The 72,089-nt window shown below is 45.1% G+C and overlaps 2 protein-coding genes across 3 annotated transcripts; one reads left to right on the top strand and one right to left on the bottom strand.

The window, feature by feature from the left end:
- Window positions 1–36,553: 36,553 nt before the first annotated feature.
- LOC125514873 (E3 ubiquitin-protein ligase RZF1-like) lies at window positions 36,554–38,754 on the top strand. The gene is made up of 3 exons (XM_048680241.1): window positions 36,554–37,982; window positions 38,217–38,312; window positions 38,413–38,754. Exons 1-2 carry the CDS (start codon window positions 37,028–37,030, stop codon window positions 38,252–38,254), a joined length of 993 nt encoding a protein of 330 aa, XP_048536198.1. The 5' UTR covers window positions 36,554–37,027; the 3' UTR covers window positions 38,255–38,312; window positions 38,413–38,754.
- On the bottom strand, window positions 38,656–43,371 carry LOC125514874 (prolyl-tRNA synthetase associated domain-containing protein 1). 2 transcript variants are annotated; one of them, XM_048680242.1, is made up of 12 exons: window positions 43,221–43,371; window positions 42,764–42,823; window positions 42,618–42,671; window positions 42,469–42,529; window positions 42,308–42,384; window positions 41,727–41,776; window positions 41,267–41,349; window positions 40,939–41,009; window positions 40,715–40,865; window positions 39,702–39,838; window positions 39,528–39,626; window positions 38,656–38,912 (listed from the first exon to the last, which is right to left on the bottom strand). In XM_048680242.1, exons 1-12 carry the CDS (start codon window positions 43,257–43,259, stop codon window positions 38,817–38,819), a joined length of 978 nt encoding a protein of 325 aa, XP_048536199.1. In that variant the 5' UTR covers window positions 43,260–43,371; the 3' UTR covers window positions 38,656–38,816. The 2 variants fall into 2 exon arrangements, with proteins under 2 accessions (XP_048536199.1, XP_048536200.1); XM_048680243.1 differs by having other exon boundaries at window positions 39,702–39,835.
- Between the last annotated feature and the right edge of the window lie 28,718 nt (window positions 43,372–72,089).

Here is a 72,089-nt window from a genome sequence, read left to right as displayed (position 1 = left end):
AGGCCATATACAACCCATCTCACAGCCTCTGCCTGACAGGCATCAATCAAGCATCAAATAACTGCAACTATGACAACATGCACCAATCAAGCATCTAAGAATTGTAACTATGACAGGCATAATCCCTAGAACTAAGCATCCATTTAATTAATCATCAAGCCAAAGAACTAAAGCAGGCACCAACCCAAACCAATAGAGAAGTATATATTTGAGTAATCCATCGTCTAATCCTCAAGCCAAACACCTAAAGAATTGCAAAAATTCCACTACTAATCTAATAAGCGTCTGAAAAAACCCCATCCCTCAATCCAGCTACTTCTAACCTAATCTAATAATCATAAGTGGCCCACCATTCTTGCACGAATCAAATACAGAAAAACTCTAATGCAGAGAAAACCCTACCTCCAACAAATCTAACCAAACAAAGTTCTGGCCACAAACCCTACAATCTAAAAACTACCGACTAAAAGTGATAAGCAGATACCTTCTGCTCCGCCTCCTCCTCGCCGGAGCCGGCCTCCACCTTCTCCCCCTTCTCCACCTTGCCAAAGCCCGCCCCCACCTTCTGCGCCACGCCAGAGATCGCCAGAGCGGGCGCATCTGGCTGGACCGCGCCGCTGCAGCCCGCCCCCGCTTTCTCCGGATCTCCAGTGGAGGGAGCACCGCGCTGGACACCGGCACGCCCCCTAACAAAGGTGCCCGCAGCGACCTGCCGCGCCTGCTACACCAGATCTGCGCCCCAATCGGGGCGCTCGCCTCCTGCGTCCGCCATGGCGATGGAGAGGATGCAGTGAGGGAGACGAGGAGGTTGGAGAGGAGAGGGAGTGGGGAGTGGAGAGAGGGAGACGATGCGGCGGGGGGAAATGGTGGGCGATGCGGCCGGAGGTGGTTGCCGTCCACGCTTATATGATGGGACAGTTTTGGCAACTACACGTGACACGTGCTGCCCCACGCGCGGGCGGCTTCACGCGTGTATGAAAGGCCGCCGTATACAAACAAATACGTATATGGCCGGGCATACGATCTAACCGGGCCCGTACGGGCCTCCCAGGGCTCCTCGACGGCTATACGCGGGGGCAACAAAGACGATCGTGCCCCTCATTACGAACCGTATTTGGTTCATCCTGGCCATCGATGTGTTTTTCCACCTCCCGTTCAGCCCAGGGGGGAGCACCGGAGCAGAAACGTGAAAACACCTCTTGTATGTTAAGCAGTAGCAAAATGTAGCTAGGTACTGACTGAATTTGCAGCAGCAACAAGAAGAAGGCAAGGCAGAGCAGGGGATCGGCTGAAATAGTGAGTAGTAGAACCGGCAGAAAAACTAGAGGAACAAATCTTGCACCGCCATGGCGTAGGCTGGATGGCCTTCTTGCTTGTTAACCACCCTTACACACCACATGAAGCTATGCACATGGAGAAGCAGGACATGCCCCAGTGTAGAAACATGGCTATGCTCCACTCATCCACCTATAATGCGATGCAATCAATCAAACATGCACACCAAGGTTCAAGTTCTTGGTCGTCCTCTAGGACGAAGAATAGTGACTTCCTGTCTTTAATCCGTGCGCATAACCAAGGGTTTCGCCAGCTCGGACAGGAAGCGGCGGTGACGGCGACTGCGACATGCCCTCATCTCGGGTTGGTGGTCTAGCTAGATTGGTTCCTTAGTGTGCTATTTGTAATTTCTTATTTTTCTGAAGTTATGGTGTATCAGTACCATTACTTATTTTCAATATAGTCTGGAGTACTTCTTGCAAAAAAATAGGTACAGGTACTGTGCGGTGCCTGAGTTCAGAGAGACCAAGCAAAGCAAAGCCAATCAATAATCCATCCAAATCCAATCCATGAGGGAGCAAATAATTTCGGACATGGCTAGCGAGCACCCAGGTGCTTGTTTGTGAGATCCAGCGCTCTTACTGTACATGGAAAATGCAACCGGTCCGTCCGTACACGATTCTAAAAAAGAAAACATCCTGGTCCTTGTCACCACCTTTCCCATGCCCACATGATTATGTTATGTCAAAGAAATCAGCCTAGATTTTGTCCCCGTGTGCATTTATTTGAGGCTCAAAACGTGTTAAAAGCCGTAACTTTTGATTTAAGCGTCAAAATTCAGTTCCGTTTTCACCGTTGAGTTTTTCACGACGAGTTCTTTAAAACCAGATCCCATTTTAAAAGGTTTCGTCAAACTTTTTTCGAGGGCAACTTTTAGTGTGATTGAGGCAACTATATTGCTATAGGGAAGCAACTTCTTCCTTTTGGCCTAGTAGGACTGCCAATAGGCTGGTTCGCATAAAAATTAGAAAAATCACACAAAACACAAGGCACCTTTAGTGCTACATACAAAGAAACTTCACTGCACTATATGTACCTATGAATTTTGCTAACACTATCCCGACTTGTTTATTACGGCTGCTTAGTTGTCTTTTGTTGATGATGAGTTCTATTTCGTATAATATTATATATTGCCTACCATTGATGTCAATTGCCTGCTATTGGTAATTAATTGCCTACCATTGCTGCTTAGTTGCTTAACTTTATAAAATAGTTTCCTAGAATATTTTGAAGTTGTTTATCACTGTTTTTCTAAGTTGCCTACAAACACTCTGAAGTTGCCTAGATTCACCATCAAGTTGCCTACCATAACTAGCAATAACAGACACAAAAGCAAATGACTTCATAATGTTATAGGCAATAGAAAAAACTTTGGAAGTGCCAGTGAAGACGTTAGGAGAATGTTAGACAAAATTAATTAGGACACAAAATGTACTGAAGTTGTCTGTTTTTAGCACTACAAAGTTGCTTCTAGTAGAAGGAAAGTTGATTATGAAGGTGATGCGATGTTATTTGCTTCTGTTGAAAGTTGTTCTCTATTACTACTTAGTTGCTTACTGTTGCTAATTACTTACTTTAATGGAGTGAAGTTGCTTATGTTTAGCACTAAAGTTGCCCCGTCTAGCATCAAAGTTGCTTTGAAAAAAAATCAAAGCATATCCAGGTGGGGTTTAATTTTGAAGAGCTCGTCGCGACCTGGTAGCCAACACGCGCGCACTCAATAACGTTGGCGGGTAGACTCCCCCAAAAAAGGAAAGCACAAGGATCTCATACCATCCATCCTCACATAGTTTAGAAAATTGGAATCATGATAGATGACTTAGATCCCACGAAAACTTTTCGACATTGTAGTCAACTTAGGTCCCTTGATGGACAACCTCCATAGTATTGCAGGCAATTGTGAATCACTCGTTGGTAACTTCGTAGCGACGTAGGTAAACTTGGTTTGTGAGGTAGACAACTTAGAAGCCATGTTATGCAACTTTCTGATCTACGGTAAACAACTTTAACAGTATGGTAGGCAACTGAACTATTTGCAACTTATTTTTCGATGTATGCAACTTAGCAACCATGTTAACCACCTATTACACTACTGCATACAACTAATTAGAAGGCTACTATGTGAATTCAGTTATACACAGGGTGCAATTCATCTAGCATCAGAGTGGCTTATGTTTAGCACTAAAGTTGCCTCATCTAGCATCAAAGTTGCTTTTGAAAAAAAATTATCAAAACATATTCACATGAAATCTAGTTTTGAAGAGCTCATCATGAGGACCCAACGGTGAAAACAGATCATAATTCCGACACGTGGTTTAAAATTTATAGCTTTTTGAATTTTCTAATACTGGAATTAATACATGCTACGTCCTCGCTCGGTTCCCAATCGTGCAGTCCATGCGCGTGCGCTCATGACGACGTAATAGTGCAACTGCACTTTTAAGCATTTGGGAATAATTTCAGCCATGTGGTTGACTACTTCCATCCAGTGGAAGCGTATAAAAAGTAATCTAGATCTTTCAAAGACCGTATCCATTTTTGTATGTATATGTCGTATATGACGCCAACTCCTATTTGATGCTGGTTATCGGCTTTGTCCTAGGCTCAGCCCATTTACATTTTCTTTTTTTAGCTTCAAAAAATATTGTACCACGTGAGAAAACCAGAGTAGTGAGTGAACCAACCTATGACGAACAGCACGTCTGCATCTTCTGTTGTTATTCCATATGTCGTCGTACCCTTTCTGTTAGGGCTAGCATTTGGTTTACTGCTACTAGTGATCGACGTGAATATGTTGCTTGTTGCTTATGATTTCAATTGCATGACAAGTTTTGACAATCTATTGCATGTCTTAATTATTCTCCAATAATGCTAAACATACAAAGAGTTACACGTAATTACACGCTGACTACGATTTTTTCCATCTACTAACCAATCACAAACTTGCCTCCCTTATTTTCAGGGGTGGGCCGCCTCCCCACCTATTAACAAATCAAATTAACCCTCTTTATAAAACCTTGTAACTCGTTTATACGTGTAACATTACTCATTATTCTCTCTACATGTTGAACATGTTTTACCTATGCCTAATTATTCAACAGTAGCATATCATCTCCGGCCGCAGCGCAAATCACAACAAGCCACCACTCCTATGTGCTCATCCTCCTGGATGTTGAGAGAAGGGAAACCCATGCACGGATGGATTGTCGAGCAACACGACACCTAGTGACCGGCGCTTGTACGCGGGAGACGTACGGGGCGGACGATCGATCGGGTCGGCCGGCCGGCCGGATTCGTTCCACCGCCGGCGAGAAACCGAGACACGCAGGCACGGTAGATCGATCACGTCGGTCTTGTCTCGTCTAGTCTAGCCTGGTTTAGTTGGCGGTGACACGCGCGCGTGGGTACATTGGAGGGAGGGAGGGAGCATCGAGCCAGAGCTTTGCAGCAGACAAGGGGACGGGTGATAGCCATGGGTGGACGCGAGAGGCCGGCCCGCGTCGGCGTTCGTACCTGCGTGTGTGTCCTCCTGGGGTGGAGTGGCAGCAGGTGGCCGGAGGTGACGTAGCTATGCTGGCCCTTGCTTCGCCATGGACGGATACAGAAGCAGGCCGGCGTGAGGGAGGAAGGACTGGGCTGCGAGCGAGTGCTAGCTGTGAGGGGGCGACGGTGTGCGGCGAGACGTGATCCGACGGTGTGGTGCGGTGCAACGGCTGGCTCTCCTTTACTCTCCCCGCCTCTGACAAAAGCAGGCGGGCGGTTACACCTTTTTCATTTTCACTAGAACAATATCCGTGCGTTACAACGGGATATAAATATTCTAATACATTAGTTTGTGATTTACCTGTTCATAATATGTGATTGTGAAATAAATGTTTATGGGATTTTGTCCATGATTTATCTTATATTTTGATCAGAAGTGATTTACCTACTTATAGAACGCGATTTTATAAATAAATGTTCATTAAACTGTGTCTGTGATTTATCTTATATTTTGATCAGAAATTTGGTAAGTAAATTAAAATGAAATTGGTTCAGAAGGTAAGTAAGGTGGAAAGGTTGAACGAAGGGGTGGTGAGAAGAAAGGTGAAGGAAATCTTACGTTCTTTTAAAGTAGTGGAGATTTTCACCCCGCCAGCTAGCGACTTTCAATATTTACCTCTTTTTTTCCACGACTTCCACGAATGTCATTTCATGATAAAACTTTGTAAGTACTCAAAACATTCATCAATATTTACCCCAAAAATAATTCAGAACTTTTTGATAAGAATTCGGTCCATCAAAGAAGGCCAAGGCAGAAGAGACGCCCGTTTCCTCTCCAAGGCGCAGCGCGGCGAAGGGGCCCCGTGGGTCCAAAGCTTCAAAGCAGCAGGTCGTGCTCATCAGGAAGCTTTGCTTGGCCAATGAAGGGGAGGAGATTGGAGACGAGGCACTGCGGGCGTGCGCCGCGCTGTTCGACCAGCCAGTTACGAATTGCCACGTGAAGGCCATCTTAGCGCTGTTTGGTTGGGACGCGGCGATCCTGCCGACGCGGGGAGACTCCGGAGCCTCGGTGGACAGGCAGTAGGGCATGAAGCCGGTGGAACCAGTGGGCATCCAAAATGAATATGCAACCTCCCAAAAACCTTGTGTGCAATGTACGTGGCTTGAACTCACCGGCACGAAGGAACTCTATATTCCAAGTAGTATCGACGGCGAATGTGAGCATTGTATGCCTTCAAGAGACAAAAATGGAGGTGATTACGGTGGAGATTGTAAGGCACTGCCTAGGAAATAAATTTGAGAACTTCTTTATCTCCCTGTGGTGGGTACCCGTGGTGGTGTGCTCTTGGCCTGGGATAGCCTGGTGGTGTCACTCTCCAACCCTCACACGACTCAAAATACCATCACCGCACTAGTAAAGCAGGAAAGAGGACACATGTGGTGGATGACCGGTGTATACGGACCCCAAGGGGATGCGAACAAGGTTGAGTTCATGGCAGAAATTATAGAAGTTCAAGACCTAGATGCGGGACCATGGGCCTTGGTGGGCGATTTAACCTCATAGTAAATCCAGAGGATAAAAACAGAGCCACGTTCAACCGGCGAATGATGGCAAGATTCAGGGCGCTGCTAAACAGACTTGAGCTCAAGGAAATCTATCTGAATGGCAGACGATACATGTGGTCCAATGAGCGTCAGGAACCGACACTGAAGAAGATTGATCATATATTCGTGACTAATTCGTGGGAAGATTCATACCCCAGCAGCATGCTAGCAGCGCTTGGCTCGGCTATCTCCTATCACTGTCCGCTTCTACTGGATCTCGATGCGGAGCTCAGGATGGGGAGACGTTTTGTGTTCGAGAGTTTTTGGCCCAAGGCTGGGGGGTTTCAAGAGACAGTGCAACAGGCCTGGCAATCGGTGCCATCCACCGGAAACCCGTATGTCGTCCTTGAGAACAAACTTCGCGCCACAGCAAGGGCACTGCAGCGGTGGAGTGACCGCTGGATTGGCAATGTTCGCCTGCAACTTGGCATCGCTATGGAAGTGATCGGCCGCTTGGACGTGGCAATGGAGGCAAGGGCCCTGTCGGAGGAGGAACGGAAACTACGGCAAACGCAAAAGAAGAAACTATTGGGCCTGAGTTCGCTTGATCGGACCATTGCTAGGTAGCGATCTCGGCTAATGCACCTAAAGGAGGGTTATGCAAACACGGAGTTCTTCCATAGGCAAGCACGGCACCGGCAACGCAACAATGCAATCTACACCATCCAACATGACAGCGAGATCTATACTGGTCAGAGCAGCATTGCGGAGGTGGTGGATACCTACTATACAAGCCTGCTGGGATCGGCACCCACGAGGCAGCACACGATTGACCTGGATGTCCTGGAGCTCCCGACGCTTAACCTCTCGCACATAGAGATCCCTTTCTTGCCGGAGGAGGTGAAAAAAAACGATAAAATCCATGCCCCTGAACAAGGCGCCAGGCCCGGACTGGTTCCCTGGCCGCTTCTTCGCAACATGCTAGAACATAATAAAAGAGGATTTCATGTGCGCGTTCGACCACTTTCACAAGGGAGACATGATGGGCATGGCAACAATCAACAAAGCCACCGTGTCGCTACTTCCAAAGAAGGACGGGGCAGTCAACATAAAGGATTTCCGGCCGGTCAGCCTCGTACACGACGTGATTAAAATGTTTGACAAAGCCCTTGCATCGCATTTGGTGGATGACCTCCCGAAACTGGTGGGACAACAGCAAAGCGCCTTTGTTCGAGGACGGTCGCTTCATGACAACTTCATGCTCATCCAAGGAACTGTGCGGAGACTGCATGCACTCAAAAACCCATCGGTGATGCTCAAGTTGGACATATCGAAAGCATTCGACTCGATACAATCGCCAGGTGTCCTCGAGGTACTGAGAAGGATGGGATTCGGAGAGAGATGGATATCGTGGATATGCGGGTTGTTGGCCACCTCCTCCACCAGAATCATGACGAATGGCATCCCCGAAAGGCCACTTCTGAGCTGCCAAGGGTTGCGGCAAGGATCTCCCCTGTCACCCATGATCTTCATCCTATGCATGGAGCCTCTCCATAGCCTCTTCAAGTATGCAGCACGCAAAAACCTACTCGCGCACTCGCCAGAAGTGGAATGCAATCTAGAGTGTCCATGTTCGCGGATGATGTCATGGTCTTCTTCAAACCGACGGAGATAGAAACACGCACGTGCGGGGCAGTTCTTCAGCTATTTGGGCAGGCGTCTGGGCTGACATGTTGGGGAACGTAGCAGAATTTTAAAATTTTCTACGCATCACCAAGATCAATCTATGGAGTCATCTAGCAACGAGGGAGAGGGGAGTGCATCTACATACCCTTGTAGATCGCGCACGGAAGCGTTCAAGAGAACGGGGTTGATGGAGTCGTACTCGTCGTGATCCAAATCACCGATGACCTAGTGCCGAACGGACGGCACCTCCGCGTTCAACACACGTACGGTTGGGAAGACGTCTCCTCCAACTTGATCCAGCAAGGGGGAAGGAGAGGTTGATGGAGATCCAGCAGCACGACGGCGTGATGGTGTAAACTACGGCGATCTCGGCAGGGCTTCGCCGAGCACTGCGAGAAGGAGAGGTGCACGGGAGGGAGAGGGAGGCGCCAGGGGTTAGGGTGCGGCCGCCCTCCCTCCCCCCACTATTTATAGGACCCCTAGGGGGCGCCGGCCCTAGGAGATGCCATCTCCAAGGGGGGCGCCGGCCAAGGGGGGTGGAGTGCCCCCCAACCCTAGGCGCAGGGGAGGCCCATGGGGGGCGCACCAGCCCATCTGGGGCTGGTTCCCCTCCCACTTCAGCCCATGGGGCCCTCCGAGATAGGTGGCCCCACCCGGTGGACCCCCGGGACCCTTCTGGTGGTCCCGGTACAATACCGATTACCCCGAAAACCTTCCCGATGGCCGAAACTTGACTTCCTATATATAAATCTTCACCTCCGGACCATTCCGGAACTCCTCGTGACGTCCGGGATCTCATCCGGGACTCCTAACAACTTTCGGGTTACCGTATACTAATATCTCAACAACCCTAGCGTCACCGAACCTTAAGTGTGTAGACCCTACGGGTTCGAGAGACACACAGACATGACCGAGATGACTCTCCGGTCAATAACCAACAGCGGGATCTGGATACCCATGTTGGCTCCCACATGCTCCTCGATGATCTCATCGGATGAACCACGATGTCGAGGATTCGATCAATCCCGTATACAATTCCCTTTGTCAATCGGTACGTTACTTGCCCGAGACCTGATCGTCGGTATCCCAATACCTCGTTTAATCTCGTTACCGGCAAGTCACTTTACTCGTACCGTAACGCATGATCCTGTGAACAACCACTTGGTCACATTGAGCTCATTATGATGATGCATTACCGAGTGGGCCCAGAGATACCTCTCCGTCATATGAAGTGACAAATCCCAGTCTCGATTCGTGCCAACCCAACAGACACTTTCGGAGATACCCGTAGTGTACCTTTATAGTCACCCAGTTACGTTGTGACGTTTGGCACACCCAAAGCACTCCTACGGTATCCGGGAGTTGCACAATCTCATGGTCTAAGGAAATGATACTTGACATTCGGAAAATCTCTAGCAAACGAACTACACGATCTTTAAGCTATGCTTAGGATTGGGTCTTGTCCATCACATCATTCTCCTAATGATGTGATCTCGTTATCAATGACATCAAATGTCCATAGTCAGGAAACCATGACTATCTTTTGATCAACGAGCTAGTCAACTAGAGGCTCACTAGGGACGTGTTGTGGTCTATGTATTCACACATGTATTACGATTTCCGGATAACACAATTATAGCATGAAAAATAGACAATTATCATGAACAAAGAAATATAATAATAACCATTTTATTATTGCCTCTAGGGCATATTTCCAACAGTCTCCCACTTGCACTAGAGTCAATAGTCTAGTTACATTGTGATGAATCGAACACCCATGCAGTTCTGGTGTTGATCATGTTTTGCTCTAGGGAGAGGTTTAGTCAATGGATCTGCCACATTGAGGTCCATATGTACTTTACAAATATCTATGTCTCTATTTTGAACACTTTCACGAATGGAGTTGAAGCGACGCTTGATATGCCTGGTCTTCCTGTGAAACCTGGGCTCCTTGGCAAGGGCAATAGCTCCAGTGTTGTCACAGGAGAGAGTCATCAGGCCCGACGCATTGGGAATGACTCCTAGGTCGGTGATGAACTCCTTCACCCAGATTGCTTCTTGTACTCCGCTTCACATGTAGATCCCGCCACAACGCTTTGCTTGCAACTGCACCAGCTTACTGCCCCACCATTCAAAATATACACGTATCCGGTTTGTGACTTAGAGTCATCCAGATCTGTGTCGAAGCTAGCATCGACGTAACCATTTACGACGAGCTCTTCGTCACCTCCATAAACGAGAAACATATCCTTAGTCCTCTTCAGGTACTTCAGGATATTCTTGACCGCTGTCCAGTGTTCCATGTCGGGATTACTTTGGTACCTTCCTACCAAACTTACGGCAAGGTTTACATCCGGTCTGGTACACAGCATAGCATACATGATAGACCCTATGGCCGAGGCATAGGGGACGACACTCATCTTTTCTCTATCTTCTGCCATGGTCGGGCATTGAGCCGTGCTCAATCTCGTACCTTGCAATACAGGCAAGAACCCCTTCTTTGACTGATCCATATTGAACTTCTTCAATATCTTGTCAAGGTACGTACTCTGTGAAAGACCAATGAGGCGTATCGATCTATCTCTATAGATCTTGATGCCTAATATGTAAGAAGCTTCTCCAAGATCCTTCATTGAAAAACACTTGTTCAAGTAGGCCTTTATGCTTTCCAAGAATTCTATATCATTTCCCATCAATAGTATGTCATCCACATACAATATGAGAAATGCTACAGAGCTCCCACTCACTTTCTTGTAAATGCAGGCTTCTCCATAAGTCTGCGTAAACCCAAACGCTTTGATCATCTCATCAAAATGAATGTTCCAACTCCGAGATGCTTGCACCAGCCCATAAATCGAGCGTTGGAGCTTGCACACCTTGTCAACATTCTTAGGATCGACAAAACCTTCCGGCTGCATCATATACAATTCTTCCTTAAGGAAACCATTAAGGAATGCCGTTTTGACGTCCATTTGTCATATCTCATAATCATAGAATGCGGCAATTGCTAACATGATTCGGACGGACTTCAGCTTCGCTACGGGTGAGAAAGTCTCATCGTAGTCAACCCCTTGAACTTGTCGATAACCCTTAGCGACAAGCCGAGCTTTATAGATGGTCACATTACCATCCGTGTATGTCTTCTTCTTAAAGATCCACCTATTTTCTATGGCTCGCCGATCATCGGGCAAGTCAGTCAAAGTCCATACTTCGTTTTCATACATGGATCCTATCTCAGATTTCATGGCTTCCAGCCATTTGTCGGAATCTAGGCCCGCCATCGCTTCTTCATAGTTTGAAGGTTCACTGTTGTCTAACAACATGATTTCCAAGACAGGGTTGCCGTACCACTCTGGTGCAGAACGTGTCCTTGTGGACCTACGAAGTTCAGTAGCAACTTGATCTGAAGTTTCATGATCATCATCATTAACTTCCTCTCTAGTCGGTGCAGGCACCTTAGGAACAATTTCCCGAGCTGCGCCACTCCCCGGTTCAAGAGGTAATACTTCATCAAGTTCTACTTTCCTCCCACTTATTTCTTTCGAGAGAAACTCTTTCTCTAGAAAGGATCCATTCTTGGCAACAAAGATCTTGCCTTCGGATCTGAGGTAGAAGGTATACCCAATAGTTTCTTTAGGGTATCCTATGAAGACGCATTTTTCCGATTTGGGTTCGAGCTTTTCAGGTTGAAGTTTCTTGACATAAGCATCGCATCCCCAAACTTTTAGAAACAACAGCTTAGGTTTCTTCCCAAACCATAATTCATACGGTGTCATCTCAACGGATTTCGACGGAGCCCTATTTAAAGTGAATGCGGCAGTCTCTAAAGCATAGCCCCAAAATGACAGCGGTAGATCGGTAAGAGACATCATAGATCGCACCATATCCAATAGAGTGCAATTACGATGTTCGGACACACCATTACGCTGAGGTGTTCCAGGCGGCGTGAGTTGTGAAACTATTCCACATTTCCTTAAGTGTGCCAAATTCGTGACTCAAGTATTGTCCCCCACGATTTGATCGCAAGAACTTGATTTTCCTGTCACGTTGATTCTCGACCTCACTCTGAAATTCCTTGAACTTTTCAAAGGTCTCAGACTTGTGTTTCATTAAGTAGACATATCCATATCTACTCAAGTCATCAGTGAGGGTGAGAACATAACGATAGCTACCGCGAGCCTCAACACTCATTGGACCGCACACATCAGTATGTATGATTTCCAATAAGTTGGTTGCTCGCTCCATTGTTCCTGAGAACGGAGTCTTGGTCATTTTACCCATGAGGCATGGTTCGCACGTGTAAAATGATTCGTAATCAAGAGACTCCAAAAGTCCATCTGCATGGAGCTTCTTCATGCGTTTGACACCTATGTGACCAAGACGGCAGTGCCACAAGTATGTGGGACTATCATTATCAACCTTACATATTTTGGTATTCACACTATGAATATGTGTAACATTACGCTCGAGATTTATTAAGAATAAACCATTCACCTGCAGAGCATGACCATAAAACATATCTCTCATATAAATAGAACAACCATTATTCTCGGATTTAAATGAGTAGCCATCTCGAATTAAACGAGATCCTGATACAATGTTCATGCTCAAAGCTGGCACTAAATAACAATTATTGAGGTTTAAAACTAATCCCGTAGGCAAATGTAGAGGTAGCGTGTCGACGGCGATCACATCGACCTTGGAACCATTCCCGACGCGCATCGTCACCTCGTCCTTCGCCAGTCTCCGCTTATTCCGCAGCTCCTGCTTTGAGTTACAAATGTGAGCAACCGCACCGGTATCAAATATCCAGGAGCTACTACGAGTACTGGTAAGGTACACATCAATTACATGTATATCACATATACCTTTAGTGTTGCCGGCCTTCTTGTCCGCTAGGTATTTGGGGCAGTTCCGCTTCCAGTGAACACTTCCCTTGCAATAAAAACACTCAGTCTCAGGCTTGGGTCCATTCTTTGACTTCTTCCCGACAGCTTGCTTATCGGGCGCGGCAACTCCCTTGCCGTCCTTCTTGAAGTTCATTTTACCCTTGCCTTTCTTGAACTTAGTGGTTTTATTCACCATCAACACTTGATGTTCCTTTTTGATTTCCACCTCCGCTGATTTCAGCATTGAATATACCTCAGGAATGGTCTTTTCCATCCCCTGCATATTGAAGTTCATCACAAAGCTCTTGTAGCTCGGTGGAAGTGACTGAAGGATTCTGTCAATGACCGCGTCATCCGGGAGATTAACTCCCAGCTGAGTCAAGTGGTTATGCAACCCAGACATTTTGAGTATGTGCTCACTGACAAAACTATTTTCCTCCAACTTACAACTGAAGAACTTGTCGGAGACTTCATATCTCTCGACCCGGGCATGAGCTTGGAAAACCATTTTCAGCTCTTCGAACATCTCATATGCTCCGTGTCGCTCAAAACGCTTTTGGAGCCCCGGTTCTAAGTTGTAAAGCATGCCGCACTGAACGAGGGGAGTAATCATCAGCACGTGACTGCCAAGCGTTCATAACGTCTTGGTTCTCTAGGATGGGTGCGTCACCTAGCGGTGCTTCTAGGACATAATCTTTCTTGGCAGCTATGAGGATGATCCTCAGGTTCCGGACCCAGTCCGTATAGTTGTTGCCATCATCTTTCAGGTTGGTTTTCTCTAGGAACGCGTTGAAGTTGAGGGCAACATTAGCGTGGGCCATTTGATCTACAAGACATAGTGTAAAGATTTTAGACTAAGTTCATGATAATTAAGTTCATCTAATCAAATTATTCAATGAACTCCCACTCAGATAGACATCCCTCTAGTCATCTAAGTGAAACATGATCCGAGTCAACTAGGCCGTGTCCGATCATCACGTGAGACGGACTAGTCAACATCGGTGAACATCTTCATGTTGATCGTGAAGGAAATATGCCCTAGAGGCAATAATAAAGCTATTATTTATTTCCTTATATCATGATAAATGTTTATTATTCATGCTAGAATTGTATTAACCGGAAACATAATACATGTGTGAATACATAGACAAACAGAGTGTCACTAGTATGCCTCTACTTGACTAGCTCGTTGATCAAAGATGGTTATGTTTCCTAACCATAGACATGAGTTGTCATTTGATTAACGGGATCACATCATTAGGAGAATGATGTGATTGACTTGACCCATTCCGTTAGCATAGCACTTGATCGTTTAGTTTGTTGCTATTGCTTTCTTCATGACTTATACATGTTCCTATGACTATGAGATTATGCAACTCCCGTTTACTGGAGGAACACTTTGTGTGTCACCAAACGTCACAACGTAACTGGGTGATTATAAAGGTGCTCTACAGGTGTCTCCGAAGGTACTTGTTGGGTTGGCGTATTTCCAGATTAGGATTTATCACTCCGATTGTCGGAGAGGTATCTCTAGGCCCTCTCGGTAATGCACATCACTTAAGCCTTGCAACCATTGCAACTAATGAGTTAGTTGCAGGATGATGTATTATGGAATGAGTAAAGAGACTTCCCGGTAACGAGATTGAACTAGGTATTGAGATACCGACGATCGAATCTCGGGCAAGTAACATACCGATGACAAAGGGAACAACGTATGTTGTTATGCGGTCTGACCGATAAAGATCTTTGTAGAATATGTGGGAGCCAATATGAGCATCCAGGTTCCGCTATTGGTTATTGACCGGAGACGTGTCTCGGTCATGTCTACATTGTTCTCGAACCCGTAGGGTCCGCACGCTTAACGTTACGATGACAGTTTCATTATGAGTTTTTATATTTTGATGTACCGAAGGTTGTTCGGAGTCCTGGATATGATCACGCACATGACGAGGAGTCTCGAAATGGTCGAGACATAAAGATCGATATATTGGACGGCTATATTCGGACACCGGAAGTGTTTCGAGTGATTTCGGAGAAAACCGGAGTGCCGGAAGGGTTACCGGAACCCCCCGGGGAAGTATTGGGCCTTAGTGGTCCTGAGGGGAGAGAGAGGGCAGCAGCCCAGTAGGTTGCGCGCTCCCTCCCATAGGGAGTCCGAATTGGACTAGGGGAGGGGGGTGCGGCCCCTCTTTCCCTCTCCCTCTCCCTCTCTTTCCTTCCCCCTTCTCTCTTCCTAGTTGGACTAGGAAAGGGGAGTCCTACTCCTGCTAGGAGGACTCCCCCCTCCTTGGCGCGCCTCAAGGGCCGGCCGGCCTCTCCCCCTTGCTCCTTTATATACAGGGGCAGGGGGCACCTCTAGACACACAAGTTGATCTTCGTGATCGTTCTCTTAGCCGTGTGTGGTGCCCCCCTCCACCATAATCCTCGATAATATTGTAGCGGTGCTTAGGCGAAGCCCTGCGATGGTAGAACATCAAGATCGTCACCACGCCGTCGTGCTGACGGAACTCTTCCCCGACATTCTGCTGGATCGGAGTCCGGGGATCGTCATCGAGCTGAACGTGTGCTAGAACTTGGAGGTGTCGTAGTTTCGGTGCTTGATCGGTCGGGCCGTGAAGACGTACGACTACATCAACCGCGTTGTGCTAACGCTTCCGCTTCCGGTCTACGACGGTACGTAGACAACACTCTCCCCTCTCGTTGCTATGCATCACCATGATCTTGCGTGTGCGTAGGAATTTTTTTGAAATTACTACGTTTTCCAACAGTGGCATCCGGGCCTAGGTTTTATGCGTTGATGTTGTGCACGAGTAGAACACAAGTGAGTTGTGGGCGATATAAGTCATACTGCTTACCAGCATGTCATACTTTGGTTCGGCGGTATTGTTGGATGAAGCGGCCCGGACCGACATTACGCGTACGCTTACGCGAGACTGGTTCTACCGACGTGCTTTGCACACAGGTGGCTGGCGGGTGTCAGTTTCTCCAACTTTAGTTTAACCAAGTGTGGCTACGCCTGATCCTTGCGAAGGTTAAAACAGCACCAACTTGACAAACTATCGTTGTGGTTTTGATGCGTAGGTAAGGACGGTTCTTGCTAAGCCCGTAGCAGCCACGTAAAACTTGCAACAACAAAGTAGAGGACGTCTAACTTGTTTTTGCAGAGCATGTTGTGATGTGATATGGTCAAGACATGATGCTAAATTTTATTGTATGAGATGATCATGTTTTGTAACCGAGTTATCGGCAACTGGCAGGAGCCATATGGTTGTCGCTTTATTGTATGCAATGCAATCGCGCTGTAATGCTTTACTTTATCACTAAGCGGTAGCGATAGTCGTGGAAGCATATGATTGGCGAGACGACAACGATGCTACGATGGTGATCAAGGTGTTGCGCCGGTGACGATGGTGATCATGACGGTGCTTCGAAGATGGAGATCACAAGCACAAGATGATGATGGCCATATCATATCACTTATATTGATTGCATGTGATGTTTATCTTTTATGCATCTTATGTTGCTTTGATTGACGGTAGCATTATAAGATGATCCTTCACTAAATTATCAAAGTATAAGTGTTCTCCCTGAGTATGCACCGTTGCGGGAGTTCTTCGTGCTGAGACACCACGTGATGATCGGGTGTGATAGGCTCTACGTTCAAATACAACGGGTGCAAAACAGTTGCACACGCGGAATACTCAGGTTAAACTTGACGAGCCTAGCATATAACAGATATGGCCTCGGAACACGGAGACCGAAAGGTCGAGCGTGAATCATATAGTAGATATGATCAACATAGTGATGTTCACCATTGAAACTACTCCATCTCACGTGATGATCGGACATGGTTTAGTTGATTTGGATCACGTGATCACTTAGAGGATTAGAGGGATGTCTATCTAAGTGGGAGTTCTTAAGTAATATAATTAATTGAACTTTAATTTATCATGAACTTAGTCCTGGTAGTATTAGCATATCTATGTTGTAGATCAATAGCTCGCGTTTAGCTCCCCTGTTTTATTTTTGATATGTTCCTAGAGAAAACTAAGTTGAAAGATGTTAGTAGCAATGATGCGGATTGGATCCGTGATCTGAGGTTTATCCTCATTGCTGCACAGAAGAATTATGTCTTTGATGCACCGCTAGGTGACAAACCTATTGTAGGAGCAGATGCAGATGTTATGAACATTTGTCTAGCTCAATATGATGACTACTTGATAGTTTAGTGCACCATGCTTAAACGGCTTAGAATCGGGACTTCAAAGACGTTTTGAACGTCATGGACCATATGAGATGTTCTAGGAGTTGAAGTTAATATTTCAAGTAAAATACCCGAGTTGAGAGATATGAAGTCTCCAACAAGTTCTATAGCTGAAAGATGGAGGAGAATAGCTCAAGCAGTGAGCATGTGCTCAGATTGTCTGGGTACTACAATCGCTTGAATCAAGTGGGAGTTAATCTTCCAGATAAAATAGTGATTTACAGAATTCTCTAGTCACCGTCACCAAGTTAGTAGAACTTCGTGATGAACTATAATATGCAAGGGATGACAAAAGTAATTCCCAAGCTCTTCGTGATGCTGAAATCAACGAAGGTAGAAATCAAGAAAAACATCAAGTATTGATGGTTAACAAGACCACTAGTTTCAAGAAAAGGGCAAAGGGAAAGAAAGGGAACTTCAAGAAGAACGGCAAGCAAGTTGCTGCTCAAGTGAAGAAGCCCAAGTCTGGACCTAAGCCTGAGACTAAGTGCTTCCACTGCAAAGGGACTGGTCACTAGAAGCGGAACTACCCCAAGTAATTGGCGGATAAGAAGGATGGCAAAGTGAACATAGGTATATTTGATATACATGTTATTGATGTGTACTTTACTAGTGTTCGTAGCAACCCCTCCGTATTTGATACTGGTTCAGTTGCTAAGAGTAGTAACTCAAAACGGGAGTTGCAGAATGAACAGAGACTAGTTAAGGGTGAAGTGACGATGTGTGTTGGAAGTGGTTCCAAGATTGATATGATCATCATCGCACACTCCCTATACTTTCGGGATTAGTGTTGAACCTAAATAAGTGTTATTTGGTGTTTGCGTTGAGCATAAAAATATGATTGGATCATGTTTATTGCAATACGGTTATTCATGTAAGTTAGAGAATAATTGTTGTTCTGCTTACATGAATAAAACCTTCTATGGTCATACACCCAATGAAAATGGTTTGTTGGATCTCGATCATGGTGATACACATATTCATAATATTGAAGCCAAAAGATGCAAAGTTAATAATGATAGTGCAACTTATTTGTGGCACTACCATTTAGGTCATATTGGTGTAAAGCGCATGAAGAAAATCCATGCTAATGGGTTTTTGGAATCACTTGATTATGAATCAGTTGACGCTTGCGAACCATGCCTCATGGGCAAGATGACTAAGACTCCGTTCCCCGGAACAATGGAGCGAGCAACAGATTTGTTGGAAATCATACATGCTGATGTATGTGGTCCGATGAATATTGAGGCTCGTGGCATGTATCATTATTTTCTGATCTTCACAGATGATTTGAGCAGATATGAGTATATCTACTTGATGAAACACAAGTCTGAAATATTTGAAAAGTTCAAAGAATTTCAGAGTGATGTGGAGAATCATCATAACAAAAATAAAAGTTTCTACGATATGATCGCAGAAGTAAAATATTTGAGTTACGAGTTTGGCCTTCAGTTAAAACAATGTGAAATAGTTTCACTACTCACGCCACCTGGAACACCACAGTGTAATGGTGTGTCCGAACGTCATAACCGTACTTTATTAGATATAGTGCGATCTATGATGTCTCTTACCGATCTACCACTGTCGTTTTTGGGTTATGCATTAGAGACAGCTACATTCACGTTAAAAAGGGCACCATCTAAATCCGTTGAGACGACACCGTATGTACTGTGGTTTGGCGAGAAACCTAAGTTGCCGTTTCTTAAAGTTTGGGACTACAATGCTTATGTGAAAAAGTTTCAACATGATAAGCTCGAACCCAAATCGGAGAAGTAAATCTTCATAGGATACCCAAAAGAAAATGTTGGGTACACCTTCTATCACAGATCCGAAGGTAAGTTATTCATTGCTGAGAATGGATCCTTTCTAGAGAAGGAGTTTCTCTCGAAAGAAGTGAGTGGGAGGAAAGTAGAACTTGATGAGGTAACTGTACCTGCTCCCTTATTGGAAAGTAGTTCATCACAGAAATCTGTTCCTGTGACTACTACACCGATTAGTGAGGAAGCTAATGATGATGATCATGTAACTTCAGATCAAGTTACTACCGAACCTCGTAGGTAAACCAGAGTGAGATCCGCACCAGAGTGGTACGGTAATCCTGTTCTAGAGGTCATGTTACTTGACCATGACGAGCCTACGAACTATGAGGAAGCGATGATGAGCCCAGATTCCGTGAAATGGCTTGAGGCCATGAAATCTGAGATGAGACCCATGTATGAGAACAAAGTATGGACTTTGATTGACTTGCCCAATGATCGGTGAGCCATTGAGATTAAATGGATCCTCAAGAGGAAGACGGACGCTGATAGTAGTGTTACTATCTACAAAGCTAGAATTGTCGCAAAAAGTTTTTCGACAAGTTCAAGGTGTTGACTACGATGAGAGTTTCTCACTCATATTTATGCTTAAGTCTGTCCGAATCATGTTAGCAATTGCCGAGTTTTATGAAATCTGGCAAATGGATAAACAAAACTGCATTCCTTAATGGATTTATTAAAGAAGAGTTGTATATGATGCAACCGGAAGGTTTTGTCAATCCTAAAGGTACTAACAAAATATGCAAGCTCCAGCGATCCATCTATGGACTGGTGCAAGCATCTCGGAGATGGAATATACGCTTTGATAAGTTGATCAAAGCATATAGTTTTATACAGACTTGCGGTGAAGCCTGTATTTACAAGAAAGTGAGTGGGAGCACTACAACATTTCTGATAAGTATATGTGAAAGACATATTGTTGATCGGAGATAATGTAGAATTATTCTGCAAAGCATAAAGGAATATTTTAAAGGAGTTTTTCAAAGAAAGACCTCGGTGAAGCTGCTTACATATTGAGCATCAAGATCTATAGAGATAGATCAAGATGCTTGATAAGTTTTTCAATGAGTACATACCTTGACAAGATTTTGAAGTAGTTCAAAATGGAACAGTCAAAGAAGAAGTTCTTGCCTGTGTTACAAGGTGTGAAGTTGAGTAAGACTCAAAACAGAAGATAGAGAGAGAATGAAAGTCATTCCCTATGCCTTAGCCATAGGTTCTATAAAGTATGCCATGCTGTGTACCAGACCTATTGTATACCCTGCCCTGAGTTTGGCAAGGGAGTACAATAGTGATCTAGGAGTAGATCACTGGACATTGGTCAAAATTATCCTTAGTGGAATAAGGATATGTTTCTTGATTATGGAGGTGACAAAAGGTTCGTCATAAAGGATTACGTCGATGCAAGTTTTGACACTGATCCAGATGACTCTAAGTCTCAATCTGGATACATATTGAAAGTGGGAGCAATTAGCTAGAATAGCTCCATGCAGAGCATTGTTGACATAGAAATCTGCAAAATACTTACGGATCTGAATGTGGCAGACCCATTGACTAAACTTCTCTCACAAGCAAAACATGATCACACCTCAGTACTCTTTGGGTGTTAATCACATAGCGATGTGAACTAGATTATTGACTCTAGTAAACCCTTTGGGTGTTGGTCACATGTCGATGTGAACTATGGGTGTTAATCACATGGTGATGTGAACTATTGATGTTAAATCACATGGCGATGTGAACTAGATTATTAACTCTAGTGCAAGTGGGAGACTGAAGGAAATATGACCTAGAGGCAATAATAAAGCTATTATTTATTTCCTTATATCATGATAAATGTTTATTATTCATGCTAGAATTGTATTAACCGAAAACATAATACATGTGTGAATACATAGACAAACAGAGTGTCACTAGTATGCCTCTACTTGACTAGCTCGTTGATCAAAGATGGTTATGTTTCCTAACCATAGACATGAGTTGTCATTTGATTAACGAGATCACATCATTAGGAGAATGATGTGATTGACTTGACCCATTCCGTTAGCATAGCACTTGATCATTTAGTTTGTTGCTATTGCTTTCTTCATGACTTATACATGTTCCTATGACTATGAGATTATGCAACTCCCGTTTACCGGAGGAACACTTTGTGTGCCACCAAACGTCACAACGTAACTGGGTGATTATAAAGGTGCTCTACAGGTGTCTCTGAAGGTACTTGTTGGGTTGGCGTATTTCGAGATTAGGATTTGTCACTCCGATTGTCAGAGAGGTATCTCTGGGCTCTCTCGGTAATGCACATCACTTAAGCCTTGCAAGCATTGCAACTAATGAGTTAGTTGCAGGATGATGTATTACGGAACGAGTATAGAGACTTGCCGGTAACGAGATTGAACTAGGTATTGAGATACCGACGATCGAATCTCGGGCAAGTAACATACCGATGACAAAGGGAACAACGTATGTTGTTATGCGGTCTGACCGATAAAGATCTTTGTAGAATATGTGGGAGCCAATATGAGCATCCAGGTTCCGCTATTGGTTATTGACCGGAGACGTGTCTCGGTCATGTCTACATTGTTCTCGAACCCGTAGGGTCCGCACGCTTAACGTTACGATGACAGTTTCATTATGAGTTTATATATTTTGATGTACCGAAGGTTGTTTGGAGTCCCGGATATGATCACGGACATGACTAGGAGTCTCGAAATGGTCGAGACATAAAGATCGATATATTGGACGGCTATATTCGGACACCGGAAGTGTTTCGGGTGATTTCGGAGAAAACCGGAGTGCCGGAAGGGTTACCGGAACCCCCCGGGGAAGTATTGGGCCTTAGTGGCCTGAGGGGAGAGAGAGGGAAGCAACCCAGGAGGTGGCGCGCCCCCTCCCATAGGGAGTCCGAATTGGACTAGGGGAGGGGGGCGCAGCCCCTCTTTCCGTCTCCCTCTCCCTCTCTTTCCTTCCCCCTTCTCTCTTCCTAGTTGGACTAGGAAAGGGGAGTCCTACTCCTACTAGGAGGAGGACTCCCCCCTCCTTGGCGCGCCTCAAGGGCCGGCCGGCCTCTCCCCCTTGCTCCTTTATATACAGGGGCAGGGGGCACCTCTAGACACACAAGTTGATCTTCGTGATCGTTCTCTTAGCCGTGTGTGGTGCCCCCCTCCACCATAATCCTCGATAATATTGTAGCGGTGCTTAGGCGAAGCCCTGCGATGGTAGAACATCAAGATCGTCACCACGCCGTCGTGTTGACGGAACTCTTCCCCGACATTCTGCTGGATCGGAGTCCGGGGATCGTCATCGAGCTGAACGTGTGCTAGAACTCGGAGGTGTCGTAGTTTCGGTGCTTGATCGGTCGGGCCGTGAAGACGTACGACTACATCAACCGCGTTGTGCTAACGCTTCCGCTTCCAGTCTACGAGGGTACGTAGACAACACTCTCCCCTCTCGTTGATATGCATCACCATGATCTTGTGTGTGCGTAGGAAATTTTTTGAAATTACTACGTTTCCCAACAGATCGTATCTTCTATACGACTCATGCTCGACCTTTCGGTCTTCCGTGTTCCGAGGCCATGTCTGTACATGCTAGGCTCGTCAAGTCAACCTGAGTGTATTGCGTGTGTAAATCTGGCTTACACCCTTGTATTCGAACGTTAGAATCTATCACACCCGATCATCACGTGGTGCTTCGAAACAACGAACCTTCGCAACGGTGCACAGTTAGGGGGAACACTTTTTTGAAATTATTACGAGGGATCATCTTATTTAAGCTACCGTCGTTCTAAGAAAATAAGATGCAATACATGATAAACATCACATGCAATCAAATAGTGACATGATATGGCCAATATCATTTGCTCCTTTTGATCTCCATCTTCGGGGCTTCATGATCATCGTTGTCACCGGCATGACACCATGATCTCCATCATCGTGTCTTCTTGAAGTTGTCTCGTCATCTATTACTTCTACTACTATGGCTAATGCTTTAGCAATAAAGTAAAGTAATTACATGACGTTTATGTTGACACGCAGGTCATAAATAAATTAAGACAACTCCTATGGCTCCTGCCGGTTGTCATACTCATCGACATGCAAGTCGTGATTCCTATTACAAGAACATGATCAATCTCATACATCACATATATCATTCATCACATCCTTTTGGCCATATCACATCACACGACACATGCTGCAAAAACAAGTTAGACGTCCTCTAATTGTTGTTGTAAGTTTTTACGTGGCTGCTATAGGTTTCTAGTAAGAACGTTTCTTACCTACGCCAAAACCACAACGTGATATGCCAATTTCTATTTACCCTTCATAAGGAGCCTTTTCATCGAATCCAATCCGACTAAAGTGGGAGAGACAGACACCCGCTAGCCACCTTATGCAACTAGTGCATGTCAATCGGTGGAACCAGTCTCACGTAAGTGTACGTGTAAGGTCGGTCCGGGCCACTTCATCCCACGATGCCGCCGAATCAAGATAAGACTAGTAACGGCAAGTAAATTGACAATATCGACGCCCACAACTGCTTTGTGTTCTACTCGTGCATAGAAACTACGCATAGACCTAGCTCATGATGCCACTGTTGGGGAACGTAGTAGAATTTTAAAATTTTCTATGCATCACCAAGATCAATCTATGGAGTCATCTAGCAACGAGGGAGAGGGGAGTGCATCTACATACCCTTGTAGATCGCGCGCGGAAGCGTTCAAGAGAACAGGGTTGATGTAGTCGTACTCGTCGTGATCCAAATCACCGATGACCTAGTGCCGAACGGACGGCACCTCCGCGTTCAACACACGTACGGTTGGGAAGACGTCTCCTCCAACTTGATCCAGCAAGGGGGAAGGAGAGGTTGATGGAGATCCAGCAGCACGACGGCGTGATGGTGGAAACCACGGCGATCTCGGCAGGGCTTCGCCGAGCACTGCGAGAAGGAGAGGTGTCACGGGAGGGAAAGGGAGGTGCCAGGGGTTAGGGTGCGGCCGCCCTCCCTCCCCCCCCACTATTTATAGGACCCCTAGGGGGGCGCCGGCCCTACGAGATGCCATCTCCAAGGGGGGCGGCGGCCAAGGGGGGTGGAGTGCCCCCCAAGCCAAGTGGGGCGCCCCCACCCCTAGGGTTTCCAACCCTAGGCGCAGGGGAGGCCCATGGGGGCGCACCAGCCCATATGGGGCTGGTTCCCCTCCCACTTCAGCCCATGGGGCCCTCCGGGATAGGTGTCCCCACCCGGTGGACCCCCGGGACCCTTTCGGTGGTCTCGGTACAATACCGATTACACCGAGAACCTTCCCGATGGCCGAAACATGACTTCCTATATATAAATCTTCACCTCCGGACCATTCCGGAACTCCTCATGACGTCCGGGATCTCATCCGGGACTCCGAACAACTTTCGGGTTACCGTATACTAATATCTCAACAACCCTAGCGTCACCGAACCTTAAGTGTGTAGACCCTACGGGTTCGGGAGACACACAGACATGACCGAGACGACTCTCCGGTCAATAACCAACAGCGGGATCTGGATACCCATGTTGGCTCCCACATGCTCCTCGATGATCTCATCGGATGAACCATGATTTTGAGGATTCGATCAATCCCGTATACAATTCCCTTTGTCAATCGGTACGTTACTTGCCTGAGACCCGATCGTCGGTATCCCAATACCTCGTTCAATCTCGTTACCGGCAAGTCACTTTACTCATACCGTAATGCATGATCCCGTGAACAACCACTTGTTCACATTGAGCTCATTATGATGATGCATTACCGAGTGGGCCCAGAGATACCTCTCCGTCATACGGAGTGACAAATCCCAGTCTCGATTCGTGCCAACCCAACAGACACTTTCGGAGATACCCGTAGTGTACCTTTATAGTCACCCAGTTACGTTGTGACGTTTGGCACACCCAAAGCACTCCTACGGTATCCGAGAGTTGCACAATCTCATGGTCTAAGGAAATGATACTTGACATTCGGAAAAGCTCAAGCAAACGAACTACACGATCTTTAAGCTATGCTTAGGATTGGGTCTTGTCCATCACATCATTCTCCTAATGATGTGATCTCGTTATCAATGACATCCAATGTCCATAGTCAGGAAACCATGACTATCTTTTGATCAATGAGCTAGTCAACTAGAGGCTCACTAGGGACGTGTTGTGGTCTATGTATTCACACATGTATTACGATTTCCGGATAACACAATTATAGCATGAACAATAGACAATTATCATGAACAAAGAAATATAATAATAACCATTTTATTATTGCCTCTAGGGCATATTTCCAACATGACAGTTAACATGAGCAAAAGTGCAGCCATCCCAATCTGTTGCTCCCAGAAAGAGATGGACATGGTATGTGGGACTCTGGGCTGCCCAATGGGAGGTTTCCCATGCACATACTTTTTTTTGGAAAAGGGGGGTCTCCCCGGCCTCTGCATCAGCATGATGCATACGGCCATCTTATTAACCAAAAAAATAAGTTCCAACAAGGTCTCAAAGTCTCCAAAAGTGAGAAAATAAAAAAGGCTCACACAGAACCAAAAAGGCTAGAAACACCAACTAGCCAGAAGAAGGATGCCACAACCGGCTGGCTAAAATAGATAGGAAAACTAATTGCCTATCCTATTACATGATCGCCGTCCAAACCGGTTGAAGATATCCCGAGCTACCGTCTCCCAGCGGATAGATCCAGTAACCAAACGCTCCCTGGCCTCCGTCGGAGTGAGTAGGGACTAGGAACGGATCAACGTCGTAGCTCTGAAGATAACCTGCAAAAAATGAATGTGTGTTGTCCTGTTAAAAACCAAATCATTCCTGCAATTCCAGAGCGCCCACACCAAGGCGCAGTCTCCTACACGAATATGTCGCGCTAACCCGGGCTCTACCCCGTTAAGCCACGTTCCAAATAATGTGTTGACTGTACTCGGTGGAGAAATATTAAAAGCAATATGGACTGTCCTCCATAAAACTTTAGCTAGTGGGCAATCAAGAAAAGGTGTTTAATCGTTTCATCCTGATCACAGAAACTACACCTAGTAGGTCCTGTCCAATTACGCTTTGTCAAGTTGTCCTTGGTTAAAATAACTTGTTTGTGTAGAAACCACATAAACACTTTAATTTTCAAAGGAACTTTGACAGCCCACACATGGTTGGAACTAGGAATCGAGCTTGAATTGATCACATCAACATACATTGATTTAACTGTAAATTCTCCTGACCTAGTGAGCTTCCAGCGTACATTGTCGGGTTATTGGGAAAGTTGAACATCCATGAGTCTCCTTACTAGATGTAGCCATTCTTCCCAACGATTGCCCACTAGCGCCCGTCTGAACTGAATATTAAGGGGGATTGATTGAAATACCATTGCAACAAAAACCTCACGTCGTTAAACAATACGATAAACCGACGGGTATTGGATGGCTAGGGGTACCTCTCTGAGCCAAGTATCCTCCTAGAATCTCGTATTGGCTCCATTACCAACAATAAACTTTGTCCTATTAAACAAGGAAAGCTTTACTTTCATAAGCCCTTTCCAAAAGGGTGAATCCGTTGGTCGTACTGTGACCTGAGACAAAGTTTTGGTTTGAAGATACTTACTACGAAGGATTTGTGCCCAAGTGGCGTCAGTTCTGCTAGATAACTTCCACAACCACTTGCTGAGAAGACACCTGTTCTTGACTTCAAGATTCTCAATCCCAAGACCCCCTTGGTCTTTCGGTCTACAGATGATATCCCATTTGGCTAAACGGTATTTTCTTTTTAGCTCATCACCCTGCCAGAAGAATCGGGATCGATAAAAGTCAAGTCTTTTCCTAACACCAACTGGGACTTCGAAAACGACAAAAGAAACATAGGCATACTCATGAGAACCGAATTAATCAGAATTAAGCGGCCTCCGTATGACATGAGCTTGCCCTTCCAGCAACTCAGTTTCTTTTCAAATCGGTCCTCGATACACTTCCATTCTCTGTTTGTCAGCTTACGATGGTGGATTGGAATTCCTAAGTATGTGAAAGGCAAAGCCCCCAAATCACACCCAAACAATTGCTTGTAGGCCTCTTGTTCATCATTGGCTCTACCAAAGTAGAACAATTCGCTTTTATGAAAGTTAATCTTTAACCCAGTCAATTGTTCAAATAAGCATAACACCAGCTTCATATTTCTCGCTTTTACCAAGTCGTGCTCCATAAAGATGATTGTATCATCAGCGTACTAGAGGATGGACACCCCTCCATCAACGAGATGAGGTACCAAGCCTCCCACTTGACCAGCCTCCTTAGCCCTTCCTATCAAAATTGCCAACATATCCACTACAATGTTGAACAAGATAGGAGACATCGGATCCCCTTGTCTTAGGCCCTTGTGTGTCTGGAAGTAATGACCGATCTCGTCATTAACTTTAATTCCAACACTCCCTTTTTGCGTATAAGATTCAACCTGGCGTTGCCAGACTTCATCGAAACCTTTCATACGCAACGCCTGTTGTAGGAATGGCCATTTTACTTTATCGTACGCTTTCTCGAAATCCACCTTAAAAATCACTGCATCCAATTTTTTCGAGTGGATTTCATGGAGCGTTTCATGCAGGACCACCACCCCTTCCAGGATGTTTCTATTCGGCATGAAAGCAGTTTGGGAATGCTGTACCACAGAATGCGCAATCTGTGTGAGCCGATTCGTCCCAACCTTGGTAAAAATTTTGAAACTAACATTGAGAAGGCAGATCGGCCTGAACTGCTCGATTCTCAGAGCATCTGTCTTCTTAGGAAGCAGTGTTATTGTTCCAAAGTTTAAGTGAAATAATTGAAGCCGTCTAGAGAAAAGATCGTGGAACATTGGAAGTAAATCCCCCTTAATAATATGCCAACATTTTTTGTAAAACTCCGCCAGGAATCCATCCGGCCCGGGAGCCTTATTGTTTTTCATCTGCATAATGGCATCAAAAACCTCCTTCTCCAAGAAAGGGGCAACCAGAATATCATTGTCATTAGCAGTTAGTTGAGGCACATCCTCAGTCCTGGACTCATCGAGGGACACACGACTATCCTCCGGAGGTCCAAATAACTGCTTATAATACTCGGTGATGTAAAGTTTCAGGTTGTCCTGCCCTACAATTGTTCCTTCATCTTGCTCAAGCTAGAAAATTCTCTTCTTTCTATGCTTGCCATTAGCAATCAAATGAAAGAATTGAGTGTTCGCGTCCCCCTAGACCACTTTACGAACTTTAGCTCGCAACGCCCACTTCAACTCTTCTTCACGGAGAAGTTCTTTCAACCTCATCTCCGCATCCAGCTTAACCTGGAGCTCTGCAGGTTGCAAGATCGTGGATTTGGCTCTAATATCGAGGGACTGAATCAGAGACAGGAGCTTGTCCTTTTCAATCTTATAAATCCCACTAAGGTGTTTAGCCCATCCCCGTAGGAAACTTCTCAAATGTCTAATCTTATTCTGCCACCGCTCGATAGAAGTCTTGCCTCCTCTATCTTTAGCCCATTCCCTGGCTATTAGATCGAAGAATCCTTCTCGTTCAAACCAAGCAAGTTCGAAAGAAAAGGTGTTTTTGTTTCCCACATGGTTTGGCTCATCTGATATACCGCGCGAGAGAGCCTGAACCGTTACAAGAGGGAACTTATGTTCCCACTCGACGCTCGCAAGGACTCGATCCAACTTCTCGTAAGTCGGATCTGGCAAAGCGTTGGCCCAGGTAAATTGTTGACCAGAAAGCTCTATCTCTCTCAGATCCAAGCTTTCAATGATGGTGTTAAACATAAACGATCATCTGCCGTCAAAATTATCGTTATTCTTTTCCTCTCTCCTCCTAATAATGTTGAAGTCACCCCCAACCAGAATTGGGAGTTGCTCGGAACCGCAAATTCGAACCAAGTCCGCCAAAAACTCCGGTTTGGACTCAGGTTGGGCGGCACCATAAACCGCCACCAGAGCCCAGTTAAACCCATCAGCTTTAGACCTAACCCGAAATTTAACCGCGAAGTCACCCATCACTACACTTCGGACTTCCAGTGAATCACATCTCCCTCCAAGCAGGATCCCCTCGGATCTTCCTCGTGGGGGAAGGCAATGCCAATCAAACTTGACACCGCCTGATAACGTGTTAAGAAACCGAGTCGCAAAATTATCTCTACCAGTTTCAGAGAGAGCAATGAAATCTAATTGATGCTCCAGAGTCGCCTCAGCGAGAAACCTTCTTTTAGCCAAGTCCTTCAGACCTCTGCTATTCCAAAAGATTCCTTTCATATGTCATCATGAAATTTTTTGGCCGTCCGAATCCTAGCACTTCTACGAACCGCAGACGCGGGATACACCTTCCGCTTCCACTTACGTTTGGGTTTGGTATGGTCCTCCATCCGGTCCTCATAACCGGGCTCTGGCGGTTTATTCACTACATCCTCTAGGCTAGCCTCCTCCTCCTCGGATTCAGTAGTGGATGGCGCAAGGTCCGCACACAAATTATCAAGCACTCTCACCCCAATGCATCAATCTCAGTGTCATTCATAGTTCTTACTGCCAAAGTTTTAAATAGCGGGCTACGCCATTTAGCGGCGGCTCGACCAGCAGCTAAAAAAGGCTATAGCGGAGCTATAGCGGGCTATGCCCTCATTTAGCTGTTTTACTAAATAATGAAAAGAAGAAGATAATAGCACACCATATAACTGGAGAAGGTTCAATATAGTACATAGCAACAAAAGGCAAACTTGCACATCACAGGAGTAGGTTCAGTCCAGCACATAACAACAAAAGGCACACTCGCACAGTAGATATCTCATACCTTACACATATTTCAGTCTAACAACTAGTAGGACTTGCACATAACAAAAGTAAGATGGCAAACTACAGACAAACCGCCATACAATTGCAGTGCATCAATCTGAATCAGCAGAGGCATAGTTAGACTCATCTCGAGCTTGATCATCTTCTGATTCCGAAGAGGAAGAACAAAGCATGGGATCTTCTTCAATGCTATTAAGAAGAGAGTGAATGCTCTTCTTCCTCTTCTTGTTGGCTACTGCAGGTCTCTTTCTTTTTCTTCCTTGTGCTTGTGATGTTGAAGTCTCTTGTTGAGCTTGGGCTTCATTACCTAAATGTTCGCCGGCATTGTCATCAGGAACGATCCCAGTAATGAACTCATTGTCTTCATCCTCCAGAATATCATTGGTGACCTTCTCTATGGGGTCTCTGTTCTTATTTTCTCTCTGATGCTGCAGCCTCGCGTTGAATTTGACAAAGACAAGATCCCTCAACCTATCACCGAGTAGTCTGTTACGTTTTTTGTATGAACCTACATAGTGAAGGAAAATTGAGTGTAGGTGAAAAGAAATTAAGGAACACATGGTCACATGTGAGAACAGAAATCAACTATTTTGTACAGTTCTAGAGTTATAGTTTCCTTTCTTACTTGTTCAAATGTTGACCAGTTTCTCTCACAAGCTGAGGAGTTGTATGTCAATGTGAGGATCTTTCTAACCAATTTCTTCAGCTTGGGTGCGCTTGTGCCATGATTCAACCACCATTTTGTTGCATCAAGTCATTCACAGATTATTAGTTATATACTTAGACATATACAAAATGAGAAACAAATAAAGTTTGAAACTGGTTTAAAACAAATTGCACTAACCTGGATCAAAATTTTTGTTTCTTCACTGTCGTGTGGCAATGTCTGTTCCAAAAGATTGAGCCTCTTCTTCATACATGTTGAGTTCATCCATAATCTCCTCTTGCAACGTCTCATCTTGAATCATCCTTGTAATGCAATGGATGACGGCTGCTCTGAATGATCCATCATTTTCAATCGCATTCTTGTTTGGATAGTAATAGTAGGGATTGAGAAAGTACCCAGCCAAATGTAGTGGCGTCTTGAGTTTGTTGTCCCACCTCTTGTCAATGATATCTATAACAGCTTTGAAACGACTCTCATCATTGTCAAATCTCAAAGAGATTTCCTTTTTTGCATCTAGCATACAACCATGGAAGACTCCCATCACTGGCACATCACTATCCATCCTTCTCAGCACATTAGCCATTGGCTCAAAGAAATTGACAGCAGTGTCAACACCTTTCCAAAAGGAATCAGTTTGCACAACTTTTAGAGCCTTCTTACCCTTGTCCTTCTTTAAGTACCCCATGTCATTTAGCTCCTCTGATCTGAATAGTTTAAGCAACTCCTTCTTGTTATCTTGCAAACTTTTTAGATTCAGATAAGCCGTGGCAAATCTAGTAACACCAGCACGGACCAAGTCTCTTCCAAGTGTTTTCCTCATCAAAGCCAAAACCCTCGTATGAGCATACAAGAACACGGTAACTTGCCTAGCTTGGACAATTTTTTTCTCAACTAGAGTCAGCTTCCCAATATCTTCCAACATGAGATCAATACAATGGGCTGCACATCCAGACCAAAAAATGTTTGGTCTCTTTGCTTTCATTAGACTTGCAGCTGCTGTATTAACACTAGCATTGTCAGTCACCACTTGGACAACCTTTTCTGGCACTATATCTTCAATACACCTGTCTACAAGCTCATAGATGTATTTCCCATTTTTTGACATCCGAGCAATCAACCGAATCCGTAAATAAGACCCCATGTGCGCTGTGAACAACTAGGTTCATTACTCCCCTGCCTTTCTTATCTGTCCATGCATCGGTCATTATCGTACAACCTGTCTGCTCCCATGCTTTCTTATGGTTCTTGAATGAGTCAAGCACCTTCTTCTTTCTTTTCTGCAGGAATGGCCCACTCATCTCATAGGCACTAGGTCCTTGAAGGTCCTTGCCAAAACGTCCAATGGCCACAAGCATACTCGCAAAGCTAGGAAGTGTCACAGTGTTGTGTGGAATGCCAGCTTCATAGAAAAACTGACAGATGTACCCACAAGCTCTATTCCTCCTCTCTTCTGTCTTCTGAGATGACAGCTTTGATTGAACCTTTTCGCTGAGAGTTTGCCCTTGATTCCTCTTGACACATTCTTCTACACTTGACATGCAGAACTTGTCCATAGGGCCACCTTGGGATCTGCTTCTGCTTTGTGTTGACAACACAATATCATTGTCACTGTCGTCATCACTCTCCTCTTCTCCCTCCGAGTGATCTAAGTTAACTGAACTTCTTATCTTTTCCAATTCTGTGATTTTCTTATCCTTCGCATCATTACTCTTTAGGAGCAAAACCTTCATCTCCTCCTTCACATCCTGAGGAACCTTCTGGCATGGTGTAGCATTGCACTTCTTAATGCCAGCAAGGTGATACTTTACCCTTGTTACGCCGCTAGTTAATATCTTGTCACAGAAAATGCATTGCAGAGCATATGTTCTATTAGGATCTGGCATGGTACAGTACTTCCGTGCAGCATCATTTGATGCAACAGCACGAGCTGCTGCTGTTTGTGGTACGGAGGCTGTGCTTGAGATACCTGCACCTATGAAACAAAAAACAAAATTAAATTAGGCAGAATAGAAATCAAACATAGCATCAGCCACACTGAAACAATAATGTTTAATCTACTACAAAGTACAAACTCTACACAGGGGGCACAAACAACTCTCCAGGTAAATCAACATTTAATATATTCAGAGATTCAGTGCATATATGATTTCCCAAAACTAGATAAACCTAGGATGGAATTCGTATACATTCACAAGCTATGAGTATTTGTTTTCTTAGTCTTCATTGTCACTCCAAGTTTAGAGATTCAGAAATTTCTCGGACAACAAGCAAGCACGCACATATAAGTATATAGCCAATATTTTGCATATAACAGAGATCCCATTACAATGAAGCTTGAAGAAGAGTAGAAAAAAGGACAGATTTGAGGATAGAACTTGCATGTCGATGGGGTCTGCTGACTCATTGCAGGCTAGGACGTTGCTGCTTGGAGAAGATGGCTGAAGAGGGGGCGTCACCGGGAAAGGGCCGTCAGAGAAGGAGGTGTCGAGGTCGTGCGCACTCGGGAGAGAGGCCGCCACTGGGAGAAGCAGGCGTCCCCGCGAGGAGGGGTTCGCCGGCAAAGGGGGCGTCGCTGGGAGAGGGGGAGTCAACGAGCCGTCGCCGTCCCTGCTTAGTTGCCGCCGCCAGCCTCCATAGCAGATATTTTGGGGAGGAAAAGGGATACGGGAGGGTAGGAGTGCGGATGGTGGTTAGGGTAAAAGGGACACGAGGGGGCTTCACGCGTGCGATTTCCAATTTGGGCTGAAATTTTGGGCCGGGATCGCGGGAAAAAAACGCTAAACGCTAAATTTTCATAGCGCTATGGGCAATAGCGGCGCTATTAGCGGGCTTTCTTGGCCGGCCCTAAATTGGCCTAGCTGTAGTGGGGAGGGTCCAAAAACGCTATAGCTGGACTATAGCGCAGCTATAGCCCGCTATTTAAAACTTTGCTTACTGCTGCTAGGTTTCGAATAGTTTCTAAAGCACGTTCCGCTTCCAAATCAAGGAGATCATTAACCGAGTTGGAGATTTCACTATTAGTACTCCCTAGCGAAACTCCTAATTGGTTTGCATTATTTATAATCTCATCCTTTGAAAAATGCAAAATAGAATTGGATAAGTTGACGGACATACCGGTGGTGACCTCAATGTCACGAAGCTTGGCCGCCCTCATAGCGCACCTCTGCTGCATGTCATCAACCTCCGGGTGGTCCTGGAGATGAGAACTAACCCGTCGCCCCATAGATACCGGGTCGGGGATCCCACCAAAGGCAATAACCTCCTCCCGAGTAGTGCCACTCGGAGGAGGTGGTGGCGGAGGGCTCCCAAGGCGTACGGACGGATAGCCGGGGGAGGGAGGCGCCGGCGCCGCCTGCCCGAGCACCCACCCCGCCCCAACCCTCAAGCCTACTTGGGCTTGCCACTAACTCTGAGGAAACAGATGGCAGAATAGCTTCAAAGGATTGTGGACCAACTTGCAAGATGCTTGCCAAACTGGAAGGCGGCCATGATGCCCAAAAGTGGCTGGCTCATCCTAATTACATCCATGCTATGCTCCATCCCGATCCACTCGATGCTTGCACTGGATTTGCCACCAAAGACGCTAACGGCCCTTGTCAAAATTTGTCGAGGATTCTTGTGGTGTGGGAAACAAGAGGCGAATGGTGGACACTGTGCAGTGGCATGGGACTTGGTGTGTACGCCAAAGTGGGCAGGTGGCCTCGGCATTCTGAACCTACATTGGCTCAACAAGGCACTACGGGCGAGATGGCCATGGCTGCAAAGATCAGACAGCTTTAGGTCATGGGCAGAGTTCAACATACCGGTGCCGAAGGAATCTATGGCCCTATTCCGCGCAGCAACTCATGTCATAGTGGGAAATGGCAGGACCGCTTTATTCTAGGAGGAAAGATGGATCGATGGGCAGAGAATATGTGAGCTTGCTCCGGCAGTATATGAGAGGGTCTCGGGGCGTACGCGAAGGACAGGGAATATTCTGGCAGCGAAGTAACCATACATGGGCCAGGGACGTCGGACCGGACCTCACAGCCGGTGAGCTCGAGGAATTCCTAAGACTATGGCACAAGATATCTACACTCCATCTCATGGAGGGCTCTGAGGAGACGGTGCGCTGGGCTTGGGAGAAGCATGGACAGTTCTCGGCACGTTTTGCTTATGGCGCAAGGTTCATGGGATTGGAGGCCTCGCCGACGGTGCCCTTCACTTCGCAATCGCGAGCCCCCCTCAAGTGTCGATTGTACGCCTGGCTTGCCTTCAAGAATCGATGTTGGGCATCGAATAGACTCGCGCGATGAGGGCTCCCACACCAAGATGCATGCCCGCTTTGCGATCAAGAGGAGAAGACCATACAACATCTACTAATCAACTGTGCATTCGCACGACGGGTATGGCATTGGTTCGTGGAGGGTACTGGTAGACAAGGCTTCGCCCCTAGGATAGACGAATCGTTGGAGGAGTGGTGCATCAGGCAGGAGCAAGACCGACAGCACCGGAAACCCACACGCGCTAAATGCCTAGTTGGCATGTGGATGATATGGAAACACCGCAGCGATGTCGTTTTCAACGGAGCAACGCCGTCTGTGGCGACCTGCATTAGACAGATCAAAGAGGAGGGAAGCTGGTGGGTGAAGGCTGGCCTGATCCAAGAGACGGAGGGCTTACCGTGGGTGGCTCCTGAGTAGTTAGATGCGTGAGTTGGGTGGAGTTAGGCAAAGCCTAACTGTAAATATCTGTACAGATGAACACTTTGGGGAGTCTTTCCCTCTCTTCTATAATAAATGATATGCATGTTTGTGCGTATTTGAGAAAAAAAATAAGAATTCAGATTTTACTGTTCACTTGAGCTTATTTGAGCTCGAGCTAAGATACTTCGCGTCCCTTTAATGGGTGTTTACCTTGTAATATTTTTTGTGCTTCACACTTGTTATAATGGCTCATTGAATTTGCTACTTTGACCCATCATTTATTTATTTATTTTCATTTAAAGAAGCACACATGCAGTTTCACCCAAAAAAGAAACAAATAGTTACTCCTTCCATCTGACTATAAATTTAACTAATAAAATAAAACTATATGCTTCAAAAATTATACCATGGGAATCCTCTTTGACCCGTTTCATTGGCTATTTCTCCTCGCTTTGGGGCGGGGTGCGCTTACGGGGAGGTCGTCGGGCTTGCACATGATTTTCACATTTTGGGAAAGTAGACGGTTACCCGTCAAAACCATGTTGGCACAAAAAACATCTGTAATAGACCAAGAAATGAAAAGTAGACGATTAATGGTCAAAACCATGTCGGCACAAAAACCATCTGTAATAGCCCAAGGGATGAAAAGTAGACGGTTAACAGTCAAAACCATGTCGGTGCAAAAACCAACCGTAATAGCTCAAAGGATGAAAATTAGATTGTTTCGATAGACGAGGGGCTTGGTTTTCTTTGTATTGGAGTTGAGGGACAATTTATAGACTATCAGTAAAGTTGAGGGATGAAAATGTACTTTTCTCTATAAAAAACAATGGACTAGTAAAATGGTGGTTGTTGCAACGGGCAACAATGTAGGTAAATAAATTAAATAAATGATACAAATACAATCTTCAAAACATAGACATGCCATATGATAATCATGTTTATGCAATTTTATTGAGCAGACGGTGAATAATTATTCAATACCATAATTTTGTGGACCAATCAATGATTCGAGAACAAATTTCACACAAGAAAGGTATCATACAACATTTGCGTTTAAGAAATTCCATAGACCAATAAATACAGAATTATTTGATACCATGATTGGTTCAATTACTCTCCGTGAAATACGATTACCAAGCCATAATTTAAACACACATGACTCCAAAAAACCAGCTGGTTCAACCGGTTTTGTCCATATGTTTGCATAACTGTCTTATTAGCTTATAAAACCGCTGAGGCCGCCGGTTCCGGATTTTTCTGGTCCGACCGGTGGTCCGGCCTGTTTTTTAAACTATGATCCTTATCCGGTTGTCTTTTTCCTTTCTATTTTTTAGCAACCTGATACGGTAATTCGTGGCACTCCTCCCGCGGTGGCCCAAAGGCTAGAGCCATTTCTGGGCTTCAGCCCATCCTGGCCTGTTTCAGCAGAGCGGGCGCGAGCTCGCTCGGTTGCTCTCGGCGTTTCCTTCCTTCCCCTCCTCCACGCCCCAAACCGAGCCGTCCACAGTTACTTCCCGCCACCGCCACCGCCACCTCCTCGCTCCGCCCTTCATCCTCCTCTTCCTCCTGGCCGGCAAGCAACCACAACCAGCTCCCCCTCCCCGAGGTTTGCACCACGCACAAGCCACAGCACAGCCTCGCTTGCACACCACCAGCCAAAGCAAAATGGCAATCGCCGCGGAATCGCTTTCTTCTCCCCGCAAAGCCATCCTTTAATTCCCGCCCGTGTCACGATCTCTCGCATTGCCTTCCTTTAAAACCATGCAATCCTCCTGCTCCATGCACTCCGACGACGCGGTCTGTCAACTTCCCAAGACCTTGCCAGCACTCCACCTAGCGGGACGATGATGCCTGTGTACGGCGGCGGTGGCGGGGGGCAGGCGCGGCAGCGGACGTGCCGCATGTACTGGTGCTACGAGTGCGCGCGGGCGCTCCGCATCATCTCCTACCCGGCCACCGACGTCTTCTGCCCGCGCTGCTACGGCCGCTTCCTCCACGAGATCGACCCGCCGCCGCGCCCAGCGCTCCCCCCGCCGGGCTACTTCCCGCACCACTTCGCGCCGCACCCGTACCCGCACCCGCACTACCACGACGGGAACCCGCGCCGGTGGGTCGTGTACGGCGCCGCGCCCACGGTGCCCGGGCGCCCGTTCCGGCAGCTGCCTCCGCCGGTGCGGGAGCCGACGCGGGTCCATGCGCCGGCCCCGACGCCCCCGCCTCGCCGGCGCATGCCCTCCCCGCCGCCGGCGCCGGTGGCGCGGCGGCCGGCCACGCCCCCGGCCATCGACCCGGGGGACTACTTCACGGGGGGCGACCTCAACCGCCTGGTGGAGGAGCTGACCCAGAACGACCGGCCGGGCCCGGCGCCGGCCCCCACGTCGGCCATCGACTCGCTCCCGACGGTGCGGATCGCCGCGCAGCACCTGTCGGACGACGGCGGGTCGCAGTGCCCCGTGTGCAAGGAGGAGTTCGAGCTCGGGGAGGCGGCGCGGCAGCTGCCGTGCAAGCACGTGTACCACTCGGACTGCATCGTGCCCTGGCTCCGCCTCCACAACTCGTGCCCCGTCTGCCGCTTCAAGCTGCCCGGCACCGGCGCCGCCTCCAGCACACGTCGCCCCAGCGGCAGCAACGGTGCAAGAAACAGAGACAGGGAGAGGGAGCCGGCGACGACGGTGAGGTGGGGGCCGTTGTCGTGGATGGTGCCGGCGCGCGGGACGGAGGACGCGGACGACGGGTGGGAGTACGGCCGGCGCGCGCACGGGCGCGGACACGGCAGGCCCGAGGATGGCGACGCCGGCGGTAATGACCTGTCGGCCCTCCAGTCTTTCGTTCTCGTCGCCACTTGCGTTTTCTTCTTCTCCTTCTTCGCCTAACAAGACCTATACTGTGATAACTGACAACTCTAATGTACTCCTAGTAATAATAATCAATGGAAGAACAGATAACGAGTTTATTTGCATTCTTGACTTTCTTTGTTGGACTATATAACAGCATGCTTGTTTTAAGTTGTTTTCTTCTGAATTTTTCTTTCAGCTTTCTACGCGTGGTGGCGCTCTCTGTTTCTCCTCTAGCCGTTTCCAGCCGGGATGCGAGTCCCTACGCCAAAGACAACCTGAACCTGTTTGCTCAGTTAAGTCATCTGATCGATGCCGTGCTTGCAACTCATCAGAACACTGCCCCTGCAAACACGCGCTTACTGACGTGACATTTTGTTGGCTGTTAATGGCAGGTAAAGCATGACAGCCGCTGTAAATATTTCAACGGCAATGGTGGATGTACCGGAGAAGCAGAGCACACTGGAAATAAAATAGGAGAATGTAATAGTGCAAAGAACGGCCAAAATGTAATCGTGCCACCCACAATGTAAACGATACAAAGAGTTGTGATTTTCATTTTTAGCTCAGTTGAGCGGATTTATCTAGCGGCTGAAGCAATCTGCGCAGCAATCTCAAAGCAATACGTGAAAGCAATCGAGCAAATCCAAAAGAAAAGAACTATCACAAAGGCTTAAGGTGATACATTCGATCGAATCATTCAACATAATAAGTATGTATGGTATGGTTTGATTTTACACCGAGGGGCATACAAAAATCGACTGAATCAGCTCACTGTCTCCTATATCAATGTAACCGACTATTTCCGGGGGGGCATCCCACCTAAACCCGACTTGAGCATGGTATCAAAGCCAGCGTGAAATCCTGCAGTGTATGCTGCGTTTTTGAACATATTCTGCATTAAAAACATTTGCATTAGACATTTGCCGTAGCAACGTATACATTATGCACCAAATATCGACCTCCCCTGTTTATTTGTTACACTCCCTCCATCCGGAATTACTTGACGCTCAAGCGGATGTATCTAGCACTAAAATACGTCTAGACACATCCAGTTGAGCGCCATGCAATTCCGGACGGAGGAAGTATTATATAGGGGCAAATTAGCATTCTGGATCAGGTTAATCAAAATCTAAACTGCAATAATACTACCACAAACTCATACAAGCAAGGGGAGCTAATTTTATCTTGCGACACCAAATAAGCTAATTTTCACAAATACAATTCAGACACCAGGAGGTTAATCTTAGATCAGCAGATCACTGCAAATGTTCACAGGTCTCGAGGAGATTCCAGGTTAATTCATCATATAGCCTTTTAGCACAACTGCACAAGGACGGAGGTAACTTGGGCATGAGTGAGGCTTTCAAGCTAACATTGGGATTTTTCCATGGAAAAAGCATAATGAGATGTATTTCTACCAGGAGATTCAATTTTCTCTACTCTATGCTTGCTTCAAGATATTACTAAGAATTGCTAACTACTAACAAATATCACAAGAGAAACTAACCGTTACACTCTCCAGATCTGGAGCAGCTCGTCGTTTAAAATCATCTAATTTTAAAATTTGAGTAAGCTCTTCCTGTTTAATATTCAATTTCTTTGATGCCTGCAAGAGAATACTTATCAACACAAGGGGCAGGCATCATATACGAAAACTAACATGGTAAGGTCACTGGATTACCTCAGACAGGAACAATGGGAAGATGACCTCAAGCACATCACTTGCAAATATCTCAACATTTGCGCCATTATTAGTAGGAACTTTACTCTCTGAACTTTCTGCCCCCTTCTTCTGAACTTTGGGCTTAGCCTTCACTTCTGATGAAGAACATGCCATGTCATATTTACCGTTGAAAGTTGAAACTTGAAAAGCTCCATAAAGCTTATAAATACATAATGGATGTCTAAAAGCTTGGATAAACAACAAGGAACGAAAAATGATGTTTACTCCCTGTACAGTATTCAATATTCCCGTCCTAGAAAATTATAATTGACATGCTACTGTTGGTTTGTCTCTATCCTGATAAAAAATGTGTAACAGGTGGTGTATTCTCTTGCTGGTAGCCAGACAATGGTCTATGACAAACAGGGTGCTTGTTTGCTCTGATGGCAGCAACAAACATTGTCTTGGCAGCTCTCAACCCTAGTTCTACAGCCATATCAAGTGTTTGTTCATTCTTTTTTTTTATGTCATGCTCTTAGGCATAGTTCAGAACTTCAGATTTCCCAACATGACTTGGGCATAGTTCAGAACTTCAGATTTCCCAGCATGACTAACTATGATACTTGTGCTACACAGTACCATCACGTATCTCCATAGCAAGATGACCAACAGGCCAGGTCAAATAAATTTGGTTGATTCAATAGAACACCATAAAACTGAAACTGCAAAAATGAGTGAGTACAATGACGAAGATGTTACATGACAATACTACACAGCACCATTACGTTTCTCCATGTTATTTTTTAGTACTTCCTCCGTTCGGAATTACTTGTCTCGGATATGGATGTATCTAGAACTAAAATACATCTAGATACATTTATTTCTGCGACAAGTAATTCCGAACGGAGGGAGTACATGCTACAGAAATGCTTTGCTCGCACTCATTAACAACCACACCAATCAACGGCAGGCATAGCAAGATGACCAACAGGCCAGGTACAATGACGAAGATGTTACATGTCAATACTCACCTGGTAGACATGTTTTCTCTTTGGGTACGTTGACTTGAGGAGCATCTTTAGGAGTCGGATTCTCAACTGATTCTTCTGAGGAACAGAATGCACCAGAAGGCACAAGATCTGCTAGATCAGGGGGATTATCTTTACCTACCACTGGTGAGGCCTGAACCAAAACAATAATGTTAGTCGCTCTCAATTATTTCTAAGAAATCATAGACTGATGATCCAAAGATTACCTCCAAGTCTACATAAGCTGGTTGCTTCCCAATGGAGAGGAGAAACTTGTCCAGGTTGCTTGAACTGAGGGCTGAGATGAAGTAATCAGGAATTAGCAAGTGCATAAATAAAAGATTTCGGTGTCAAGTGTCCCTTAATTGTTTGCAGAGCGCATAATATTAGCCAGGTAAAGAAACATCATCTGTGCAACCTTCGCACAAGTGTGCATCATGGGAAGGCAACACAACAGTGTGTGATTCAGTAACTATAGTATGTATTTATTAACAATAATACATGAAAGCGATGAAACATTTTAAGTGAAGGAAGTGATGGTAGTATCTGTCATACCAATAGTCACATCATTTGTCAGTGGATGGAAGTAGCAGCTCTGTTTAGACTTGAACCCTTGGTCCAGTAATAATGAGACGGCACTGCCATAAATTGCATGAATCAGTAACAACATATTATACTTGGGAGTGCAATAAAAATAAAGATACCTATCAAACAGTAAGTGAACACACAAAAATCAAAGCACATTGAAATAAGCTTGCATATGGCTTTAAATATTTCAGCAGGTTTCTAATATTCAAACTTAACCATGGGGAATGGAGTAGAAAGGTCTGCCATGCTCATGATGACATAATGGCACGGACCATCATAGCGATGAACCATTTACTGTTTAGGGAAGCGGGAATTGGACAGCTCTCACTATCCCCATCAATCTGTCAAAATTATGGCTTGAAAGTAGAAACAAGATTATGGCTAGCAGAGGGAGAGGGAATGGTACAGTCAAAGCAAGCTACCATACCTCGCGGACTCATTGAATAGCGCAAACGGAGTAACACATCCTAACGGTACCTGGGCATAATCAAGGAGCAAAGACCACATTAACATAAAAAAAACATAGATTTTTAAAGTAGAACAAGTGAGCTAACCAACAAGTAGGGTGCAATTATGTATTAAGTCAATTTAGTACTCCCTCTGTAAACTAATATAAGAGCGTTTAGATCACTACTTTAGTATTCTAAACGCTCTTATATTAGTTTACGGAGGGAGTACTGACTAACAAATGATGTGATTTCGAGACATCTTGCTTTCTGAGCTCAACGCTATTAACTATAGAAGTAAAGTTTTTTTTTCAAATTCTCATTCTTGAAGAAAGTAAACCTCCAATGGTAAACAACATTACGGCACACACATGTTGTAACGATGGCAATTTAAACAATGAAAAGATCTTCTAAATTAAGCAAAATATTGTATCATCCCTTCTTGACAGGTTTTTCAGTGAACCTCACAAACTACCAGGGAAGTACTTATGCCACATAAGATCCAAAATTATGGAACCAAGAAGAACAGTGGTGCCTAAAACAGCATCATAAGCAGGCAGACCTGAAGCACTTGACGCAAATTCTCCTCAGGAGCCATCCGCACGCCACCTTTTCCCAAACCAAGACGCTGGGACAGAACTGCTCATTTTAGAGAAAAGAGATTAATTGTCCTGATGCCCAAATAAGCTAGAAAAAACTGCAATCATCAGTAGATTCACCTACTTTTCATGTCAACTTTGGTGTCAGCAAGTGCAGAAACGATATACAACCGGTGCTTCTTGTCCTGAAACCCACAACTCATATCAATACATAAATACTCAGTCTATCACGCTTCCTAGAATTAACCGTTCATTAGTTGCCAACAAGCATACCTTCAGAAGTAGATTCTTAGTCAACGCGCCTCCGAAATTTCCCACATGTTTGGCCTGTCATAACAGAAGTTCAGTTAGCAATCACATTACATCATATCGAACGGAAGCCATCGCAGAACCAAATACGGACTCGGTGGTTCACAAACCTGCTCCTCGACCGTCAGCACAACCGGGTGGTCGTAGCGCTTGAAATCGATCTTAAGCTCCTGCAGAAAAACAAGACACCAAGCTTAGCCGTAGGCCCTAGCTTCGTTGTAAGTTTTGTACACTGCTAGAAACCAAGCATTGTATGTTGGAAGTCACCGGGGGGCGCAGCATATCGTCGTGGTCACGCGATATAGCTAGTGGTGGATTTAAAACCCTAACCCCTTCGCTGACACCGCAAAACTAAATTTCAGCAACCAACGACGCCTTCTCGCGCCAGGATTTCTAACCCAGCTAGCTTCCGCACTAAATCTGTATCGACTGCAGCACCTCGTCGGCGCTACAGCCAGGGGCGGCAGGCAGGGGGAACGAGGCCCAGTCCAGCCGATCTCCGCGACCGGGAGGTGGCTACGCAGGGGAGGGGCAACCGGAGAAGGAAGGGAGCGAGAGAGCACGGACCTCGAGGCGCGCGAGGAGCTCGTCCTTGGTGCGACCCATGGCTGGCGGCGGCGGCGGCTGCGAGGCGAGCAGGGAAAGCCGGGACTGCTAGAGCTGGGAGCGTGTCGGATGCGCATGCGGATGCGCGGATGCTATGGGCGACGCGGGTCGGGTGCGGGCAGCGCATACGGTCGGGACCCGAACCGCAATCCATACACTTTTTTGGAAAATTTATCGTCTCTTTCTTTTTTTACTGTACTACCTTGCTCTCCACATCGTGTGTCCGACGGATGCTCCAATTAATAATTAATCTCGTGTGATAACCAGCTGTTTTACATGACAGCGAGGGAGCTCCGTTCTGTTGCTTTTGACTGGGAACCCTACTCGATGGTGACCGCAGCATCGATCTCAGCTCACATGGATTCAGTTAACAGTTCAACTCTCGCGGGAATCAGGGGAATTACCCCGTAGATTAGGTTTTCATGGCATTTAAGAAAGGAAACTGTTTGGGGACGGCGCACCGGCCGAACATTGGGCCGGACGCATCCACGCACGCTTCGCCTCAGTCATACACCAAACGACACGTATGAAACGGGGCCACTCTCGCAGCCTTCAACCTTGCGCGGATCTCGCCCCCATGACGCCGCATCTCTACCCGTCTCCTCCTTCAACGCGGATCTCCTCCATTGCAGCGCGTGGAGCAGCTCGCCGTCGCCCATGGATGTAGGTTGCGGCCCCGCTTGTCTTCGCACCTCCTTTTTCTTCCTTCTCCCTCTCTTCCTTCTCCTCCGCCTCCTCTCTCCCTTTTTTGCTGCAACCGGCGACAGGCCAAACGACAGGAGGACCGAGGTGCCTGTGCTACAACCATGGCGACCCAGAGGAGCTGCAACCGCGGCACTGGAAAGAGTTGCAAACGGCGTTTTCCCGTGCTACAACCATGGACACAAAAAGCTACGTCCGGTAGATAAAAAAGCTTTAACCAGACAACGGAATATAGGAAAAGTTACAACCGTTTTGCAAAAAAGCTTCAACCTGTAGATGAAAAAGCTTCAACCAGAGATTGAGAAATCTTCCTCGACAATGGCCATGACGTCTCTCCATTTTTTTTGCTACAACTGCAGAGTTAAAAGCTGCAACCCCGGCGATGTAGAATGCTTAAACCGGCCTTGCAAAAAGCTTCAACGGCGAGCTACGACGAGCGGCTACGGCGGAGCTGCATCGTCATCGCCGTCGCAGGGGTCACAGGTAAGACATGAAGTTTGAAGCTTTTTTCACTGCCGGTTGTAGCTTTTTGTAACCGTTGTTTGAAGCTTTTTGTTGACATCCATGACTTTCGTCGTCTACAGTTGAAACTTTTTCCATCGACGGACGAAGCTTTTTTGCTCGTCAGATGAAGCTTTTTTTTGTCACCGGTTGCAACATTTCGTGGTCGTCCATTGCTTTCGTCGTATACCGGTTGAAACTTTTTTCATCGTTGACTGAAGCTTTTTTGGTTACCGGCTGTAGCTTTTTGGTAGCCGATTGCAGCACTAGGCATCTCTCCAGACGCTCAATTTTCGCCAGAAACTGGGCAAGAGAGCTACGGCAGGCAAACTCGGCGGTGCTACGACGGCGGCGACTAGGTGCTGCAACTACAGAGAGATCGGGGGGCGGGGGGGAGGGGGGCGTGCTGCAATCCAGTGGCGTGATTCAACCACGGCGCTCGCCTGACGAGGAGTGGCAAGCGCCACACGCGCAGGTGCTGTCGGGGCCGCCACCGCCGACAAGCACGACTGTCGTAGCTTGAGAAGGACTGCTCGACGACGGGAAGTGGTGCTGCCCACTGGACGATGCCTGTCTTTTTCCTCCGCTGCTCGCGTGCGGGGGTGGAACGTTGAGGAAGATCAAGAAGCGATCCGATGGCTCGGGGGAGCCAGATCTGATGGGCAGGGTGCAACCGGCCCGAATTTAGGTCGGCGCACCGGCGCAGATCACTACCCTTTAAGAAAATAAGACAAGTGTAACGCTCTAGCGGTTAGCAAGTACTTGATTCATCCGGATTTATTAGTCCACTCATATTTTGTGTCACATTTTGACAACAAATTTAACTAGCAAAATATAAGTCATGTGCCAAAAAAAGACTATCATTGAAAAATTATTTCAAATATGAATCTAACCATATAATTATTTATGACATACAACTTAAATTTTACTTTTCAAATATAGCAAAATAGAATATGACATAATAAATCCAGATGGAGAGAGTACTTCGTAATGGACTAATGCAGTTCATGAGGCATCATTACATGGTTGATCTCGTGATTTTTTTATGACACCTTGAGAGAGGCAGGGGTTTCTGCATTTCATTAAGAAGAAGAGAATCGCCCGAAAACCCGACACACACACACACACGACACACCCCCTACCACATGGTTGATTAAGGGACAACCATGCAATAACCCCGACCACATGGTTGATTAAGGGACGATCGTGCAAAAATTCTGACCATATAATTGATAAAGGGATAATCATGCAAAGACCCCACAAGCATGACCAACCAGGCCACCCACAAAGCGCCAGAATGGCACCAACACGGAGCAAAGCCACAACTCCGCCTCATAGGGCCACTGCCACACCATAGCCCGGGGCCGCTACCCCCGCATCCAGCTAGCAAACTCGAGATCGTCATCTCAACTTCCTCCACCCGGCCAACAAGACCAAAAATAGCAAGACAATAGCATGACCATAAGACGCGGGCTAGGCCTCCAAAGGTAACGCCCCCAAGAGGGGAAACAATGAAGGCACCGTCTGAAGGAAATATGCCCTAGAGGCAATAATAAAGTTGTTATTTAATTTCCTTATATCATGATAAATGTTTATTATTCATGCTAGAATTGTATTAACCGGAAACTTAGTACATGTGTAAATACATAGACAAACAGAGTGTCCCTATTATGCTTCTACTTGACTAGCTCGTTAATCAAAGATGGTTAAGTTTCCTGACCATAGACATGTGTTGTCATTTGATGAACGGGATCACATCATTAGAGAATGATGTGATGGAAAAACCCATCCGTTAGCTTAGCATTATGATCGTTTAGTTTTATTGCTATTGCTTTCATCATGACTTATACATATTCATCTGACTATGAGATTATGCAACTCCCGAATACCGGAGGAACACCTTGTGTGCTATCAAACGTCACAACGTAACTGGGTGATTATAAAGATTCTCTACATGTGTCTCCGAAGGTGTTTGTTGAGTTGGCATAGATCAAGATTAGGATTTGTCACTCCGTGTATCGGAGAGGTATCTCTGGGCCCTCTCGGTAATGCACATCACTATAAGCCTTGCAAGCAATGTGAATAATGAGTTAGTTGCGGGATGATGCATTACGGAACAAGTAAAGAGACTTGCCGGTAACGAAATTGAACTAGGTATGATGATACCGACGATCAAATCTCGGGCAAGTAACATACCGATGACAAAGGGAATAACGTATGTTGTTATGCGGTTTGACCGATAAAGATCTTCGTAGAATATGTAGGAGCCAATATGAGCATCTAGGTTCCGCTATTTGTTATTGACCGGAGATGTGTCTTGTTAATGTCTACATAGTTCTCGAACCCTTAGGGTCCGCACGCTTAACGTTCGATGACGATTTGTATTATGAGTTATGTGTTTTGGTGACCGGAGTTTGTTCGGAGTTCCGTATGAGATCACGGACATGACGAGGTGTCTCGAAATGGTCGAGAGGTAAAGATTCATATATTGGAAGGTTATATTCGGACATCGGAATGGTTCCGAGTAATTCAGGTATTTTTCTAGAGTACCGAGGGGTTACCGGAACCCCCCGGGGAAGTATTGGGCCAACATGGGCCTAAGGGAGAGAGAGGGAAGCCCGCGGGGGGTGGCCACGTGCCCCCCTCCTAGGGAGTCCGGATAGGACAAGGAGGAGGGGGCGGCGGCCCCCTTCCCTTTCCCTCTCCCTCTCCCTCTCCTTCCTATTCCCTCCGGTGGAGAAAGGAAAGGGGGGGAATCCTACTTGGACTAGGAGTCCAAGTAGGACTCCCCCAATGGCGCGCCCCTCCTGGCCGCCGGCCTCCTCCTCCCCCCCTTTATATACGGGGGCGGGGGCATCCCAAAGGCACACCAAGAAATCTCTTAGCCGTGTGCGGTGCCCCCCTTCACAGTTTACTCCTCCGGTCATAGCGTCGTAGTGCTTAGGCGAAGCCCTACGCGGATCACATCACCATCACCGTCACCACGCCGTCGTGCTGTTGGAACTCTCCCTCGACCCTCTATTGTATCAACAGCTCGAGGGACGTCATCGAGCTGAACGTGTGCTGAACACGGAGGTGCCGTACGTTCGGTATTAGGATTGGTTGGATCGTGAAGACGTTCGACTACATCAACCGCATTAACCCAACGCTTTCGTTTTCGATCTACGAGGGTACGTGGACACACTCTCCCCCTCTCATTGCTATGCATCTCCTAGATAGATCTTGCGTGATCGTAGGAATTTTTTTAAAATTGCATGCTACGTTCCCCAACAGTGGTATCCGAGCCAGGTCTATGCGTAGATGATATGCACGAGTAGAACACAAAGAGTTGTGGGTGATAATAGTCATACTGCTTACTGTTGGGGAACGTAGTAATTTCAAAAGAATTCCTACGCACAAACATGATCATGGTGATGCATAGCAACGAGAGGGGAGAGTGTTGTCTACGTACCCTCGTAGACCGAAAGCGGAAGCGTTAGCACAATGCGGTTGATGTAGTCGTACGTCTTCACGATCCGACCGATCCAAGTACCGAACGTACGACACTTCCGAGTTCAGCACACGTTCAGCTCGATGACATCCTGCGAACTCCGATCCAGCAGAGCTTCACGGGAGAGTTCCGTCGGCACGACGGCGTGGTGACAATGATGATGTTGCTACCGACGCAGGGCTTCGCCTAAGACCGCTAGGATATGATCGAAGCGGAATATGGTGGAGGGGGGTACCGCACACGGCTAAGAGATCAAGAGATCAATTGTTGTGTCTAGAGGTGCCCCTTGCCCCCGTATATAAAGGACCAGGGGGAGGAGGTGGCCGGCCAGGGGAGGGCGCTCTAGGGAGGAGTCCTACTCCCACCGGGAGTAGGACTCCCTCTTTTCCTTGTTGGAGTAGGAGGGGAAAGGAAGGGAAGGAGAGAGAGGAAGGAAAGGGGGCGCCGCCCCCCCCCCTCCTTGTCCAATTCGGACTAGAGGGGGAGGGGTGTGCGGCTTGCCCTAGCCGCCCTCCTCTTCTCCACTAAAGCCCATCTTGGCCCATTAAACTCCCCGGGGGGTTCCGGTAACCCCCCGGTACTCCGGTATATGTTTGAAACTCCCCGAAACCATTTCGGTGTCCGAACATAGTCGTCCAATATATCGATCTTTATGTCTCAACCATTTCGAGACTCCTTGTCATGTCCATGATCACATCTGGGACTCCGAACAACCTTCGGTACATCAAAACACAAAAAATCATAATACAATCGTCACCGAAACTTTAAGCGTGCGGACCCTACGGGTTCAAGAACTATGTAGACATGACCGAGACATGTCTCCGGTCAATAACCAATAGCGGAACCTGGATGCTCATATTGGCTCCTACATGTTCTACGAAGATATTTATCGGTCAAACCGCATAACAACATACGTTGTTCCCTTTGTCATCGGTATGTTACTTGCCCGAGATTCGATCGTCGGTATCTCAATACCTAGTTCAATCTCGTTACCGGCAAGTCTCTTTACTCGTTCCGTAATACATCATACTGCAACTAACTCATTAGTTACAATGCTTGCAAGGCTTATAGTGATGTGCATTACCGAGTGGGCCCAGAGATACCTCTCTGACAATCGGAGTGATAAATCCTAATCTCGAAATACGCCAACCCAACAAGTACCTTCGGAGACACCTGTAGACCACCTTTATAATCACCCAGTTACGTTGTGACGTTTGGTAGCATACAAAGTGTTCCTCCGGTAAACATGAGTTGCATAATCTCATAGTCATAGGAACATGTATAAGTCATGAAGAAAGCAATAGCAACATACTAATGATCAAGTGCTAAGCTAACGGAATGGGTCAAGTCAATCACATCATTCTACTAATTATGTGATCCCGTTAATCAAATGACAACTCATGTCTATGGCTAGGAAACATAACCATCTTTGATTAACGAGCTAGTCAAGTAGAGGCATACTAGTGACACTCTGTTTGTCTATGTATTCACACATGTATCATGTTTCCGGTTAATACAATTCTAGCATGAATAATAAACATTTATCATGATATAAGGAAATAAATAATAACTTTATTATTGCCTCTAGGGCATATTTCCTTCAGTCTCCCATTTGCACTAGAGTCAATAATCTAGATTACACAGTAATGATTCTAACACCCATGGAGTCTTGGTGTTGATCATGTTTTGCTCGTGAGAGGCTTAGTCAACGGGTCTGCAACATTCAGATCCGTATGTATCTTGGAAATCTCTATGTCTCCCACCTGGACTTGATCCCGGATGGAGTTGAAGCGTCTCTTGTTGTGCTTGGTTCTCTTGTGAAATCTGGATTCCTTTGCCAAGGCAATTGCACCAGTATTGTCACAAAAGATTTTCATTGGTCCCGATGCACTAGGTATGACACCTAGATCGGATATGAACTCCTTCATCCAGACTCCTTCATTTGCTGCTTCCGAAGCAGCAATGTACTCCGCTTCACATGTAGCTCCCACCACGACGCTTTGTTTAGAACCGCTCCAACTGACAGCTCCACCGTTTAATATAAACACGTATCCGTTTTGCGATTTAGAATCGTCTGGATCAGTGTCAACGCTTGCATCAACGTAACCATTTACGATGAGCTCTTTTTCACCTCCATAAACGAGAAACATATCCTTAGTCCTTTTCAGGTATTTCAGGATGTTCTTGACCGCTGTCCAGTGATCCACTCCTGGATTACATTGGTACCTCCCTGCTAAACTAATAGCAAGGCACACATCAGGTCTGGTACACAACATTGATGTCTACTACACAACCTTCTTCTTGTAGACGTTGTTGGGCCTCCAAGTGTAGAGGTTTGTAGGACAGTAGCAAATTTCCCTCAAGTGGATGACCTAAGGTTTATCAATCCGTGGGAGGCATAGGATGAAGATGGTCTCTCTCAAACAACCCTGCAACCAAATAACAAAGAGTCTCTTGTGTCCCCAACACACCCAATACAATGGTAAATTGTATAGGTGCACTAGTTCGGCGAAGAGATGGTGATACAAGTGGTATATGGATGGTAGATAAAGGTTTTTGTAATCTGAAAATATAAAAACAGTAAGGTAACTAATGATAAAAGTGATCACAAACGGTATTGCACTGTGTTGAAACAAGGCCCAGGGTTCATACTTTCACTAGTGCAAGTTCTCTCAACAATAATAACGTAATTGGATCATATAACTTTCCCTCAACATGCAACAAAGAGTCACTCCAAAGTCACTAATAGCAGAGAACAAACGAAGAGATTATGGTAGGGTACGAAACCACCTCAAAGTTATTCTTTCTGATCGATCTACTCAAGAGTCCGTAGTAAAATAACATGAAGCTATTCTTTCCGTTCGATCTATCATAGAGTTCGTACTAGAATAACACCTTAAGATACAAATCAACCAAAACCCTAATGTCACCTAGATACTCCAATGTCACCTCAAGTATCCGTGGGTATGATTATACGATATGCATCACACAATCTCAGATTCATCTATTCAACCAACACAAAGAACTTCAAAGAGTGCCCCAAAGTTTCTACCAGAGAGTCAAGACGAAAACATGTGCCAACCCCTATGCATAGGTTCATGGGCGGAACCCGCAAGTTGATCACCAAAACATACATCAAGTGGATCACGTGATATCCCATTGTCACCACAGATAAGCACGACAAGACATACATCAAGTGTTCTCAAATCCTTAAAGACTCAATCCGATAAGATAACTTCAAAAGGAAAACTCAATTCATCACAAGAGAGTAGAGGGGGAGAAACATCATAAGATACAACTATAATAGCAAAGCTCATGATGCATCAAGATCGTGCCAACTCAAGAACACGAGAGAGAGAGAGAGAGAGAGAGAGAGAGAGAGCAAACACATAGCTACCGGTACATACCCTCAGCCGCGAGGGAGAACTACTCCCTCCTCATCATGGAGAGCGCCGGGATGATGAAGATGGCCACCGGAGAGGGATTCCCCCCTTCGACAGGGTGCCGGAACGGGTCTAGATTGGTTTTCGGTGGCTACGGAGGCTTCTGGCGGCGGAACTCCCGATCTATTCTGCTCCTTGAAGTTTTATATGGATATATATAGGAGGAAGAAGTACGTCGGTGGATCTTTGGGCTGTCCACGAGGAAGGGGGCGCGCACAGGGGGGTGGGCGCGCCCCCACCCTCGTGGGCAGCCCAAGACTCTTCTGGTCCATCTCCGATACTCTGTGGGCTTCTTCTGGTCCAAAAATAAGTTTCGTGAAGTTTCAGGTCAATTGGACTGCTTTTGATTTTCCTTTTCTGCGATACTCTAAAACAAGGAAAAAAAATAGAAACTGGCACTGGGCTCTAGGTTAATAGGTTAGTCCCAAAAATCATATAAAATAGCATATAAATGCATATAAAACATCCAAGGTTGATAATATAATAGCATGGAACAATAAAAAATTATAGATACGTTGGAGACGTATCAGCATCCCAAGCTTAATTCCTGCTCGTCCTCGAGTAGGTAAATGATAAAAACAGATTTTTTGAGGTGGAATGCTACCTAACATATTTATCCATGTAGTTCTCTTTATTGTGGCAAGAATATTCAGATCCATAAGATTCAAGACAAAAGTTTAATATTGACATAAAAATAATAATACTTCAAGCATACTAACCAAGCAATTATGTCTTCTCAAAATAACATGGCCAAAGAAAGCTATCCCTACAAAATCATATAGTCTGGCTATGCTCTATCTTCACCACACAAAATATTTAAATCATGCACAACCCCTATGACAAGCCAAGCAATTGTTTCATACTTTTGATGTTCTCAAACCTTTTCAATCCTCACGCAATACATGAGCATGAGCCATGGACATAGCACTATTAGGTGGAATAGAATGGTGGTTGTGGAGAAGAAAAAAAGGGAGAAGATAGTCTCACACCAACTAGGCGTATCAACGGGCTATGGAGATTCCCATCAATAGATATCAATGTGAGTGAGGTGGGATTGCCATGCAATGGATGCACTAGAGCTATAAGTGTATGAAAGCTCAAAAAGAAACTAAGTGGGTGTGCATCCAACTCGCTTGCTCACAAAGACCTAGGGCATTTTGAGGAAGCCCGTCATTGGAATATACAAGCCAAGTTTTATAATGAAAATTTCCCACTAGTATATGAAAGTAACAACATAAGAGACTCCCTATCATGAAGATCATGGTGCTACTTTGAAGCACAAGTGTGTAAAAGGATAGTAGCATTGTCCCTTCTCTCTTTTTCTCTCATTTTTTATTTAGGCCTTTTCTCCTTTTTTATGGCCTCTCTCTCTTTTTTTAGTCCAGAGTCTCATCCCGACTTGTGGGGGAATCATAGTCTCCATCATCCTTTCCTCACTGGGACAATGCTCTAATAATGATGATCATCACACTTTTATTTACTTACAACTCAAGAATTACAATTCGATACTTAGAACAAAATATGACTCTATATGAATGCCTCCGGCGGTGTACCGGGATGTGCAATGAATCAAGAGTGACATGTATGGAAGAATTATGAACGGTGGCTTTGCCACAAATACGATGTCAACTACATGATCATGCAAAGCAATATGACAATGATGGAGCATGTCATAATAAATGGAACGGTGGTAAGTTGCATGGAAATATATCTTGGAATGGCTATGGAAATGCCATGATAGGTAGGTATGGTGGCTGTTTTGAGGAAGGTGTATGGTACCGGCGAAAGTTGCGCGATACTAGAGAGGCTAGCAATGGTGGAAGGGTGAGAGGGCGTATAATCCATGGACTCAACATTAGTCATAAAGAACTCACATACTTATAGCAAAAATCTATTAGTTATCGAAACAAAGTACTACACACATGCTCCTAGGGGGATAGATTGGTAGGAAAAGACCATCACTCGTCCCCGACCGCCACTCATAAGGAAGACAATCAATAAATAAATCATGCTCCGACTTCATCACATAACGGTTCACCATACGTGCATGCTACGGGAATCACGAACTTTAACATGAGTATCTCTCAAATTCACAACTACTCAACTAGCATGACTCTAATATCACCATCTTCATATCTCAAAACAATCATCAAGTATCAAACTTCTCATAGTATTCAATGCACTTTATATGAAAGTTTTTATTATATCCCTCTTGGATGCCCATCATATTAGGACTAAATTCATAACCAAAGCAAATTACCATGCTGTTTAGGACTCTCAAAATAATATAAGTGACGCATGAGAGTTCATCTATTTCTATAAAATAAAACCACCACCGTGCTCTAAAAAGATATAAGTGAAGCACTAGAGCAAATGACAAACTACTCCGAAAGATATAAGTGAAGATCAATGAGTAGTCAAATAATTATGCAACTATGTGAAGACTATCTAACATTTAATAATTTCAGATCTTGGTATTTTATTCAAACAGCAAGCAAAACAAAAGAAAATAAAATGACGCTCCAAGCAAAACACATATCATGTGGTGAATAAAAATATAGCTCCAAGTAAAGTTACCGATGAACGAAGACGAAAGAGGGGATGCCTTCCGGGGCATCCCCAAGCTTAGGATTTTTGGTGTCCTTGAATATTACCTTGGGGTTCCTTGGGCATCCCCAAGTTTAGGCTCTTGCCACTCCTTGTTCCATAATCCATCAAATCTTTACCCAAAACTTGAAAACTTCACAACACAAAACTTAAATAGAAAATCTCGTGAGCTCCGTTAGCGAAAGAAAACAAAACACCACTTCAAGGTACTGTAATGAACTCATTCATGATTTATATTGGTGTTAAACCTACTGTATTCCAACTTCTCTATGGTTTATAAACTCTTTTACTAGCCATAGATTCATCAAAATAAGCAAACAACACACGAAAAACAGAATCTGTCAAAAATAGAATAGTCTGTAGCAATCTGTAACTAACGCAAACTTATGGAACCCCAAAAATTCTAAAATAAATTTCTGGACGTGAATAATTTATATATTAATCATCTGCAAAAAGAATTAACTAAATCGCACTCTCCAGTAAAAAATGGCAGCAAATCTCGTGAGCGCTAAAGTTTCTGCTTTTTACAGCATGATCACAAAGACTTTCCCCAAGTCTTCCCAACGGTTCTACTTGGCACAAACACTAACTAAAACATAAAAACTCAATCATAACAAATGCTAGATAAATTATTTATTTCTAAATAGGAGAAAAAATCAAGGAACAAAAATAAAGTTGGGTTGCCTCCTAACAAGCGCTATCGTTTAACGCCCCTAGCTAGGCATGATGATTTCAATGATGCTCGCATAAAAGATAGGAATTGAAACATAATGGGAGCATCATGAAGAATATGACTAGCACATTTAAGTCTAACCCACTTCCTATGCATAGGGATTTTGTGAGCAAACAACTTATGGGAACAAGAATCAACTTGCATAGGAAGGTAAAACAAGCATAGCTTCAAGATTTTCAATACATAGAGAGGAAACTTGATATTGTTGCAACTCCTACAAGCATATATTGCTTCCTCATAATAATTTTCAGTAGCATCACGAATGAATTCAACAATATAATCATCACATAAAGCACTCTTTTCATGATGCATAAACATAGAATTTTTATTACTCTCCACATAAGAAAATTTCTTCTCATGAATAGTAGTGGGAGCAAACTCAACAAAAGAACTATCATGGGATTGAAAATTGATATCAAGATGACAAGTTTCATTGTTATCATTATTCTTTAAAGCATACATGTTATCACAATAATCATCATAGATAGGAGGCATGATTTCATCATAATAAATTTGCACATCAAAACTTGGGAGACTACAAATATCATCTTCATTAAACATAGCTTCCCCAAGCTTGTGGCTTTGCATATCATTAGCATCATAGATATTCAAGGAATTCGTACTAACAACATTGCAATCATGCTCATCATTCAAATATTTAGTGCCAAACATTCTAATGCATTCTTCTTCTAACACTTTGGCACAATTATCGGAATCCTTATTTTCATGAAACACATTAAAAAGATGAAGCATATGAGGTATCCTCAATTCCATTTTTTATAATTTTCTTTTATAAACTAAACTAGTGATAAAACAAGAAACTAAAAGATTCGGTTGCAAGATCTAAAGATATACCTTCAAGCGCTAACCTCCCCGGCAACGGCACCAGAAAAGAGCTTGATGTCTACTACACAACCTTCTTCTTGTAGACGTTGTTGGGCCTCCAAGTGTAGAGGTTTGTAGGACAGTAGCAAATTTCCCTCAAGTCGATGACCTAAGGTTTATCAATCCGTGGGAGGCATAGGATGAAGATGGTCTTGTTGGGGAATGTAGCATAAATTCAAAATTTTCCTACGTGTCACCAAGATCTATCTATGGAGTCATCTAGCAACGAGGGAGGAGTGGATCTACATACCCATGTAGATCGCGCGCGGAAGCGTTCAAGAGAACGGGGTTGATGGAGTCGTACTCGACGTGATCCAAATCACCGATGATCCTAGCGCCGAACGGACGGCACCTCCGCGTTCAACACATGTACGGAGCAGCGATGTCTCCTCCTTCTTGATCCAGCAAGGGGGAAGGAGAGGTTGATGGAGATCCAGCAGCACGACGGCGTGATGGTGGAAGTAGCGGGATTCCAACAGGGCTTCGCCAAGCGCTGCGGGAGGAGGGAGATGTGTCATGGGAGGGAGAGGGAGGCGCCAGGGCTCAGGGTTGTGCTGCCCTCCCTTCCCCCCACTATATATAGGGCCAAGGGAGAGGGGGGGGGGGCGTAGCCTTGGCCCTTCCTCCAAGGAAGGGTGCGGCCAGGGAGGAGTCCCTCCTCCCCAAGGCACCTCGGAGGTGCCTTCCCCCTTTAGGACTCTTCCTTTCCCTCTTCTCTTGGCGCATGGGCCTCTTGGGGCTGGTGCCCTTGGCCCATATAGGCCAAGGCGCACCCCCTACAGCCCATGTGCCCCCCGGGGCAGGTGGACCCACCAGGTGGACCCCCGAGACCCTTCCGGTGGTCCCGGTACAATACCGGTGACCCCGAAACTTGTCCCGATGGCCGAAATAGCACTTCCTATATATAATTCTTTACCTCCGGACCATTCCGGAACTCCTCGTGACGTCCGGGATCTCATCCGGGACTCCGAACAACTTTCGGGTTACTGCATACTAATATCTCTATAACCCTAGCGTCACCGAACCTTAAGTGTGTAGACCCTACGGGTTCGGGAGACATGCAAACATGACCGAGATGACTCTCCGGTCAATAACCAACAACGGGATCTGGATACCCATGTTGGCTCCCACATGTTCCACAATGATCTCATCGGATGAACCACGATGTCAAGGACTTAATCAATCCCGTATACAATTCCCTTTGTCTAGCGGTACGATACTTGCCCGAGATTCGATCATCGGTATCCCGATACCTTGTTCAATCTCGTTACCGGCAAGTCTCTTTACTTGTTTTGTAACACATCATCCCGTGATCAACTCCTTGATCACATTGTGCACATTATGATGATGTCCTACCGAGCGGGCCCAGAGATACCTCTCCGTTTACACGAAGTGACAAATCCCAGTCTCAATTCGTGCCAACCCAATAGACACTTTCGGAGATACCCGTAGTGTACCTTTATAGCCACCCAGTTACGTTGTGACGTTTGGCACACCCAAAGCACTCCTACGGTATCCGGGAGTTGCACAATCTCATGGTCTAAGGAAATGATACTTGACATTAGAAAATCTTTAGCATACGAACTACATGATCTTGTGCTAGGCTTAGGATTGGGTCTTGTCCATCACATCATTCTTCTAATGATGTGATCCCGTTATCAATGACATCCAATGTCCATGGTCAGGAAACCGTAACCATCTATTGATCAACGAGCTAGTCAACTAGAGGCTTACTAGGGACATGGTGTTGTCTATGTATCCACACATGTATCTGAGTTTCCTATCAATACAATTCTAGCATGGATAATAAACGATTATCATGAACAAGGAAATATAATAATAACTAATTTATTATTGCCTCTAGGGCATATTTCCAACAGTCTCCCACTTGCACTAGAGTCAATAATCCAGTTCACATCGATATGTGATTAACACTCAAGGTCACATCCCCATGTGACTAACACCCAAAGAGTTTACTAGAGTCAATAATCTAGTTCACATTACCATGTGATTAACACTCGATGAGTTCTGGGTTTGATCATGTTATGCTTGTGAGAGATGTTATAGTCAACGGATCTGAATCTTTCAGATCCGTATGTACTTCGCAAATTTCTTATGTCATCTTGTAGATTCAACTACTACGCTACATTTGGAGCTATTCCAAATAACTATTCTACTATACGAATCCAGTTTACTACTCAGAATAATCTGGATTAGTGTCAAAGTTTGCATCGGCGTAACCCTTTACGACGAACTCTTTTACCACCTCCATAATCGAGAAAATTCCTTAGTCCACTAGTTACTAAGGATAACTTTGACCGCTGTCCTGTGATCCATACTTAGATCACTCTTGTACCCCTTGACTGACTCATGGCAAGGCACATTTCAGGTGCGGTACACAGCATAGCATACTGCAGAGCCTATGTCTTAAGCATAGGGGACGACCTTCGTCCTTTCTCTCTATTCTGTCGTGGTCGAGCTTTAAGTCTTAACTTCATACCTTACAACTCAGGCAAGAACTCCTTCTTTGGCTGATCCATCTTGAACACCTTCAAGATCATGTCAAGGTATGTGCTCATTTGAAAGTACCATTAAGCGTTTTGATCTATCCTTATAGATCTTGATGCTCAACGTTCAAGTAGCTTAATCCAGGCTTTCCATTGAAAAACACTTTTCAAATAACTCTGCATGCTTTCTAGAAATTCTACATCATTTCCGATCAACAACATGTTAACAACACATACTCATCGGAAATTCTATAGTGCTCCCACTCACTTCTTTGGAGATACAAGTTTCTCATAAACTTTGTATACACCCAAAATCTTTGATCATCTCATCAAAGCATACATTCCAACTCCGAGATGCCTACTCCAGTCCTTAGAAGGATAGCTGGAGCTTTGCATACTTATTAGCATCTTTCAGGATTGACAAAACCTTCCGGTTGTATCACATACAACCTTTCCTCAAGAAAATCGTCGAGGAAACAATGTTTTGACATCCTATTTGCAAGATTTCATAAATAATGCAGTAATCGCTAATATAATTCCAACAGACTCTTAGCATCGCTACGAGTGAGAAAGTCTCATCGTAGTCAACTCCTTGAACTTGTCGGAAAACATCTTAATGACAAGTCGAGCCTTCTTAATGGTGATACCTACCATCATTGTCCGTCTTCCTTTTAAAATCCATCTGTACTCAATAGCATTACGACCATCGAGCCGTTCTGCCAAAGTCTACACTTTGTTTTCATACATGGATCCTCTCTCGGATTTTATGGCCTCGAGCCATTTTGGAATCCAGGCCCACCATCGCTTCTCCATAGCTCGTAGGTTCATTGTTGTCTAGCAACATGACTTCCAAGACAGGATTACGTACCACTCTGAAGTAGTATGCATCCTTGTCATCCCACGAGGTTTGGTAGTGACTTGATCTGAAGTTTCATGATCACTATCATAAGCTTCCACTTCAATTGGTGTAGGTGCCACAGGAACAACTCCCTGTGCTCTGCCACACACTAGTTGAAGAGACGGTTCAATAACCTCATCAAGTCTCCACCATCCTCCCACTCAATTCTTTTGAGAGAAACTTTTCCTCGAGAAAGGACCCGATTCTAGAAACAATCCCTTATTGCTTTCGAATCTGAGACAGGAGGTATACCCAACTGTTTCGGGTGTCCTATGAATATGCATTTATCCGCTTTGGGTTCGAGCTTATCAGCCTGAAACCTTTTCACATAAGCGTCGCAGCCCCAAACTTTTAAGAAATGACAGCTTAGGTTTCTCTAAACCATAGTTCATACGGTGTCATCTCATCGGAATTACGTGGTGCCCCTTTTAAAGTGAATGTGGTTATCTCTAATGCCTAACCCATAAACTATTGTGGTAATTCGATAAGAGACATCATGGTATGCATCATATCCAATAGGGTGCAGTTATGATGTTCGGACACACCATCACACTATGGTGTTCCAGGCTGTATTAGTTGTGAAACAATTTCCACAATGTCTTAATTCTGTGCCAAACTTGTAATTCAGATATTCATCTCTATGATCATATCATAGATATTTTATCCTCTTGTCACGACGATCTTTCAACTTCACCCTGAAATTACTTGAACCTTTCAATAATTCAGACTCGTGATTCATCAAGTAAATATACTCAACATCAACTCAAATCATCTGTGAAGTAAGAACATAACGATATCCACTACATGCCTCAGCACTCATTGGACTGCACACATCAAAATGTATTACTTCCAACAAGTTGCTTTCTAGTTCCATTTTACTGAAAACGAGGCTTTCAGTCATCTTGCCCATGTGGTATGATTTGCATGTCTCAAGTGATTCAAAATCAAGTGAGTCCAAACGGTCCATTTGCATGGAGTTTCTTCATGCATATACACCAATAGACATGGTTCGCATGTCTCAAACTTTTCAAAAATGAGTGAGTCCAAAGATCCATCAACATGGAGCTTCTTCATGCGTATACACCAATAGACATGGTTCGCATGTCTCAAACTTTTCAAAAATGAGTGAGTCCAAAGATCCATCAACATGGAGCTTCTTCATGCGCTTTATACCGATATGACTTAAGTGGCAGTGCCACAAGTAGGTGGTACTATCATTACTATCTTTTGGCATGAACATGTGTATCACTACGATCGAGATTCAATAAACCATTCATTTCAGGTGTAAGACCATTGAAGGTATTATTCAAATAAACAGAGTAACCATTATTCTCCTTCAATGAATAACCGTATCACGATAGACATAATCCAATCATGTCTATGCTCAACGCAAACACCAAATAACAATTATTTAGGTTTTAATACCAATCTTGATGGTAGAGGGAGCGTGCGATGTTTGATCATATCAACCTTGGAAACACTTCCAACACATATCGTCATCTCACCTTTAGCTAGTCTCCGTTTATTCCGTAGCTTTTATTTCGAGTTACTAACACTTAGCAACCGAACCGGTATCTAATACCCTGGTGCTACTAGGAGTACTATAAAGTACACATTAACATAATACATCCAATATACTTCTATCGACCTTGCCAGCCTTCTTATCTACCAAGTATGTAGGGTAATTCTGCTCCAGTGGCTGTTCCCCTTATTATAGAAGCACTTAGTCTCAGGTTTGGGTTCAGCCTTGGGTTTCTACACTAGAGCAGCAGCTGATTTGCCGTTTCATGAAGCATCCCTTTTTGCCCTTGCCCTTCTTGAAACTAGTGGTTTCACCAACCATCAACAATTGATGCTCCTTCTTGGTCTCTACTTTTGTGGTGTCAAACATCGCGAATATCTCAAGGATCATCATATATGTCCCTGATATATTATAGTTCATCACGAAGCTCAAGCAGCTTGGTGGTAATGACTTCGGAGAACCATCACTATTTCATCTGGAAGATCAACTCCCACTCAATTCAAGCGATTGTTGTACTCAGACAATCTGAGCACAAGTTCAACAATTGAGCTTTTCTCCCTTATATTGCAGGCTAAGAAAAATCGTCGGAGGTCTTATACCTCTTGACGTGGGCACGAGCCTGAAATCCCAATTTCAGCCCTCGAAACATCTCATATGTTTCGCGACGTTTCAAAACGTCTTCGGTGCCTCAACTCTAAGCCATTTAACTGAACTATCACGTAGTTATGAAAATGTGTATGTCAGATGTTCGCAACATCCATAGACAATGTTCGAGGTTCAGCACACTGAGCGGTGCATTAAGGACATAAGCCTCTATGAAGCAATGAGGACAATCCTCAGTTTACGGACCTAGTCCGCATAATTACTACTATCAACTTTCAACTAAATTTTCTCTAGGAACATATCTAAACAGTAGAACTGAAGCGCGAGCTACGACATAATTTGCGAAGACCTTTTGACTATGTTCAGGATAATTAAGTTCATCTTATGAACTCCCACTCAGATAGACATCCCTCTAGTCATCTAAGTGATTACATGATCCAAGTCAACTAGGCCGTGTCCGATCATCACGTGAGACGGACTAGTCATCATCGGTGAACATCTTCATGTTGATCGTATCTACCATACGACTCATGCTCGACCTTTTGGTCTTCTGTGTTTCGAGGCCATGTCTGTACACATGCTAGGCTCGTCAAGTCAACCTAAGTGTTTCGCGTGTGTAAATCTGTCTTACACCCGTTGTATGTGAACGTTAGAATCTATCACACCCGATCATCACGTGGTGCTTCGAAACGACAAACTTTCGCAATGGTGCACAGTTAGGGGGAACACCTTCTTGAAATTTTAGTGAGGGATCATCTTATTTACTACCGTCGTTCTAAGTAAACAAGATGCATAAACATGATAAACATCACATGCAATCAAATAGTGACATGATATGGCCATCATCACTTTGCTCCTCTTGATCTCCATCTTCGGGGCTCCATGATCATCATCGTCACCGGCATGACACCATGATCTCCATCATCATGATCTCTATCATCGTGTCTTCATGAAGTTGTCTCGTCAACTATTACTTCTACTACTACAGCTAACAGTTAGCAATAAAGTAAAGTAATCACATGACGTTTATGTTGACACGCAGGTCATAAATAAATTAAGACAACTCCTATGGCTCCTGCCGGTTGTCATACTCATCGACATGCAAGTCGCGATTCCTATTACAAGAACATGATCAAACTCATACATCACATATATCATTCATCACATCCTTTTGGCCATATCACATCACATAGCATACCCTGCAAAAACAAGTTAGACGTCCTCTAATTGTTGTTTGCATGTTTTACGTGGCTGCTATGGGTTTCTAGCAAGAACGTTTCTTACCTACGCAAAAACCACAACATGATATGCCAATTGCTATTTACCCTTCATAAGGACCCTTTTCATCGAATCCGATCCGACTAAAGTGGGAGAGACAGACACCCGCTAGCCACCTTATGCAACTAGTGCATGTCAGTCGGTGGAACCAGTCTCACGTAAGAGTACGTGTAAGGTCGGTCCGGGCCGCTTCATCCCACAATGCCACCGAATCAAGATTGGACTAGTAACAGTAAGCATATTGAACAAAATCAACGCCCACAACTACTTTGTGTTCTACTCGTGCATAGAAACTACGCATATACCTGGCTCATGATGCCACTGTTGGGGAACGTAGCATAAATTCAAAATTTTCCTACGTGTCACCAAGATCTATCTATGGAGTCATCTAGCAATAAGGGAGGAGTGGATCTACATACCCTTGTAGATCGCGCGCGGAAGCGTTCAAGAGAACGGGGTTGATGGAGTCGTACTCGACGTGATCCAAATCACCGATGATCCTAGCGCCGAACGGACGGCACCTCCGCGTTCAACACACGTATGGAGCAGCGACGTCTCCTCCTTCTTGATCCAGCAAGGGGGAAGGAGAGGTTGATGGAGATCTAGCAGCACGACGGCGTGATGGTGGAAGTAGCGGGATTCCAACAGGGCTTCGCCAAGCGCTGCGGGAGGAGGGAGATGTGTCATGGGAGGGAGAGGGAGGCGCCAGGGCTCAGGGTTGTGCTGCCCTCCCTTCCCCCCACTATGTATAGGGCCAAGGGAGAGGGGGGGCGCAGCCTTGGCCCTTCCTCCAAGGAAGGGTGCGGCCAGGGAGGAGTCCCTCCTCCCCAAGGCACCTCGGAGGTGCCTTCCCCCTTTAGGACTCTTCCTTTCCCTCTTCTCTTGGCGCATGGGCCTCTTGGGGCTGGTGCCCTTGGCCCATATAGGCCAAGGCGCACCCCCTACAGCCCATGTGCCCCCCGGGGTAGGTGGCCCCACCAGGTGGACCCCCGGGACCCTTCCGGTGGTCCCGGTACAATACCGGTGACCCCGAAACTTGTCCCGATGGCCGAAATAGCACTTCCTATATATAATTCTTTACCTCCAGACCATTCCGGAACTCCTTGTGACGTCCGGGATCTCATCCGGGACTCCGAAAAACTTTCGGGTTACCGCATACTAATATCTCTATAACCCTAGCGTCACCGAACCTTAAGTGTGTAGACCCTACGGGTTCGGGAGACATGCAGACATGACCGAGATGACTCTCCGTTCAATAACCAACAGCGGGATCTAGATACCCATGTTGGCTCCCACATGTTCCACGATGATCTCATCGGATGAACCACGATGTCAAGGACTTAATCAATCCCGTATACAATTCCCTTTGTCTAGCAGTACGATACTTGCCCGAGATTCGATCGTCGGTATCCCGATACCTTGTTCAATCTCGTTACCGGCAAGTCTCTTTACTCGTTCCGTAACACATCATCCCGTGATCAACTCCTTGATCACATTGTGCACATTATGATGATGTCCTACCGAGCGGGCCCAGAGATACCTCTCCGTTTACACGGAGTGACAAATCCCAGTCTCTATTCGTGCCAACCCAATAGACACTTTCGGAGATACCCGTAGTGTACCTTTATAGCCACCCAGTTACGTTGTGACGTTTGGCACACCCAAAGCACTCCTACGGTATCCGGGAGTTGCACAATCTCATGGTCTAAGGAAATGATACTTGACATTAGAAAATCTTTAGCATACGAACTACATGATCTTGTGCTAGGCTTAGGATTGGGTCTTGTCCATCACATCATTCTTCTAATGATGTGATCCCGTTATCAATGACATCCAATGTCCATGGTCAGGAAACCGTAACCATCTATTGATCAACGAGCTAGTCAACTAGAGGTTTACTAGGGACATGGTGTTGTCTATGTATCCACACATGTATCTGAGTTTCCTATCAATACAATTCTAGCATGGATAATAAACGATTATCATGAACAAGGAAATATAATAATCACTAATTTATTATTGCCTCTAGGGTATATTTCCAACAGGTCTCTCTCAAACAACCCTGCAACCAAATAACAAAGAGTCTCTTGTGTCCCCAACACACCCAATACAATGGTAAATTGTATAGGTGCACTAGTTCGGCGAAGAGATGGTGATACAAGTGGTATATGGATGGTAGATAAAGGTTTTTGTAATCTGAAAATATAAAAACAGTAAGGTAACTAATGATAAAAGTGATCACAAACGGTATTGCACTGTGTTGAAACAAGGCCCAGGGTTCATACTTTCACTAGTGCAAGTTCTCTCAACAATAATAATGTAATTGGATCATATAACTTTCCCTCAACATGCAACAAAGAGTCACTCAAAAGTCACTAATAGCAGAGAACAAACGAAGAGATTATGGTAGGGTATGAAACCACCTCAAAGTTATTCTTTCTGATCGATCTACTCAAGAGTCCGTAGTAAAATAACATGAAGCTATTCTTTCCGTTCGATCTATCATAGAGTTCGTACTAGAATAACACCTTAAGATACAAATCAACCAAAACCCTAATGTCACCTAGATACTCCAATGTCACCTCAAGTATCCGTGGGTATGATTATACGATATGCATCACACAATCTCAGATTCATCTATTCAACCAACACAAAGAACTTCAAAGAGTGCCCCAAAGTTTCTACCAGAGAGTCAAGACGAAAACGTGTGCCAACCCCTATGCATAGGTTCATGGGCGGAACCCGCAAGTTGATCACCAAAACATAGATCAAGTGGATCACGTGATATCCCATTGTCACCACAGATAAGCACGACAAGACATACATCAAGTGTTCTCAAATCCTTAAAGACTCAATCCGATAAGATAATTTCAAAATGAAAACTCAATTCATCACAAGAGAGTAGAGGGGGAGAAACATCATAAGATACAACTATAATAGCAAAGCTCGTGATACATCAAGATCGTGCCAACTCAAGAACACGAGAGAGAGAGAGAGATCAAACACATAGCTACCGGTACATACCCTCAGCCGCGAGGGAGAACTACTCCCTCCTCATCATGGAGAGCACTGGGATGATGAATATGGCCACTGGAGAGGGATTCCCCCCTCCGACAGGGTGCCGGAACGGGTCTAGATTGGTTTTCGGTGGCTACGGAGGCTTCTGGCGGCGGAAATCCCGATCTATTCTGCTCCTTGAAGTTTTATATGTATATATATAGGAGGAAGAAGTACGTCGGTGGATCTCTGGGCTGTCCACGAGGAAGGGGGCACGCACAGGGGGGTGGGCGCGCCCCCACCCTCATGGGCAGCACGAGACTCTTCTGGTCCATCTCCGATACTCTGTGGGCTTCTTCTGGTCCAAAAATAAGTTTCGTGAAGTTTCAGGTCAATTGGACTGCTTTTGATTTTCCTTTTCTACGATACTCTAAAACAAGGAAAAAACAGAAACTGGCACTGGGCTCTAGGTTAATAGGTTAGTCCCAAAAATCATATAAAATAGCATATAAATGCATATAAAACATCCAAGGTTGATAATATAATAGCATGGAACAATAAAAAATTATAGATATGTTGGAGACGTATCAAGCATTGCATACATGATAGAGCCTATGGCTAAAGCATAGGGAACATCTTTCATTTTCTCTCTATCATCTGAAGTGGTCGGGCATTGAGTCCTACTCAATTTCACACCTTGTAACACAGGCAAGAACCCTTTCTTTGCTTGATCCATTTTGAACTTCTTCAAAACTTTGTCAAGGTATGTGCTTTGTGAAAGTCCAATTAAGCGTCTTGATCTATCTCTATAGATCTTGATGCCCAATATGTAAGCAGCTTCACCGAGGTCTTTCATTGAAAAACTCTTATTCAAGTATCCTTTTATGCTATCCAGAAATTCTATATTATTTCCAATCAACAATATGTCATCCACATATAAGATTAGAAATGCTACAGAGCTCCCACTCACTTTCTTGTAAATACATGCTTCTCCAAAAGTCTGTATAAAACCATATGCTTTGATCGCACTATCAAAGCGTTTATTCCAACTCCGAGAGGCTTGCACCAGTCCATAAATGGATCACCGGAGCTTGCACACTTTCTTAGCACCCTTTGGATCGATAAAACCTTCAGGTTGCATTATATACAACTCTTCTTCCAGAAATCCATTCAGGAATGCAGTCTTTACATCCATTTGCCAAATTTCATAATCATAAAATGCGGCAATTGCTAACATGATTTGGACGGACTTAAGCATCGCTACGGGTGAGAAGGTCTCATCGTAGTCAACTCCTTGAACTTGTCGAAAACGTTTTGCAACAAGTCGAGCTTTGTAGACAGTAACATTACCGTCAGCGTCTGTCTTCTTCTTGAAGATCCATTTATTCTCGATGGCTTGCCGATCATCGGGCAAGTCAACCAAAGTCGACACTTTGTTCTCATACATGGATCCCATCTCAGATTTCATGGCCTCAAGCCATTTAGCGGAATCTGGGCTCATCATCGCTTCCTCATAGTTCGTAGGTTCATCATGATCTAGTAGCATGACTTCCAGAACAGGATTACCGTACCACTCTGGCGCGGATCTCACTCTGGTTGATCTATGAGGTTCAGTAGTATCTTGATCTGAAGTTTCATGATCATTATCATTAACTTCCTCACTAACTGGTGTAGGTGTCACTGGAATAGTTTTCTGTGATGTACTACTTTCCAATAAGGGAGCAGGTACAATTACCTCATCAAGTTTTACTTTCCTCCCACTCACTTCTTTCGAGAGAAACTCCTTCTCTAGAAAGGATCCAAATTTAGCAACAAAAGTCTTGCCTTCAGATCTGTGATAGAAGGTGTACCCAACAGTTTCCTTTGGGTATCCTATGAAGACACATTTCTTCGATTTAGGTTCGAGCTTATCAGGTTGAAGTTTTTTCACATAAGCATCGCAGCCCCAAACTTTAAGAAACGACAACTTTAGTTTCTTGCCAAACCACAGTTCATAAGGCGTTGTCTCAACGGATTTTGATGGCGCCCTATTTAACGTGAATGCAACCGTCTCTAAAGCATAACCCCAAAATGATAGCGGTAAGTCAGTAAGAGACATCATAGATCGCACCATATCTAGTAAAGTACGATTACGACGTTCGGACACACCATTACGCTATGGTGTTCCGGGTGGCGTGAGTTGCGAAACTATTCCGCATTGTTTCAAATGTAGACCAAACTCGTAACTCAAATATTCTCCTCCACGATCAGATCGTAGAAACTTTATTTTCTTGTTACGATGATTTTCCACTTCACTCTGAAATTCTTTGAACTTTTCAAATGTTTCAGACTTATGTTTCATTAAGTAGATATACCCATATTTGCTTAAATCATCTGTGAAGGTGAGAAAATAACGATACCCGTCGCGAGCTTCAATATTCATCGGACCACATACATCAGTATGTATGATCTCCAACAAATATGTTGCTCGCTCCATTGTTCCGGAGAACGGCGTTTTAGTCATCTTGCCCATGAGGCATGGTTCGCAAGTACCAAGTGATTCATAATCAAGTGATTCCAAAAGTCCATCAGTATGGAGTTTCTTCATGCGCTTTATACCAATATGACCTAAACGATAGTGCCACAAATAAGTTGCACTATCATTATCAACTCTACATCTTTTGGATTCAATATTATGAATATGTGTATCACTACTATCGAGATTTAATATAAATAGACCACTCTTCAAGGGTGCATGACCATAAAAGATATTACTCATATAAATAGAACAACCATTATTCTCTGATTTAAATGAATAACCGTCTCGCATCAAACAAGATCCAGATATAATGTTCATGCTCAACGCTGGCACCAAATAACAATTATTTAGGTCTAAAACTAATCCCGAAGGTAGATGTAGAGGTAGCGTGCCGACCGCGATCACATCGACTTTGGAACCATTTCCCACGCGCATCGTCACATCATCCTTAGCCAATCTTCGCTTAATCCATAGCCCCTGTTTCGAGTTGCAAATATTAGCAACAAAACCAGTATCAAATACCCAGGTGCTACTGCGAGCATTAGTAAGGTACACATCAATAACATGTATATCACATATACCTTTGTTCACCTTGCCATCCTTCTTATCCGCCAAATACTTGGGGCAGTTCCGCTTCCAGTGACCAGTCTTGTTGGGGATATAACTATCAGTTATGACCCGCCCAGGAGGGGCCGGGTCAGCCCCAATGGCGGGTCACGAAGGAAGCCCAGTAAACACTCAAGGCGATAGTTTATTAAACCTTATAGAAGGCCTAAAGGCCCGGAGGCGGCTGAAGGCCCAATATTGTAAACCGCCGTATATAAGTGAATACTTGTAAGGAAAGGCATGTAAAAGAAGTCACCGAGCCGGACACGTTGTATGAGCCGGCCGGGACTCTGTAGGCCACTAGGCGTTAACCCATGTATATAAGGGGACGACCCGGTGGCGGCTTAGGGCAAGAAACAAGAGATCGATAACCAAGCCGGTGAACTAGCCTCTTGGTGATCGAAACCCCAGCAATACCAACACAACTAGACGTAGGCTTTTACCTTCATCGTAAGGGGCCGAACTAGTATAAAACCTCTCGTGTCCTTTGTCCCGATTAACCCCTTTAAGCTTCCTAGTTGCGATGGCCCTATGACTAAGTTCTTCTGCTAGGACATCTGCCGTGACAATTCCATGACAAGTCTGCTTGCAGTAGAAGCACTCAGTCTCAGGCTTAGGTCCAGACTTGGGTTTCTTCTCTTGAGCAGCAACTTGTTTGTTGTTCTTCTTGAAGTTCCCCTTCTTCTTCCCTTTGCCCTTTTTCTTGAAACTAGTGGTCTTGTTGACCATCAACACTTGATGCTCCTTCTTGATTTCTACCTCCGCAACCTTTAGCATTGCGAAGAGCTCGGGAATTGTCTTATCCATCCCTTGCATATTATAGTTCATCACGAAGCTCTTGTAGCTTGGTGGCAGTGATTGAAGAATTCTGTCAATGACACTATCATCCGGAAGATTAACTCCCAGTTGAATCAAGTGATTGTTATACCCAGACATTCTGAGTATATGTTCACTAACAAAACTATTCTCCTCCATCTTGCAGCTGTAAAACTTATTGGAGACTTCATATCTCTCAATCCGGGCATTTTCTTGAAATATTAACTTCAACTCCTGGAACATCTCATATGCTCCATGACGTTCAAAACGTCGTTGAAGTCCTGGTTCTAAGCCGTAAAGCATGGCACACTGAACTATCGAGTAGTCATCAGCTTTGCTCTGCCAGACGTTCATAACATCTGGTGTTGCTCCTGCAGCAGGTTTGGCACCTAGCGGTGCTTCTAGGACGTAATTCTTTTGTGCAGCAATGAGGATAATCCTCAAGTTACGGACCCAGTCTGTGTAATTGCCACCATCATCTTTCAACTTTACTTTCTCAAGGAACACATTAAAATTCAACGGAACAACAGCACGGGCCATCTATCTACAACAACATAGACATGCAAAATACTATCAGGTACTAAGTTCATGATAAATTAAAGTTTAGTTAATCAAATTATTTAAAGAACTCCCACTTAGATAGGCATCCCTCTAATCTTCTAAGTGATCACGTGATCCATATCAACTAAACCATGTTTGATCATCACGTGAGATGGAGTAGTTTCAATGGTGAACATCACTATGTTGATCATATCTACTATATGATTCATGCTCGACCTTTCGGTCTCGGTGTTCCGAGGCCATATCTGCATATGCTAGGCTCGTCAAGTTTAACCTGAGTATTCCGCGTGTGCAACTGTTTTGCATCCGTTGTATTTGAACGTAGAGCTTATCACACCCGATCATCACGTGGTGTCTCAGCACGAAGAACTTTCGCAACGGTGCATACTTAGGGAGAACACTTATACCTTGAAATTTAGTGAGAGATCATCTTATAATGCTACCGTCGATCTAAGAAAAATAAGATGCATAAAAGACAAACATCACATGCAATCAATATAAGTGATATGATATGGCTATCATCATCTTGTGCTTGTGATCTCCATCTCCGAAGAACCGTCATGATCACCATCGTCACCGGCGCGACACCTTGATCTCCATCGTAGCATCGTTTTCGTCTCGCCAACTATTGCTTCTACGACTATCGCTACCGCTTAGTGATAAAGTAAAGCAATTACAGGGCGATTGCATTGCATACAATAAAGCGACAACCATATGGCTCCTGCCAGTTACCGATAACTCAGTTACAAAACATGATCATCTCATACAATAAAATTTAGCATCATGCCTTGACCATATCACATCACAACATGCCCTGCAAAAACAAGTTAGACGTCCTCTACTTTGTTGTTGCAAGTTTTACGTGGCTGCTACGGGCTGAGCAAGAACCGTTCTTACCTACGCATCAAAACCACAACGATAGTTCGTCAAGTTAGTTTTGTTTTAACCTTCTCAAGGATCGGGCGTAGCCACACTCGGTTCAACTAAAGTTGGAGAAACTGACACCCGCCAGCCACCTGTGTGCAAAGCACGTCGGTAGAACCAGTCTCGCGTAAGCGTACGCGTAATGTCGGTCTGGGCTTCTTCATCCAACAATACCGCCGAACCAAAGTATGACATGCTGGTAAGCAGTATGACTTGTATCGCCCACAACTCACTTGTGTTCTACTCGTGCATATAACATCTACGCATAAAACCTGGCTCGGATGCCACTGTTGGGGAACGTAGTAATTTCAAAAAAATTCCTACGCACAAACAGGATCATGGTGATGCATAGCAACGAGAGGTGAGAGTGTTGTCTACGTACCCTCGTAGACCGAAAGTGGAAGCGTTAGCACAACGCGGTTGATGTAGTCATACGTCTTCACGATCCGGCCAATCCAAGTACCGAACGTACGGCACCTCCGAGTTCAACACACATTCAGCTCGATGACGTCCCGTGAACTCCGATCCAACAGAGCTTCACGGGAGAGTTCTGTCAGCACGACGGCGTGGTGACGGTGATGATATTGCTACCGACGCAAGGCTTCGCCTAAGCACCGCTACGATATGATCGAGGTGGAATTTGGTGGAGGGGGGCACCGCACACGGCTAAGAGATCAAGAGATCAATGTTTGTGTCTAGACGTGCCCCCTGCCCCCGTATATAAAGGACCAGGGGGAGGAGGCGGCTGGCCAGGGGAGGGCGCGCCAGGGATGAGTCCTGACTCCGTCTTTTCCTAGTTGGAGTAGGAGGGGGAAAGGAAGGGAGGGAGAGAGAGGAAGGAAAGGGGGGCGCCGCCCCCCTCCTTGTCCAATTCGCACTAGAGGGGGAGGGGGCGTGTGGCCTGCCCTAGCCGCCCCTCCTCTTCTCCACTAAACCCATCTTGGCCCATTGAACTCCCCGGGGGGGGGGGGGGGTTCCGGTAACCCCCCGGTACTCCGGTATAGGTCTGAAACTCCCCGAAACCATTCCGGTGTCCGAACATAGTCGTACAATATATCAATATTTATGTCTCGACCATTTCGAGACTCCTCGTCATGTCCATGATCACATCCGGTACTCCGAACTACCTTCAGTACATCAAAACACAAAAACTCATAATACAATCGTCACCGGAACTTTAAGCGTGCGGACCCTACGGGTTCGAGAGCTATGTAGACATGACCGAGACATGTCTCCGGT

This window comes from Triticum urartu, chromosome 6 (genome assembly GCF_003073215.2).
Source record: "Triticum urartu cultivar G1812 chromosome 6, Tu2.1, whole genome shotgun sequence".
NCBI classification, from domain to species: domain Eukaryota; kingdom Viridiplantae; phylum Streptophyta; class Magnoliopsida; order Poales; family Poaceae; genus Triticum; species Triticum urartu.
This window is presented reverse-complemented; position numbering and strand designations above follow the sequence as displayed.

Bases quoted from the DNA above. Each gene is read 5' to 3' on its own strand.
- LOC125514874 (XM_048680242.1), bottom strand. From the start codon at position 43,259: ATGGGTCGCACCAAGGACGAGCTCCTCGCGCGCCTCGAG. The intron at 42,672-42,763 runs GTTTGTGAACCA...CTGTTATGACAG, and splicing joins TGCTGACGGTCGAGGAGCAG to GCCAAACATGTGGGAAATTT. The intron at 39,839-40,714 runs GTGAGTATTGAC...GTTCTTCATCAG, and splicing joins AGAGAAAACATGTCTACCAG to AAGTGAAGGCTAAGCCCAAA.
- LOC125514873 (XM_048680241.1), top strand. From the start codon at position 37,028: ATGATGCCTGTGTACGGCGGCGGTGGCGGGGGGCAGGCGCGGCAGCGG. The intron at 37,983-38,216 runs GTAATGACCTGT...TTTTTCTTTCAG, and splicing joins CGAGGATGGCGACGCCGGCG to CTTTCTACGCGTGGTGGCGC.